Source organism: Gossypium arboreum, chromosome 6 (assembly GCF_025698485.1).
Source record: "Gossypium arboreum isolate Shixiya-1 chromosome 6, ASM2569848v2, whole genome shotgun sequence".
Lineage (NCBI taxonomy): Eukaryota > Viridiplantae > Streptophyta > Magnoliopsida > Malvales > Malvaceae > Gossypium > Gossypium arboreum.
In genome coordinates this window covers 138,870,258-138,940,411 of record NC_069075.1, presented here as the reverse complement: position 1 = coordinate 138,940,411, position 70,154 = coordinate 138,870,258, and the positions used below count along the sequence as shown (strand labels likewise).

Genomic DNA, 70,154 nt, shown 5'->3' with positions numbered 1-70,154 from the left:
ACAAGCAATGAGGTAAGTTCGTGTAGCTTGAATTATATTCTTAAATGCTTGAAATGTATGTTATTGATGTGAATATGATTTGAAAGTTCATTGTATGAAAATTTATGAAACATTGATATATTTGATAAAAGAGAAAGAAATCTCGGTTGAATGAAAGGAAATTCCGATGGATCTCTGAAAAGGAATTGACGGTAAAAAGGATCTAGCCCGGACGGGTGATCCTATCCTGATATAGCCCTCCCGAAGAATATGTGTAAAATGGATTTAGCCCGTACGGGTAATCCGAATTAGGGTCTGAATTTAGCCTAGACTGGTAATTCAAATCCAAGCTCATTAGAGTAATTGTCGTTGCAGGGGATTTAGCCTGGACTGGTAATCCCGACAATACTCTATAAGTTTATATTACAGGGGATTTAGCCTGGACTGGTAATCCCACTATAAGGATGAGGTTCGCGGGAGTGTGCTCTCTGATATGAAATGTGTAAGACCATGGTTGAAAGATACCATGGCAATCTGATATGAAATGTGTAAGACCATGGTTGAAAGATACCATGGCAACCTGATATGAAGTGAATAAGACCATGGTTGAAAGATACCATGGCAACCTGATATGAAGTGAATAAGACCATGGTTGAAAGATACCATGGCAACATGACGGGAAATGAATAAGACCATGGTTGAAAGATACCATGGCAGCGTGACATGAAATGTGTAAGACCATGGTTGAAAAATACCATGACATCATGTCAAAGATAAATAAGACTGTGGATGGGAGACGCGATGACATCTATTGAACAATTGATATTCAGGTCATATGTATCAGATGACGAATGGTTATATGAAATAGTTGTGTTAAATGTTTACAAGAACTAGTCATATGGAAATATATGTACAAAATAGTTGTATGAAATAATTATGAAGATAGATAAACAAAATAACAATAAGTACATGGAATATAATTTATGTTATGTTTGATATAAACTTTACCGGAATAAATATACATAAAATATATGGAAATGATGGTGCATGAAATATTGATATAATGAAATGATTGATATATACTTATGAAGAAACGGTAAGAGAATGATATGTTTCATGACATGTACATATATGATTATCTTTGATATGTTAATACAAGGAAATTATGTAAGTAAAGACAATTATTAAACTCAAGTGTAACATGTCGAGAAAATAAGTATATAAATGTTGAATTTATATGAAATATATGCAAGTATACTAACAATGATGTTGTTTGACGCTTAGACAAGTGTCAAGCTATTGATTGAATGGTAACATGTTTAATTATAAGAAGTATTGAAATGGTAAGTACTTAGATGAAAATAAAATTTAAGATTTTGCGAAATTTTTTTTATGATCCCCGATTTAATTCTGGTTGGTTTTTAATGTATGTTTGGGGCTTCGAGGGCCCAATAGAGAGACATGATTATTTTCAAAATATGAATAATAAATGACTCAGAATTATCTGAAAATATTTCGTAAACTCCGATAATGCCTCGTACCTATTATGGATACGGTAGGGGGTGTTACAGGATCAAATTGTAAATATGTATGTAATTATTGTATGAATCACTTGGATTTGACATGTTTAAAAATATATATTATTAAAGTTTATGAGGACTATTTCTTTTACACTAACAAATCCAAGTTGTTTATGTGGTAAGTAAACAAAAGTTTACAAATTTGACTTATGTTTTTTAAAAATATCTCCATGTTAGATTTGAGTCGGCATTTAACTCTCAAGCTAATGATGAGGTCAATGAAAGGATGTAATATTAATACTTTGAAAATGCTTGGTGCAATTAACCTTGTAACTAACAAAGAAAATAATAAAATTTTATGCATGACAATGGAGCTTTGGGATCAATGTTATAAAAACCAAATCGAAAATTGAATAGATCTAACTTCCAAATTTCTATTCAACCTTCAAATAATTTTTTTATAAGGAAAAGAAGGTAATCAAATTGTCTTAATCAACAAACTCTTACATGAGAGGTACCTATTTTATCTTCTAATCATGAAAATTAGGAAAATCAATAATTCTAAGTTCAGCATCTTCACTAGTACAAGTTTTATGTAACCAATCTGCCACCATATTCCCTTCTCTTGGAACATTTTGAAATTTTACCATTTGGATATGTCTTGTTGCTTCGTTAATCTTTCTAATAAGAGTAATGGATGGATGGATAATTCGTGTTGCTCTCCTTCATAATTTCAATAGCCATCAAACAATCACTTCCCATGAGTACCTTGGTGTAGTTTCTAATCTGAACTATTTCTAGCCTACGTAGGATAGCCCATAATTTCGAATTAATCATATTTACTTTACCATAAATTTTTTTTGAATTCTCCATTTGTGTACTTTAATGGCACAATTCACTAGCAATGCTTAGTTTTATTCCAATTACCATAAATAAAGTCATTTTATCATCATCTCATCCATAAATAAAATCCTAACTATGTGATCTTGTGTGGTGCAATCCACTGTGCAAACCATCCTCATTTGAACCACTGAATAGTTGGTGACAAATATAAAGTGCTCCAGTTTGCTGATAATGCCACGTGTGGAAAAATGATCCTTACAAAATTGCTTCAATTGGTTGCATTTTATAATTGGTGATAACAAAAGTTACATTTCAAAGCATTTGAAAATTTCCTCTTTTATTAAAGTATGAATGAAGTAGATACTTAGAATGGTATCAACCAATGTAAAGGTAAAATTTCGAATAGTATTCAAAATGGAATTAAAGGCAAGTGAAGGAAAAGAAAACTTGGCATTATTGTTTTTAGTGAAGTTTTTGCCTTTATTTCCTTTTTGTATAATTAACTAGAAGTGGTTTAGAATTTGTGGTTGCTTAGGCCATTGAATGTAGAATATTTAGGGTTTACGGTTTTGAAAAATATAGTTTGAGATTTGTTGTGAAATTGGAGAGAGAAAGAAATAAGTGAAAATGTAGACTTTGATTTGAACGACTAGTAGGTTGCGAGTGTTAGATCTATTGAGGTAGGATTGTAATTCAATAATCATCCAAAAAAGGAAGACAAATTTGATGGGACACATGGTTTTGATGAAAATTTTAAGGGCAAAGATGTAATGGACTTAACAACAGTAGATGTTGAAGGTATGGAGTTTGAAGTAATCTTATTTTACAAGACCTATGCACCCAAGGTTAGTTTCAGTGTTGAATTGGAAAGGATAAGAGAGACCATCACACAAAGGAAGTGAGTATAGAAATGGATAAATAAAAAGAAAAGATCTAAAAGCTAAGAGTTATGAATGCAAGACTCAAATTAGATTTTCACTTAATACGATTACACAAAGATAGGTAGTCACTAAATTTGAAAAGGATCACAATCATGAGATGGTAAAACTCTCACAAGAAAAGCTTGTTAAATTGAATCCTTCTGTGAAGGTGCAAAAGTAGAAGCAACGTCAATAAAAATATATGGAATCCTAAAATGATACATACGATTAGTTTCCTAAAATGCTTCTTCAAATTGCTATAGTATACATACATATACATATATAATTATATTACAAGGTCCAAGTTAAAAATAGAAATAAACAATAATATTTACATTATATTTTAACATTTGGCAATACATCATCTTGACACATGTCAAAAGATGATTATAATAAAAAAAATTTATAATTGAAATAGTTGTTGAACTAATTAAGTCATCGATTTGTTAGTCTAATCAATTTGACCGGCTCATTAGATTCGATAAATTAAATCATTATAAAAATTATAAAAAATAAAAAAATCAATTCATTTGATTTTTAATCCGAATCAATCGATTTAATGTTTCTCTTCAAACCAATACTCCAATCAATCAATCCGATTTGTTTTGAATAATTATGATTATCTTCCTTTCATTTCTATATACAAATGAAGTTGAAACATGTACGTGATAGACAACTCCATGAAATTGACCTTTCATTATAGAGAATCGATGATGATGGGTTTGATAAATTAATATTTTTTTCATATGGTAATGACTTCTTTGGTCAAAGCTCTTGCTTCCTAATTAAAAAGGACCTCCTATTAAGTGATCGTATTTACATGATTATGAAAGATGGTGATGATGGGTTTTACCATATGAGAGATTTGATATTTAATTCACATTGTATCTAATAGTAAAAAAAAATTAAGATTTTGGACTCGAGTTTTATGAATGAAAAGATAATTATTAAAATATATTAAAAATATTATAAAAAATCATGATATATTCACTAATATTATTAATTTGTTACATTTTAATCATTAGAAAAGGCAAAGGCTTGCGGGGGCCTCGACTAATGTTACTAGAAATTATGAAGAAGTTTCAAATGTTTTATCGGCTAGCTCTGCGGGGCAAAGCAGCTGGTCGCAATGAAAGTTCTAAGCTGGAACGTTCTTGGGTTGGGGAGACCACGGACAGTTAATAGGCTTAAAATTAAATTACAAGCCATTAATCCCCAGATTTTGTTTCTTATGAAGACAAAATTAAGTTCGAAGAAGATGGAAATAGTACGATTGAAGTGTGGTTTTGAAAATGGCATAGACATTGCTGCGGTTGGTTCTAAAGGGGGTTTATCTCTTGGTTGGAAAGGAAATAAGCTAGTTTGGCTTAAAAGTTATTCTTCGTTTCATAATGATGTTGAGGTGCAGGATACGGATTGTGGAGATGTTTGACGACTTACGGGGTTTTATGGGAATCCTAACGAACGGTATCCAAACCAGTCTTGGAATTTGCTTCGGATGTTGGGCAATGAATGTAAGCTTCCTTGGTTCATGGTCAGAGATTTTAATGAAATCATGAATTCTTATGAAAAAAAGGATGGCAGGCTTAGATCAGATCGCCAAATGTCTATGTTTCAAGATGTGTTGGAGGTCTGTGGTCTCAATGATATGGGCTTCATTGGCAGGAGGTTTACGTGGGAGCGAGGGCAGTTTTTATCGACTAACATCCGAGAATGACTTGACAGAGGCATTGCGTCACTCAATTGGATGTCTCTCTTTCCTTGTTACCAAATGGAGCATTTAAGTCATTCTTTCTTGGATCATTGCCTGATCCTTTTAGATACTCTTGGTTGTAAAAATGATGGTCAATTGCTTAGATCAAGAATTTTTCGTTTCAAGGCCAAGTGGTGTTTAGAGCAGAATTTTGAAGAGGTTGTACAATCGAACTGGTATAGTTTTGATGGAAGTGTATCTGACAAACTCCAATTTATGGGACAACGGTTTCAGCAATGGAGCAGGTTAAGGAGTAGGGAGGAAAAGGCTTTTATTTTGGATTTGGAGGAACGACTTCAAGAACTTTATGGTAGAGACCCTTCTAATAAGGTCTTAGCGAAAATTACGGAGGTTTAAACTGGTCTTAATCTGGAGATGGATAAAGAGGAGATTTTTTAGGAGCAACGAGCCCAAGCTAATTGGCTGAGACACGTGGATCGAAATACTAGTTTTTTTAATAAAGTTGTCGTTTAGCGCTTTCATCGTAGTAGGATTTCAGGTTTGGAATGAGAGGATGGGTGTTGGGTCTCAACGATTAAGGAAATGCTTCAGCTTGCTTCGAATTACTATATGCATTTATTTACGGCTTCCAGCCTAGGGGAAGACGTACGATTGTTAGGAATGGTGGATAAGCGAATTTCTAATGGTATGAATGAATAGTTGCTTAAGCCGTTCACGAAGGAAGAAATTACGCGGGCAGTAAAGACCATGTCGCCTTTAAAGGCTCCAGGTATTGAAGGGTTTCCAGTAATTTTTTACCAAAAATATTGGCATATAATTGGTCCCAAAGTTTCTAAGTATTGTTTATCAATTTTAACAAGGGAGATAGACGTGGAGGAAATCAATAAAACCCGTATTGTTTTAATCCCAAAAGTAGAGAAACCAAAAAACCTCACCCATTTCAGACCTATAAGCCTTTGTAACATTATCTATAAGATTATTGCAAAGGTATTGGTAGAACGCATGAGCCTCATTTTGAAGGTCTGTGTTAGTGAATCCCAAAGTGCCTTTATTCATGGAAGACATACTTCGGATAATTTGCTCATTGCCTATGAGGTCTTACATTCCTTCAAGATGAAGAAAAGAGGTCGAAAGGGAAATTTTACGCTTAAATTTGATATGTGTAAAGCGTATGATCGCGTTGAGTGGGATTTTTTTGTTGGAATGATGAGTCATTTGGGATTTCATTCTGATTGGGTTGTCCTCATTATGATGTGTGTTTGATCAGTTTCTTATACGGTGGGGATTAATAGGGAACCTAGCAAGTGGTTTTCTCCTTCGAGAGGTTTGAGGCAAGGGGATCATCTAAGTCCATACCTCTTTTTGCTCTGTGCAGAAGGTTTCTCTACATTGCTTCATAACACTCAGCAGGAAAATTTAATGCAAGGAGCTCTTATAGGAAGAGAAAGACTTTTGATAAATCATTTGTTTTTTGCAGATGATTGCATTCTGTTTAGAGATACGTCGGAAGAGGGGCTATTATGATATGGAGCATTATATAAAAATATGAACAGGCTTCAGGACAGAGGGTAAATTTTGAGAAGTTTCTCATTTATTTTGGCGCTAATGTGGAACCGAGGATTAGGGAGTTGGTGACTGGCATTTTGGGTGTTCGAATGGCTAAAAATTTGGAGAATTATTTAGGGTTTCCTATGATGATTAGTAGGAAGAAGAAGTGCGCTTTTGCTCATTTTGTGGACAGGTTTAGGAAAAGAATTGAAGAGTGAAGTTTGCGCTATTTATCTATGGGTGGTAAGGAAGTTTTTATCAAATCGATTCTACAAGCTATCCCCGTCTATGTTATGCAGTGTTTTGCTTTACCTAAACTACTTTGTCGCAAGTTAAGGGTCTCTTAAACAAGTTCTGGTGGTCTAGCAACAAATCGATAAAAGGGATTCACTGGAGTAATTAGAACGCATTATGCAAGCCCAAATACGCTGATGGGATGGGCTTTCGAGATTTAATTTTTGCAATCGTGCTTTGTTAGCTAAACAAGTTTGGTGCATTTTTCTAAGCTCGATTGTCTTTTATCAAGGGTTTTAAAAGCCCGTTATTTTTCTTCATCAGATATTTTCTCAGCAAAGGTTGGTACTTACTCTTCTTTTACCTGAAGGAGTATTTGTAGTGCTTGGAAGTTGATCGCTGATGGACTCGTTTGGCGTATTGGTAATGGGAATAGTGTGAATATCTAGAATGACCCTTGGTTGCTTGGTCATGACAATAACAGGTTATCAATACAAAATATTAATATCTCATGGACTACTGTGAACCATTTGATCGATGTTGAGACTAATACTTGGAAAAAAGAAGGTGATTCGAATACTGTTTGATGAAGACCAAGCGAATCAAATTTTTTTTATTCCACTTGTTTGTTAGAGAACGCAGGACATGTTGGTCTGGAAATTTGAGGCCTCTGGGAACTACTCAGTGAAAAGTGGGTACAAAGCCAAAGACTAGTAGCTATACTGGATACAAAGATGACAAATACAGAGACTTCTACAAAATTCTTTGGGAGTTACAGATCCCTGCTAAAATTAAAATCCATTCATGGAGACTCCTTAGCAACTATGTACCACATTTTGTCAATCTTTTTCAAAGGCGACTTCTTGTAGATGTGGCTTGTCCTCTCTGTAAAGGAGCCCCGGAGGATTCTGATCACCTCTTATGGACGTGTGGAGTTTTGCAGCAGTTATGGGTCCCCTCAGCGTTAGCTCTGTTCCTTATGATTTCACCTCGCATGGCAGAGATAATTTTATCAATAAGTTTATTGAGACGGATGTCAGTCTGAGACAGACCCTTATTATTTCTTTATGGGCTCTTTGGCACAAAAGAAATAAATTGATATATGAAGGAATTAAGTACTCCAAGCAGGATCTTGTTGGTTTTATCCGAGGGTATTGTCAGGAAATATCTTCTTGTCATACAAATCCGAAGTCGTTTCCTATCTCTACGAGGAATCAGCTATGGCGTCCCCCTAACAGTGGGACGTCCTTCCTAAAAGAATCAAGAATTTCTTTTGCAGTTATTCTTGCAAGAAATAATGAGGGGCAGTTTTTTGGTGCGTGCACTTACCCTTTCGGCGATGTGGTGGACGCGGTTGTTGCGGAAACGAGAACCTGTAAAAGGGCCATGCTTTTTGCGGCTGATCTGGGGTGGAAGAGGATTCTTTTGGAAGGGGACTCTCTGACAACTATTAAGAAACTGAACTCAAAGGAGGAGGATAGATCTATCCTTAGACCAATTATTAATAACATTCGTGTTCTTAGGAAAAAGTTTGAGAATGTCTCGTACCTGCTTGTACCGAGGGTGGTTAATAGTACAGCGCATACCTTAAGAGCTTTTGGTCTCAAGAACTACCGGAATCAGTTCGGAAAATTATGGAGAAAGATTTGGAAGCCTAGGTTCAGAGAGGTTGAGGGGTTGGGCATTCTTTGAAGAGGGAGAAGGCGCTGTAGACTCTCCAAGGTTAGGTTTCAAAGATGTTTTACTTCTTTGTTCGATATCTGAGTAATTCTGTGTGGGAAAGGTAGCCATATCATCAGGGGCGTAGCCAGGGGGCTAGCATAGGCCCCGGTCCCCCCTAAAACATAAAATTGTATTTTAGGCCTTTAAATTTTTTTAAAAATTTTAAATTAGTAAAAGTAAAATTACACTTTGACCCCCTAAAATTATAAAAATTTGATTTAATCCTTTACAAATTATAAAAATATAAACTATAAAAAATTAAAATTTCATCCGACCCCTCTGTAAGACCCAAATTTGCCCGGCCCAACAAATTAAAATCAAACCTAAATCCTACCCAATTCACAAACCCAATTACAAAATCAGACCCAAAACTAAGCCCAAATAATAAAAACCCTAGCCTAATACAACCTAAACTTTTTTTTTTTAAAAAAGACAAAACCCTAGCCACCTTGCCTCCCACTTGCACCTACTCCACCACCTTGTCTCCCACTTGCACCTACACCATCAAATAGAGAAGAGACATAGAATGATAAGAAATGTATGTAAGATGGATATAAAAGCAAAACCAAAAGTCCATTGTAGAAAAAGGAGGAGGAAAGAATTGTATTTTTGAAAGGTTTTTTTGATACAAAAAAAAAAAAGAGAAGAATGTAAAAGCAAAAGGTTTGCAAGCAAATCTGAAATAAAAAAGCGAGTATTGAAGAAGAAAAGATTCAAACGCGTTAAGGTTTTTATTTCTTTTTCCTTTTATTTTCACTTTTTTGTACATATAAACATTTTCTTTTTTCTTTTCTTTCAAAAATAGTATACATATATTTAGATATAAAATAAAAAGAAAATAAAAATAATACATTTTTAAATTTCGCCATCACATGATGGTGGCCGACAACAACAAAAGAGTGCGGACTACTGGTCCGGCATACTGGTATTGACCGGACCATGGCCGAAATGGGGAAAGAGGGAGAGAGTTGAGAGCTTTGTTTTATTTTTTTAATTATTTTTACTATTATTTATATTATTATTATTATTTCTCATGTATATATTATTATTTATATTATATTATATTATATATACCTCTCCATATTTATTTATATTATTACTATCATTATTGTTACTTCTATTTTTTTATTTCCACTACTATTATTATATATATATATGTATTATTGTTTGTATTATTATTATTATTATTATTATTATTATTATTATTATCACCCATATTATTATTACTTTACTTTTGTATTCTAATTTATTATTAATATTACTCATATTTTCATTATTTTTGCTATTACTATTATTATTATATATTAGTGTATATTTTATGTATATATATATATTTATATATAGTATTGTTTTTTATTACTTTAATTTAATATTTTTATTATATTTTTTTTGTATTTCTATATTTATTATTATTATTATTATATAGTAGTGTGTATTTCTATTATATACATATATATATATATATTTATATATAGTATTATTATTTACTTTACTTTAATATTATTATTATTATCATTATATCCAACCCAATAATAATTCTTTCATAAAAGTAATATTCCATATTTGGTAATTCGAGACAATCGTGCCCTAACTTACTGGGTTTCGATTTTTCTCCTTTAACCTAAATAACGGAATACTCTTTTAAATCGCGACATGAGTTTTGAAAAATGCTTATTCTCGGAGATACGAGGTGTTATGCCCTAACTTACCGGGTATGGCATTTTGTTACCTCGAAATAAGATTTTTGCAAGTAAAGGCAATATTCGGTGTTCGGAAATTCGAGGAAACGTTCCCTAACTTACTGGGTTTCGATTTTCCTCGTTCACCTTAACTAACTGAATAACCTTTTGAAATACACAAATTTTTATATAAAAGGCAAGCTCGCTCTCGAAAATTCAAGATGTCGTGTCCTAACTTACTGGATGTGACATTTATATTGTGAGACGAGAAGGTCTTTAACATTTGAGCATTTTCTTTACAAAGAGGGATCGTATTTTAAATTCTTTCAAGTTTTCAAATTTTCGACACTAAGACACTAATTAATCAACTAGGTACCAATTTTAGGCGTATCGAGGGTGCTAATCCTTCCTCGTGAATAACCGACTCCCGAACTCATTTTCTGATTTTCGTAGACCAAAAATTATCGTTTTAATAAATCTTAATTTTTATTAAAATGATTAATTTAAGGTGATACGATCATACCTCATAAAAAAAGATTAGTCGTGACTCCTCCGTTTTCATTTCTAAAAATCTAAGTCAATTTCTTTTTTTCAAAAAAATGGTCATGACACCCTCTATAATTTTGACTCTTGCCCCTACATATCGTCTTATATTTCTGTTGGCCCTTCGATTTTGATGCGGGGTGGTTTTTAATCGTGGTTTGGTTTCCTATGTGCTTGCGTGTTTGGTTAGTTGGTTTTGTTTTTTCTGAGTGCTACTATAATGCTTTTAAGTTTTTTTGTCGTTTCATTTCTTCTGTTTTGTATTTTGGACATTTATTACCTCTGTCCAGTTTCTTTTAATGAAGGAATATCAGTTTATTTGCAAAAAAAAAAAAAAAAAAAAAAATTGAAGGTCAAATTCCATAACTAAACCCTATACTATTTCTTTTCAAGCAACAATTAAAAAACTCATCATTAGTTGTATTAAATCATTATCCATGTTAGCTAAGCACTACTAACCGTAGAAAATATAAGCAAAAGATAGCAGAAAGATTTGGTATAAGCCAAGAAAAACTGCCCATATCTCTTCGTCTTGATTGAAGAAGAAGAAGCTATGGAAAACCAAAACAGGTCGGGAACTGCAGGAAAAGCTATAAGATGCAAAGGTTGTTTTGCATTTCTGGTCTTTTCTATTACCTGGATTCTCTGTTTTTCTATTACCTGCCTCTCTGATTCGTTTGTTTTCATGATATAAACAGCTGCAGTTTGCAGAAATCCGGGGGAACCACTCATGATAGAGGAAATTGAGGTTGAGCCACCTAAGGCTTGGGAGATTAGAATAAAAATCCTCTGTACTTCTCTTTGTCATACTGACGTTACCTACTGGAAAATGTCCACTGTAATTATATAAAACTTTTATCTTTCTTTATACTGTTCTGAGCAACCAAAAATTAAAGATTACTGTATCGGTTTCCTGTAGGGACCATTCGCATTTTTTCCCATGATTTTTGGGCATGAAGCTGTCGGGTAATTCAACTATACTTTACACATGCTTTTGTTTAAACCATTTTAGACTGTAATATCTTGGTGGGTTTCAAGTGTTGTTGAGAGTGTAGGGGAGCATGTGGAGGAATTTCAGGAAGGAGATATGGTGGTGCCTGTGTTTCGTCCGAATTGCAGAGAATGTAGAGACTGCAAGTCCCAAAAGGGAAATGGTTGCTCCATATTTGGTGGGGAATTGGTCCCTGCAATGCCAAGGGATAAAACAAGTAGGTTCAAGGGGATGAATGGGGAGACTTTGTACCATTTCTTCTCAGTTTCCAGCTTCAGTGAGTACACAGTGGTGGATGTGGTTAATGTTGTGAAGATCTCACCGGAATTCCCAGTTGATAAAGCTTGCCTCCTTAGCTGCGGAATATCCACCGGTAAGAACCATATAACTCAATGTTCCCATCAAGGACCCTTTGCTTTTTGCCTGCTAATCTGATATCTTAATGTGGATGATAGGGATTGGAGCAGCATGGAAGGTGGCAGACATTGAAGAAGGCTCCACTGTCGCCATATTTGGCCTGGGAACCGTTGGACTGGCGGTACTCCATATAATAATTCATCTTTCTTTGAATTATGTCAATGAAATATGCTAAATCATTTGCAAATTCATTCATGTATATCAGGTTGCAGAAGGGGCAAGGTTACGTGGAGCTTCAAAGATCATAGGTGTAGATTTGAATCAGGAAAAAATTGAGATAGGTAACACTATTATTTATCTTAATTATGTTGATAAAACATCAAAATATTTGCCGAAAAAAGTAGTCTATATAAATTATAAAACAGATATAAAAGATGTTATCGAAAGTGTTCTTTTTTATCGTAGGGAAACAGTTTGGAGTTACTGAATTCATCAATCCCACGACATGTGGAGAGAAAAAAATCAGTGAGGTTAGTTCTCAAAATCCCAAAATTTCAATCTAACCTCATAGATTCATATAATTTTTCTATATTTTAATATTTATAATCAAGTGTGTCCAACAAGAATAAATTAGTTGGCAATGGTATTATATTCATATTAATAGTCAATTGAATGAAATTTTGTATTTTCCACCAAATTTTTATTTTGATTGTTCTACGTACCAAACCTTTGAAAAGGAATTATATGACTCTCATTTCACCTTATTCTTATCCCTATTCTTATTTCAGCTTTTTTTCTTAAAAAAATCAAATCTAATTAAAATACTAAAAATCGAAGGTAAAATCTAATTTATCATTCTCCTATTAAAAACAGTATGTACAATCCTTTCTTAGCCTTATATTAAATTGAATAAAAAATGTGGATATTATATTATTATATAATTATATAATATTTATATACCATCTTCAATTCAAAAAGATTAAAAAGTGAAGGATCAAATTATCCTTTTAAATTAAAATATTTTAATTTTTAATATATTTATTTCTCTATTAAAATCTTTAATTATTAACTTCTTGAAATAATTTAATGTAATTACATATATAATTTTTATTTTATTTATACTTAAATTAATAAATATGTTAAAATAGAGTTTACATAAACTAGTTTATGTTAAATTTAATAAAATTTAAATATATAATTTCTTTTAGTTTATTTAAATTTAAAATTATTGAACTTTTCTTTATTTGGTTATATAAAATTTTTAAAATTTTTAACTAATGTTTTAATTAATAATTCTTGTATTTATATGAATAAAATAGTAATTATGTAATTATACATTAATATATATTATTATGTTGAAAATATTTTAATTAATAACTATTTTATTTATATATAATAAAATTTTATTTTAATTTTATAATATTAAAATTTACCTAACCAAGCTCCTCCTTTTCCTCGCGCGAAAGAGTTATTAATAATATTATTAATTTTATAATATTAATTTGATACATATTGTCTCTTTTTGACATAATATTTAAAACAACTCGTAATCCCTCCATAAGTCATAAATAAGATGAGGATGCACTTCAGAGCACTCAAATCACATCTCCTACATTGACAACAATAGTCATGCCAATCAAACTAAAACTCAATCGACAATAATATCACATATATATTTTTCAGGTGATTAAGGAAAAAACAGATGGGGGAGCTGACTATTGCTTTGAGTGCATTGGATTGGCTTCACTAATGGAAGATGCTTTCAATAGCAGTAGAGTGGTAGGTATATGTGAATTGTGAAGTGAAGCTGAAGCCAATGGCCTCTTTAACTTTTTCTTATTGGTTTAAATAAAAAAGCTAATTTAATTTGATAGTTGGTTTTTGGGGGAAATTTAACCAGAATTGGGGCAAGACAGTGATATTAGGATTGGAGATGCATCGCACACCATTACCTGTCAACACTTCTTTACTTCTAAGAGGCAGAAGTGTGACTGGGTGTTTATTTGGAGGACTTAAACCCAAATCTGACATTCCCTTCCTTGCTCAAAAATACCTACACAAGGTTTAATTTCATGCCCCTCTTTGCCTTGCAATTTCTTGGTGTAATTTGACAAGTTAATTTTTTGTATATTATATTGTTATATGCAGGAGCTTAATCTTGATGGATTCATAACGCATGAAGTGGGTTTCGGGGATATCAACAAAGCTTTTGATTTACTGCTTGAAGGAAAAAGTCTTCGTTGTATCATACGGATGGATTAACCAATGATAGAATGGAAATTTGATAAAAATTTGAACCTACTTAATAAATTCCTATAGAATTGTTTTTCAACTCCTTTATTGAAATAATAGCTAAATTAGTTCTTATACATTTCTGTTGAATAATGAAATGAAAAATAATAATTTTTTATGGGTCAACTATAAAAAGTCACTCGATTATACCTTTCATGCTATTTTGGTCATTCAATTATTAATTTTTCTGATTTAGTCACTAAACTTTTCGAAATTAAATATTACAGTCATTTTGAGCTGACGTGAGCTTTTATTATTTATTGGTCTAATAACAAAATTAGCCCTATAATGTTTACACATTCTATTAATTTGATCCTAAATATAAAAAAAATCAACAATTTTAGCCCTTAATGCTTACAAAATTTGTCATTTTAGTTCTAATTCTAAAATAAAATAAATTTGGTCCTCAACATTTATAAAAATATCAATTTAGTCCTAAATCTAAAAATCATTTTTAGCATTTTATAACTAATTGTCTAACCCATGTGAGATATTACAATAAGAAAAAGAGTATCGTCTTTCAAATCACTTGCAACAATTGCTTTTACTATAATTTATGTTTCACATTGGACCAAACAAATTGATTTGGAACCTATCTGAAATAACTGGTTACATATATTACTTCACAAACATGTAACATTCTTAATGTCTTTATTTTCTTTTGGATCTTTTTTTGTTTGTATGTTTTATCCCAACTTTTTAGAATTCTTTTGCAAGTGATTAGAAAGGGTACTCTTAATTTTTGAGTTCGAGTTTGGAGCATGTTAAATTTTTTTAAAGTCAAGGTTGGGTTGGGTCAAGGTAGGGCATGGTGGTAGAGCACTGCATCGTTGTCAGGGCAAGTAAAAAACTGCTCCACTCCGTTGCCATCACTAGTTAGTCAATAGGTTATAAAAGGGCTAAAAATGACTTTTTAAAAATTTTTAGAGTTAGGACTAAATTGAAAGATTTTGTAAACGTTGAGGGCCAAATTTATTTAATTTTTTAGAATTATAACTAAAATGTCAAATTTTGTAAACATTGAAGGCTAAAAATTGTTGAATTTTTTTATATTTAGGATCAAATTTATACAATGTGTACTCATTAGAGGGATAATTTTGTTATTAAACCAACAAACAAAAGCCCACGTCAGCTAAAAATGGCTAAAATATTTAATTTTAAAAAATTTAGTGACTAAATCAAATATTAATGGATAGGTTAATTTACATGTTTCAAAATGTGTGTGCTTTTACTGCACTCAAACTCACATCTTCTTACATTGACATCAATTCCCATATCAATCGCTTAAACTTTGCTTAGCTTCATTTATCTATTTGAGTTCCAATGCTTCACCATCCACCCTTATACTTGTAACTTCATTTATCAGAAAATAAGTCTACATTAGTTAGGTATTGGTTATTATTAAGTAGATAGTTATTATATTCTAAAAAATAAAGTCTATAGTTATCAGAAAATAAATCAAATATTAATTATCCAAACCATTCAGCATGAAGCATTTCAATAGAACATGGAAGATTAAATGACAACAAAGATAAATATCATCTATAATAAGAAAACACATAAAAAGATACAAGTTTGGTTTGATTGAAACCCTAACTTGGCAAATTATAATAGAAAGAGCCCACCAGAGACTGCTTTGACTATTGTTGTTCTTCTTCCTCGCGCTTCGCTGCTTCTTTAATCTCATCATCATCCTAATTAATGAAAGAATAATCAATTAAATTTTTTTAGAATTATCAATTTTGTTTTGGGCCAGAAGAATAGGTGGAAATTTTATTGACCTGCATGTCGGAGGTCCACAGAGTGAGATTGTCACGTAGCAGTTGCATGATGAGGGTGCTGTCTTTGTATGATTCCTCCCCTAGTGTATCCAACTCAGCTATTGCTTCATCAAACGCCTGTTTTCCAATCACAATCCAACACGTCAGCTACTCTCCATTTCAGAACTCTTTTTTTAAAAAAACGAGTAGGTAACCCACCTGTTTAGCCAGTTCGCAAGCGCGATCAGGAGAATTGAGAATCTCGTAGTAGAAAACAGAGAAATTGAGGGCTAGACCGAGTCGGATCGGGTGAGTTGGAGCCAATTCGGCGTTGGCAATCTCCTAAGAAACAGAGAAAGAAGAAGGTTCAGCACGAACATTTTCATTAAAAAAAGTAGATCTCTAAGAAAATAAGGTTGGAAAGTGGAAACCTGAGCGGATTTATAGGCAGTGAGAGTACTCTCAGCAGCTTCCTTGCGTTCGGCGCTAGTTTTGAATTCAGCCAAATACCTGTGATAATCTCCCTTCATCTTAAGATAAAAGACCTTTGAATCTCCACCGGAAGCCGAAGGGATGAGTGTGGTGTCAAGGAGTTTCAAGATCCCGCCACAGATCGAGGAGAGCTCGGACTCGATCTTAGCCCGGTAATCACGTATAACGGCCACGTGATCCTCGTTACCACGGCTCTCCTCTTTCTGCTCGATGGAGGAGATGATGCGCCACGAAGCACGGCGTGCGCCGATCACGTTCTTGTAAGCGACGGAGAGGAGGTTGCGTTCTTCGATGGTGAGTCCCTCGTTGTCGGCGGCGGAAGCCGAGACTTTCTCCATGAAGTCGACCATTTCCTCGTAGCGTTCGGCTTGCTCGGCGAGTTTCGCCATGTAGACATTTTCTTCTCGAGTGGCGGCGGCCATTGTGGATTTTCAAATCAAGTTAGAGGGAAGAAAAGGTTTTTTGAAAATTTTAGAGGGTGAGAAATGTGGCAGTGATGGGGCAAGAAGAAATGTGGAGTGATGGATATAGTAGGCAAAAAGGACAGGGATTAAAAAGGACAAGTTGCCAAACACGGACTTTTCAGTTTTCTGAGCTGTTTTGAGCATATCAACAGCTGCTCTCTGTTACTTTCTTCTTCTTTTTTTGTGTTCAAATATCTCATAAGTCCCTGTACTATTTATAAATTTAAAATTTAGTTATTATATTTTTATTTTTAAGATTTAATTTTTAAAATTCAAGTTTAACAGTTAACAATGGTAAAATTATTTTATTAATTGCAATTTCATTACATCATTTTTTCCATCGGGAGTTTTTTATTCTTTTAAAATATCACACAACCAAATTTAACAATAAAAATTTAAAAGTATTCGTAATTATTAATTAGACCTAAATTTTAAATTTTGAAAAAGAAAGACATTAAATTTTTAAAATTAAAAATATAAAAATTAAATTTTAAATTTATAAAGAGTGCAGAAAAGTATAAGTATGGTATGTTTTAACTTTTTTTGTCGTTTTGCTTTTTGACGGTGGAAAGATGAGTTTGAATTGGGTTAACAAACACCATAGTACTAGGCAATAATTATTACAACTGCACCGGATAGATTTATAGTTTATTTACTGGTGCTTAAAATAAATTTTTTAAGGAAGAAAATTTGTGCTAAATAAATTATTTTTGGTTAAAATTTTTGTTTTTAAAATTTTTAAAATCAGAAATTAGAGATTTAACCGATGGCATGATTGAAAACGTCTAAAATTGTTTCAAATTGATAAAAAAAAACAGAAATTAACAACAGGAAAATTTGGTTAAAATTTGAAAAAAGATTTTTTAAATTTTAATAAAAAGATTTTGTAATGGACAGTTTCAAAGACTTATTTCTCCTATTCCTTGACCCAATTTAAATTAACTTACAATTGATTAATCTTTTATTCACTAAAACTAAAGTTGAAAATTGTAATTTTGTGAAATAACAACGCGAAAATAAAAAAAAAACGTATGTAAATTAAGGAATATTTTAATAAGGAATAGCAAATAACTATTATAGAAACTTAATTTAAATAAACTTGCAATTGATTTCAACTTCTGAATGTGGAAGACTATTAACATCCTAATTTAAGTGGAAAAATAACACTTGAAGTCCATATAAGTGCATGCTCCAAATTTAAAAATCTAATATTTGCATGCTCTAAATACCCATATAAGTGTTGAAAATATATAGTTTCTGTCACCCTCTTATTTTATTTCCTTACTTGAATTATTTGCAGGGATCAAGCTACTACCGGTTTTCTAAAGGAACAAGTATGGTGAATTCTGTGCCAGATTGGAAATATCTACCAGAACTCTGTCTTCTTACTGTTCTTGAGAAAATAGATGAACCTATCAGTCGATTTCAATTTGGTGCTATTAGCAAATATTGGCATTCACTGTTCAATACTTTTCTCGACATCAAGAGGCGATCGTCCACAAATCTAGTTCTAATGCTGATGATTCCATCCAAAAAGAGCGCCACAAAGCGAAAAATATACAGCATACAAGCCAAATAAAAAATAGTTGAGATTGAATTTCCCAAGCCTTATACATGGAGATACTGTGGTTTTTGTTATGGTTGGTTAGCCACAGTGGATGAGAGCTTCAATATAACTCTTTCAAATCCTTTTGAAAATCTTAGCATTCATCTTCCTCAGTTTGACAGCATGGCATATGATAGTGGGCACTACACATATAAAATTTTAAAGGTTGCGTTATCAGATGATCCCTTGTTGCATCCGAATAATTTTGTAGTTGTCGTAATTTATAGTGTTTATGGCAGATTAGCCTTCTACAGACCTTGCCAAGAAAATTGGATATACATGGATGTCGATAAAGATCAATCTCTTTTCCTTGATATTCTTTTCCATAAAGGTTTGGTTTATGCTATAGGGCACTACAACAATCTTGTATGGTTCAATGTTAATAGTGTAGAAGATGATGAAAGTTCAAAGCCACCAAAATTGAACACACTCGTGCCAAAAATTCTAAGGCTTGAGAATTATTCACATAGAGCATATCTAGTTAGGTCATCTATGGGAAATTTATACTCCATTCATAACATTTAAAATTTGAAGAGGTTGGTGAAAGAAGTGTTCATTCTACAAAAAATTTCACAGCTTTCAAGTTGATTTTAGACGATGAAAACAGTAGATTGTTAGAAAAGAAAGAGGTAGAGAGCATAGATGGAGATATAGTCTTTGTGGGTGATAATAGGACATTAGCAGTTTCAGCTTTGGATTTTCCTGAAGGTCGGCCTAATTCTATATATTTCACGGATAATTTTATTGATACGGATACATATGAGCCATTTGGTCCTCGAGATATTGGAATTTTTCATTTGAAAGATGGAAGCTTGGAAAAATATTATCAATTCAAGTCCTCACACAAAGATCTTCCTCCTTACATTTGGATCTCGCCATCAAAAGAGTATAATTAGAGTTTAGGATTAATGTTTTACTTTATTGTTATCATCGTCTTCACAAATTTGTCATTCTTAAATTTTACTCAATTATTATACAATTTTTTATGTATTTACTAATATTAAGTTTACTCAATTTGTTTTATTTATAGAAATATTAATTAGAACGAGAATAACTATTACAAAAGCAAATAACTATTATAGAACTTACAATTGATTCCAACTTCTAAAAGTGGAAGACTATTAACATCCTAATTTAAGTAGAATAATAACACTTAGAACTATTTCAAAGAAGGAAGACTATTGACATCATCTCATGTGGCCATTCTTTTCTCTTTGTGAGGCTTTTTGCTCTTCAGAAGTTATTGAAAATCCTGGAATCAAGAACAGAGCCTAACTTTGTCGAGTTCCTGACTGTTTCGACATCTTCCGCCGAGCTGCTGAAGCCGGAGACCTCCTAGTAGATGCAATGAATAACACCACATTAGATGGTTCCAGAGGAAATTCTTTTTCAGTTCCATTGATGGTTGTGGAAGCCTATTTATAGATTTAAGGCAAGTCAGCTCTGAGCTAGCTGCAGCAGCCAAACATGCTGACTTGTACGTGTTTAATTCAGATAATACCTTTTCACCGCCCTGTCTTTTATTCCTTCTTCTGTTTTGAGAATTAGGAAATGGCTAAAGAAAATAAAGACGAAACCATGCAATTTTTGCCATGCAGGTTATCTTAGAAGGGATGGGTAGGGCTCTTCACACCAATTTCAGTGCTCGGTTTAAATGTGAAGCTCTCACGGTATGTATAGTTTTAAATAGATGGCCTAACAGGTTTGCTTGACTCGATATTTGAAGTCGAAATAATCCTTGTTTTGCAGCTTGCAGTGGTGAAAAATCAGAGGTTGGCTGAAAAACCGATTAAAGGGAAGATATATGATTGTGTTGGCAGATATGAACCTGCCACTTGATTTTTCTATACTAACTACTTAAGAGCTTTTGCAAGAAAATTTTAAAAAAATAAGAGATAAAAACTCCTGGAATGGAAATGGAGCAATAGGAGTCCATAGCATTTTAGCCTATACCATTCATTTGTCAGCTTTTAAGTTTATGCTCTTGTTACAGACAGTGTTCGACAGTTATCTGCAACTGTAATATAATCAGGAGAAAACATGGCTATAGATATCAGTGCCATATACTTCAAGTTATTGTGAATCTAATTTTCTTTTAAGATTGGGTTGAATTTGTAAGATTTTTCGTATAAGGGCTTAAGTTTTTAAAATGATTGTAATTCAGTTAGATTTTATTTGAAAAAAATAAAAAAATAAAAACATAAGATGAAATTTGATATATACCATTTGTAGGGCCTTTGTTTGATTACCAATTTGAACAACATTGTCTCTATACACAATGAATTACAGAAAAAAATGATCATAAATCAGACTAAACCCTTTTTCCCAATAATATCATCAATTCTTCTCGAGTGTAATATATCATAACTTTTTTTGTGCAACAGCTTACTTCAAAATCATCCATCACTTGTTTTGCATGGTACAAGGTTTTCACAATTGTTTTATGCTCGCTCTAGTCTACAATGCAACAGCTTATCTTTTATTGATCCTTGATAAATGAAGAAAGGCATGTCTAATTCAAAAAATAAATAAGCAACGACCAGGAAGCAATAATCCCTTTTCTTTCTTCCTAGAAACTAGTTCTGTAGAAGTGTTCTCCAACATTATCTTAATAAACAAAAAAGAAGCAAAGCAGCTGAGCTCATTCCATGACAGCAACTCCTCCAGCTGCTTTTATCTTCTCCATTATATCATTTGCTTCGTCCTTCGTGATCCCTTGTTTGAGTATAACAGGTGCCTTCTCAACGACTTAGCCTCTTTCAAACCCAAGTTAGTAAATGCCCTCACTTCCTTAATTACCTTGATTTTTGCAGCTGCATCGAACTTTTCCAACTTCACATCGAATGCTGTTTTCTCTTTCTTCTCCTCTGCCTTTGGAGCTCCTGCACCTGCACCTGCTCCACCCAAGTCCATCCCTTCATCTGCAATGACTTGCATTTTTGGGTGTCTGAGCCTCTCGGTGAGAGTTGGACCGATTTGTCTGCGTTCTTCTGGTGGTACGGCTGCAATTCGCTCTGCCAGTTCAATAACCTTATCAGACAGTGGAGGCCTTGGGCCATACGGATCATAAACTTGAGCGTATTCGAACCTTTTAGGCTTTGCATTGGGATCTTTAGGAACGAAATCATGCTGAAATGTCCGGACCTGCAAAGGCTCCATTATTTCACGAATGGAGGGGCTTGGGCACAAATTGCTTTCACAAGTCTGATCATCAATTTGTTTATTGTTTTAATATCTTTTGGTTGATTTAATATTTATTTTAATGTTTTTTTAGTGTAATTTATATATTATATTTTTTAAATTTATTTTATATAATAAAATAATATAAAATTAATATAAGAAAGATCGAACTCAGATTTAGTATCTATAATCTGAATCGAATTTGGACAAAATTTTAAACCTAGTTTTTAGGCTAATTCGGACTTAAAAAATTGGCTTAGGCTAATTCGGACTTAAAAAATTGGCATAAAATTCAGTTAAAGCCTAGTGCAACCCATGGGCATCAAATTAAAAGAGTTCCTACAAAGTTGCTAAAAAAAATGAATTTGGAGCTTATCAGTTAGCATACTTGGATGAGAACCTCATCCCGCCGACATTGAATGCTAGGCACTTGAGGAAATTCTATATTTGAAAAATGTAAGTCAATTTATTTTCTTATTCAAATACTTGTGCATTTATTTCTTACAATCATTTTCATACTTCTATTGTGTAACAACCTCTATATAGCATTACACATGAGAACAAATGAATGAAAGCAATACTATGGACAAGTATTATTCATAAATCTTGCTACTAAGCTGATTTTATCAAAAGCTTAACAAATGCGTAATTTGGTGCAGTTAGTAAATATTGGCATTTAATGTTGAATACATTTCTACATCTACAAATCTAATTCCAATGTTGATGATTTTATCCAAAAAGAGCACCACAAAGTGAAAACTATATAGTCTACAAGAAAAATCGAAGAAAAGGGACACAAGACATTTTGTTTTGGGGATTTTTGGGTTTTCAAGTTGCAGCGCAAATCTGAACGGTGGCAATGGAGGAGAGGTCACAAAGAGGCTCCAGTCCTGCTTGGAATTAGATCCGACGGTGGAGATAGTATATCACAGCTCATTTCAGTCCTGATTTTCTCTGATATTTCACACTTTTGGCATGTTATTCTAGAGATGGAGTTCGGCAATAGGTAAATTTATATATTTTAATGATACTTCAAATTAAAAAGGAATTATTTCAAATTAGAAGAAAAATGTTAACATTTTCGCATTGTACACACACTATACATTTTATGAAGCGGATTATGTAACATCCCAAACCCAATTAAGAAAATCTAACCTAAATTCAGTGTGTCACATTAGTCATCGAAATGACTCTCTGTTAACTCCCAACTTAACCTTTAACACACCACTTATGCGTAGCATGCTAGCATAGTGTTAAACTTTAACAAAGAAGCGGAAAACATAGGCTCGCACAAAAACATGCTTTCGCAAGATCCAACAGTTCACATACATAGAAAACAAACTTTAGGAACACTATAGCTTGCTAAACACCTAAATTACACATACATCCTAGTTTTACCAAGTAACAGACTTCACAACAAAATAAACATGCATGCAAAAGATTTTCACATTTTAAACAAGGTTCGCATAAAATCTTGGGTTCGCACGTATGTAAGGGTTTGCAAAGTTAAGGGGTACGTATGTGATTATGAAAACATACCTAGGGTTTCGCATTTCATAATCACAACATGGGTACGCTTGTAAATGAAATAAATCTTTTGTTATCGCCTAGACGGATTGCGATAAAAAAATCCTAAAAATTCCAAAAGCTAAGAAATTTAGGTTAGGGACTTTGATCGATTGTTAAGAGGGCTAGAAAGAAATTTAGGGTTTTGATAGATTTTTATTGCAGATATTTGGGTTTGTAGGGTTTGTATTGTTGTTCAAGATTAGAATAAAAAACCTGCTCCAGTTGCTGTTCAAGATTCGAACAAAAGACCTGCTTGAGTTGCTGTTCAAAATGGCGGAAATAAGCTTTAGAAGCAACTAAAGCACCCGATTACAATTGCAAAAATGAATTGAAAGCATTCGATGAAACAAAATCAAGAGTGAAATGGCTCATAGATTCTATTGTATCGAAGATTCCAACCATTTTCATCAACCAACAGTATAAGCTCGAGAGAAACAACAACATCCGTGACTGCTCTATCAATGGTGGAATCTCGATCATAGAAAAATATTTTACAAAGTTTTTTTCCACTATTCATTATCAACAGATTAGGAATTTTGCAATACAAACAAATATAGTTTATTTTTAGAATTTTTACTAAAGTTATGGCACAAAGATAAAAATAGATATTAAGGTTCTGTAATGGATAGTTTCAAAGACTTATTTCTCTAATTCCTTATTAACCTAATTTAAATTAACTTTCAATTGATTAATCCTTTACTCACTAAAAATAGAAGTTGAAGATTGTAATTCTGTGAAATAACAACACGAAAATAAAAAACACATGTAAATTAAGGAATATTTTAATAAGGAATAGCAAATAACTATTTTAGAAACCTAATTTAAATAAACTTACAATTGATTTCAACTTCTAAAAGTGTAAGATTATTAACATCCTAATTTAAGTGGAAAAATAACACTTGAAGTCCATATAAGTGCACACTCTAAATACCCATATAAGTGCTGAAAATACATAGTTTCGTCACCCTCTTATTTTATTTCTTGACTTGAATTATTTGGAGGGACCAAGCTGCTACTGGTTTTCTAAAGGAACAAGTATGGGAAATTCTGTGCCAAATTGAGAACATCTACCAGAACTCTGTCTTCTTACTATTCTTGAGAAAATAGATGAATCCATCAGTCGGGTTCAATTTGTGCTATTAGCAAATATTGGCATTCACTGTTCAATACTTTTCTCGACATAAAGAGGCGATCGTCCACAAATCTAGTTCCAATGCTGATGATTCCATCCAAAAAAAAACATCACAAAGTGAAAACTATACAGCAGCCTACAAGCCAAATAAAAAATCGCTGAGATTGAATTTCCCAAGTCTTATACATGGAGATATTGTGGTTCTTGTTATGGTTGGTTAGCCATAGTGGATGAGAGCTTCAATATCACTCTTTCAAATCCTTTTGAAAATCTTAGTATTCATCTTCCTCAGTTTGACAGCATGGCATATGATAATGGGCATTACACATAAAATTTTAAAGGTTGTGTTATCGGGCGATCCCTTGTTGCATCCAAATAATTTTGTAGTTGTTGTAATTTATAGTGTTTATGGTAGATTAGCCTTCTACAGACCTTGCCATGAAAAGTGGATATACATGGATGTCGATGAAGATCAATCTCTTTTCCTTGATATTCTTTTCCATAAAGGTTTTTATGCTATAGGGCACTACAACATTAATCTTGTATCATTTGATGTTAATGGTGTAGAAGATAATGACAGTTCAAAGCCACCAAAATTGAACACACTTGTGCCAACAATTCTAAGGCTTGAGAATCATTCATATAAAGTATATCTTGTTAAGTCATCTATGGGAAATTTTTACTCCATCCATAAACATTTAGATTTTGAAGAGGTTGGTGAAAGAAGTGTTCATTGGACAAAAAATTAACACTTTTCAAGTTGATTTTAGATTATGAAAATGGTAAATTGTTAGAAAAGAAAGAGGTAGAGAGTATAGATGGAGATATAGTTTTTGTGGGTGATAATAGAACTTTAGCAGTTTCAACTTTGGATTTTCCTAAAGGCCAGCCTAATTGTATATATTTCACGGATGATTTTATTGATAGGGATACATATGAGCTATTGGGTCCTCGAGATATTGGTATTTTTCATTTGAAAGATAGAAGCTTGGAAAAGTATTATCAATTCAAATCCTCGCACAAAGATCTTTCTCCTTACATTTGTATCTCGCCCTCAAAAGAGTACAATTAGAGTTTAGGCTTGGATGTTTTACTTTCTTAATCCTCTTTGGAGAAACCAAAATATCTATGTTATGTTTTGACATTCTTAAATTTTACTCAATACAATTGTCTTATTTATTTGCTAATATTAAGTTTACTCAATTATTATTAAATTTGTTTTATTCATAGAAATATTTAACAGCTATTAAAATGAGAATAACCGTTACAAATCAAAATTTTCCTCATGAAAAAGTTCAAATCCAATTAGAAAAGCTGAAAATTTTGATTTATCATTCCCCTATTAAAAAGGGATAGGGATGTCATTAAATCACAGTTTCATACAGTCTTTCCTCATTTCAGTCCTAATATTATCGATATTTTATACTTTTTTTAAAGACCAAATCGACAATAGATAAATTTATATATTTTGACTATAGTTGAAATTGAAAAGGAATTAATTCAAATTAGAAGAAAATGTCAATACCATACATTTTATGAAGCGGAATATGTCATTTTCCATATTTAAGTAGCAACCATTGGCTAATATCAATCTAATAATAACTTTCTATAAGATTTTTCAATTAATATATTAAAAAGCTATTAAAATAATTGGTCTATATATATATATATATATATAATTCTTTCCTTGTGACGTCTTTAAATTTTCCATGCAATGAATGTGACCTGCTTTCAATTTTATTTGGGATTCGATGGTGTATTTAAAATGTGTTAATCAATAAATTAATTTACTTTTAAATATTTTAACAAAAATAGTTTAATTGGAGACTGATGGAAAGAATTTTATAACATCAGTACTTTAGCGAATATATATCTTTAACATTTTAAATTGTCAATAAAATTAAGTGTTTTTATTGTTAATTACAGCTTCATGCTTTAAATAATCTTTTTTAACTATCTTTTGAGCTTCAAATTATTATCAATTTTAAATTTTTGGCTTGCATTGTATTTTGGAAGTAATATTTACCAATCAACATTTAATATACAACTACATAATGAATTAAAAATAATAAAAGATAAGAATATGTTAGAAAAATATAATTTTTGGAAACTTTAATGCCTATTTTCGATTGGTAAAGGTGGAGAGTTGAATCATAAAATTATGGTTTTATATTCTACTCCATGATACATTTACAACGGTATACCATATACTCAAAATGAATGAGTGATGAATAAGAAACTGATACTTAAAGTAAGTTACTTGTGAATATTTGTTGAGGAAAAGAAAAGCTTAGATCACACACTAGTTAAATATCAACTGTGAGATATGTATGAGGGTTATTGAATGACTAAACTAATACTCTTCCTCGTGTGTAGGGGGTTGCAAATCCAAACCCACCAGGGTTAAGGGTGCAATATTTTAGCCAACTACGTATTTTATTTTTTTCTCAACAGATATTATACAAAATCTGTTTTAAAAGGACAAATATCTTGATTTGATTTGATTCTAATCAATTTGATTTGATTTTATTCAAATTGATTTAAAGGATCATTTAATGGAGATTTGTAATTTTATTCGTGGAAATTTCCAAATTCCTCCATATTAAATGCCTATAAAAGCCTAAAGAATTCCGCACACAGCGAATTTTTCACTCCCAAAAATTCTTTTTTTTTTCCTCTCCAAATTTTCAAATGTTTCGGTGATAGAAGAAGGCAAGGTTTGTTTGTTGATCACTGCAAAGGAACTACTGCTGCGAACATTTTGTTGTTGTATCCTGGGAGATAGACGACCAACGTTTCTCCAAGTACCATAGGAGCAGCCGAATCTATATTAAGGAAACTGTGAAAATAGGCCTCAACATCTAGTAAAACTCGATTCCCTTATTCGATTTTTGGTTTTTCACAAAATCTTGTTTATTTAACTGTTTTCAAATATTATGTTTTAAATAAATATAAATATAAATATTTATTTAATTTGTTTTATTTAAATCTGGTTTTTTTACATAAATATAAATATTTGCTTATTTTAATTTTTTATTTTTTAATATGTTATTTATATTTTTATTTGTTCGCTAACATGTTTTGTCCAACTGAATCAAACTGTAACACCCTATGCTCGACTCGATTGTCGAGTCCGAGCTATAAGATGTCACATTTGTTGCCAGAGAGACTACTATCAACTTTATTCAATTTTAAGCCACTGTAAGATTTAATTTGATCAAACAAGCATTAACCACAATAACCAATTTACGGGATTTATACGACCTCACAAAAGCTCTGAGAACTAATCCAAGGTTGAACATGGACCAAACGTCCATCATATAATACCAATTTCAGCAAGAGCATTCACTTAAGAACAAACCAAATTAGACTCAACTAGGTACATGCCAACTTAAAATAAAAACAGAATATACAAACATTGACGAGTTCAGGATTTTTTACTGGATGTTGAAATCCTAGTTCAAATATCTTGAATTATACCTAACCTGCGCACAAAAAATAAACTGTAAGTTGAGCAATGAAGCTCAGTAGTATTTTTATGACTCAAATAAAAAAATTGCTAATTAATAAAATTGTAACATCTAACTAGTATGTCATTCATATCAAGTGGCAAACCAATTCATTTAGCATTGCAATAGAAGTGATCAATTTCATTTTCATGCCAACTCATAAAAGCCTTTTTAAAACTCAATACCAATCATGAATCAAACATTTATATCAATAACATTATAACAATCAATTCCATGTTCCTTCCACAACAATAAACCATTTAAGAATCATTCAAGTCTCTTTCTAAAGTCAGTCAACTCATTCGTATTCATTCCAGTCTCTCCGAAAGCTCGTTTCCAATTTATTCACATAAAAGTTGTATGTATTTCCTTTATCATGATCCACACACATATATATGCACAATTGATTCCATACCATCATACTCTTTCATTTCAATATCTTTTATCAAGTCGCTAGCTCATACCAATGTTTCATTGCCATATTTATTGATTGTATATTTCATTACATGTTTAAGTTTCTAGTTCTAATTATAATATAACACCCAATGGAACCATTTATATTTCCACATATCATATCTTGTAATTATTTTCAATTACATATCATACCTTGAACTCGATCGTATTTGTATACTCGTACCTTGTACACTATTCTTATTGCATGACAATGATTTCATTACAATTCAACCCAATATATATTCACATTTAATCTCAGAATCACAATTAAATTTATCATCAGCACACAATATCTCATGATAACTGTGTCTTAAGATTCATATTAAATATAAACAAATAACTAGTTAGAAATATATCATATTAACATGTCATTTCCCAAATTGAATCGTTGAATTCATCACAATTTCGTACCAATCTTTCGGACTTATAAATCCAGTTTACAAATTTCTTTCACATTAACAATTCTTTTCATTATAATTATATTTTTTTTACATACTCTGGCACGAATGAATACACAAATCCAACCAATACCCCAATTTGGCACCTGGTGCTTCATCAGACAATTTCTGAAGAAAATAGATTGTGCCCAGCACTCATCGGTATGACGAAGTAGAAATTGTGTTCAATACTCATCGATGCATAATCGAAGTAACCATTTGGCACCCATGCCACATCGGAATGTCTGAAGTAATTAGTTTGCACCCAACGCTAATCGACATATAGTCAGAATAGCTACATCCGAGCAGTTAATAGGGTAATCATTTATCCAATTCTTTTATAAGTTCAATTCTTATTCTATCGATCTCAGTATCATCAATTTATCACTCATGATATCATTTCATACATAACAAGCATACTGTCTCAATTCCAAACCAGTTTCACTATATCATTTAGTTTTAATATTTCCACTTTCATTCAATTCAATCATCTATCTCAACAATCAGTTAAATTCACATCAATATGATTTGATCAGTCATAATTAACTATTAATTTATTTTATAACTCTTTTATTATTTTTCCTTCTCCTCCTCCTCTGCATTCCACTTCCTTCATTTACAAGTATTTATTCAAGAATCTTTAGCCTTAGTATGACATGCTTTCATGTAACATGAATTATCTTTTCACTATTTATACATATATTTTTAACAAAAGTTGTTTTCTTAAGCAGTAATATTAAATTTATTTATATCCGGACCTATAGAATTCGAAATTAAGATCCTCTTTTTTATTTTTGATACTAGACTAAAAATTTCAAAATATATTTCAAATTAGATTAATACCATTTTTTTTTTTAAAAACCTCCCCTATTCTGCTGCTAGGCAGCTTCGAATCTTCTTCACTAAAAATTAAATATCTTTTAGCAAAAGTTTTATATTCTGTTGTCGTTTGTTTCCTTTGAAAATAGACAAATTAAGATTTTAGGTATATAAATTTCATCTTCTAAACATTTTTTTTTTACAATTTATAATGATTTTTCAAAGTTAGAACAAGGGAACCCGAAATCATTCTGACATTGTCTCATAAAAAGTATTATATCTCATAATATAAAATTTCATTGCTTTCATTGTTGCTTTTATGCAAAACCAAACTCAATAAAATTTAATTCCATATTTGATTCGACCTCTAACTCGATTCCTATAATTTTTGGTGACTTTTTAAAGTTGTACTACCATTGTTGTCTATAAAGTGTTTAATGAAACATTTTGCTCTTCCATGATTTGGTTGAGTAAGTTTTTCTCATTTCATTATATGACATACTACATTACAACCAAATTCAATGCCAAAACATATAATCACTAAGTTACACAAATTTTTATTTCTGTTCAAGTTAGTCCTCTAGTTCAACAATCAATCTCAAAAATAGCATTTTAAACTTAAATAATTATTTTCAATTTACCTCGATATCATACTTTGCAAAACAAAATAAATAAGTAGCAAATATAATAATTCAATTTACAAAAATACAAACATAACATTAATTAACTTAGTAAGTTCCATATGAACTTACCTTGCAAAATAGCAACCAAATGAGCTTTTAAAGACTATTCGACAATTTTTGCTTTTTTACGACTAGTCTCAATTTGCTTCAATTTTTTATCTATAAAATAATTTATTTTAATTTATCAATTTCAAACATCTCAAATCATCCTATTATAAGCATGTATCAGTTCAATTTTATTTTATTTTTTTGAATTCTCCTAAACTTTTATATTTTATTCAATTTAGTTCATAAAACCAAAATAGTCGTATCTTTCAAATTGAGTTTCGTTTTACAATCTGATTTCAATCTCATCCTCTATAACCTCTCTAATATCTATTTTTATCAAAATCTCATAACATCTTTACAAATAATTCACTTTAGTCCTTATGGTACAAAACTAACATTTAAACTTTATAAACTAATATTTTTCATATCTAAATTTAAAATCTAACAATTTAATACAAAAACTTCAAGTAATCAACAATGATAACTTTTAAAAACTTTAACAATTTTAAAAATAATATATAAATCAACTAGATTAAACTCTCGAGTTTTCAAAAACATAAAAGTTACAAAAAATTAACCAAGTGCTTATTTGAATTTTAAGGTTAAAGCTTCCAAAATCCCTAAATAGCGTTAAGCTTCTTTTCTTTCTATTTGCTTTGAGTGAGTGGGGAAGAAAGATGATATCATTCTTCCCCCACTAACTTAAATAATAATATAATTTTTCACCCTTTTTTTCCTTTTACTTAATTTAAACTGTATTTTATATTAATGACATAATAATTTGGTTCATTTCTTAATTAAAAGTCCATAACAACTGAACTTTTATTACTTTTACAATTTAATTTTGTATCTTAATTAATCATTAATTCAATAGAATTGTCAATCCAAAATACAATTCACCTAGAACATAATTCCATAAATATTTAATAAAAATATTTATGATCTTGGTTTACGGAATCAAAGTCCCGAAACTAAATTTTTTCAACACCACCGATTTTCGGGTTGTTACACAAATTAGATTTGTCCATGAGTAAAATCACTCTGGAAATTGAGGGGGGGTTTGGGTAAAAATATAGGCCCGAAAGTTGGACTTGGACAAAAAAATATGGCCCATTTTCTAAATTGGTTGGGCCTCAAGTAAGCTTTTCTGGCCCGGCCCTAACCTGGATAGCCTCAACAAAGTATCGATACCCTCCCCTAGGTATTGATACCTCATAGCAAGTATCGATGCATTAACTATTGTATCAATACTATAGGCTTTAATATAGGTCGGTCAGGTCCGATCCGGACCCAAGTTTAGCATTTATAATTTGAATCGAGTTTGGACAAAAATTTATATCCATTTTTCGGGTCGAGCCAAAGCCTATCAATCGAGCTTAAAATTTTGTTAATGCTTTCTTAATTTGTATATGAACTACTTGTTGATCGTTATAATTGATCTCCTTATAATAATGAAGTAGAGATTAATGTGTTGCTCGGTGTTATCTTTTCTTTCATACAAATTTTAATGGAAGTAATTTAGGGTTAAGAGCAATGAAATCCGTTTCTCAAAACAAACTAAAGCAAAAACTAATAAAGAACAAAAACAAAAGCAATAAAATATATAGTTAATACTACCCATCAATACAATGTAATGCACAAATGTGCATTTAATAAATAAAAAACAACTACTAAAACTATAAATTAAGCATAGAGGAAAGTAACATATTAAACCTAGATAGAAGCAACACCGAAATAACTAGTATGATGGGCATATTAGCATAAAACCATGTTTAATGGCCATTATTACGGTGCTCATTTCTTGCTTCCCTGCTTGGAAAACCACGATCGCATATATCACATTTGAATTTTATCTCATCTTTGTGACGAATATTTTGGTGATGCAATACCTCTTTTAAGTTACTAAAAGTGTCTCTACAAAGGTTACAAAAGCCATTGTAGTCCCTTCTCGAAACATTTTCAACAGCATTGGATGCCATTATAAAGAAGAAGAAGTTGAGTTTAAAAGATAAAATAGTTTTAAGTTTTTATGAAACTATCAAAATGGGAAAATATTTTATATAGTAAAAGAGAATGTTGTTAGCATGATTAGGAGTTGATGGACAGGAGTTTCATGCAAATTAGCTGAGCAGGAGAATCATGCTGATTTTACAACAATTTCTTTCCTAAACAACATCATTAAATAAATCAATGTCATACAAAAACAACTAACATATCATTACTTATGGACTGGAATGTTCCTTTTTCTTTTAATGTCTGTGATTAAGTTACCTTTGCAATGTACTTATGTTGGGTACATGCTGATACAGTGCATGAAATACAGTATAATTGCTTTTTAGGTTTGTATAAAAAAATTAAATAAATCATCTTAAAGAGGGAGACAAATCCATTGAAAATCCTGTTTACCAACCATAAACTATTATACTGTATTTCGAAGGAGCAAGCTGCTACTGTTCATAGTTTGTTGAACTAATTTAACTGTTTTTTCTAAAGGAAAAAGTATTGGAAATTCTGATTCAGATTGGGAATATTTACCTAAACTGTCTTTTTACTGTTCAATTTGGTGCTATTAGCAAATATTGGCATTCAATGTTCAAACTAGTGCATGACATGTATTTAACAGAGCAGAGATGGGATTAATCAAAATTGTTAAATTTATAATGTTAATTGAAAGTAAAATTGTTTCAAATTTTAAAAAATAAATGATAAAAACTCCTGGAATGGAAATGGAGCAATGGGAGTCCCATGGCATTTTAGCCTATACCATTCATTTGTCAACTTTTAAGTTTGTGATTTTGTTGCAGACATTGTTCGACAATTACCAGCAACTGTAATAAAATCAAGCGAAAACATGCATGTAGTATCAATGCCATATACTTCAAGTTACTGTGAATCTAGTTTTTTTTTTTTTTCAGCCTGGGCTCGGTCTGGCCCGGATACCATGCTGCCTTTTCTTTTCCTTCCAAGTCCCGAGTCTCAACTCCCCCAAATCAGATTTCTCCATTCTTGTTCCAAATTTCTTTTGCATTGCAGCTAATAATTGTGTTTTTATTGATGCAAATGTAGAAATTGCTTCGTGTTTTCGGAAAAGCCAACCTATCCATTTCATAAGCTGCCTGCATTGGTTTCGTGTTGAAATTGTTGGCTAAAAACTTAAATCCGATGACTGAATGGATAGAAAACAACATATAGCAATTTTTACCATAGCAAGCCTGCCATGGATGACCGAAACTGCAATTAATCCTTTGTTTTGCGCTGCTTATCTTGCCAAAGATGGAGAGAGAAAGGTGATATTGGTTTTGATATCATTTTTAATTTGCTTGTTGTTTTAGTTTGGAGAGAAAACAATGTATATCAATTTTTCAATTTGCTTCTTGTTTTAATACCGTTTTAATTTGTTTGTTATTTTAATATTTTTAAGTGTATTTTATATATTATATAATTTTTTAAATTTGTTTTATACAATAAAATAATCTAAAAAAATTAATACAGACTGAACCAAGCTCGAGTTTAGCATTTATAATCCGGATTGAGCTTGAGCAAAAATTCAAGCCCATTTTTTGGGTTGATTCAATCCTATAAAATAGGCCTACAATTCTATTAAGGCTCGACCTAGTCTATGGTCAGCTCTACTGCTGACGAGTCAATGAGGCAAGATAACATCAAACTGAGAGGGTCCATACAAAGTTGCAAAGAAGATTGAATTTGGAGCTTATCAGTTGGCACACTTGGATAAGAAGCTTTTCAGACAATCACCCAACTTTTATTTTGGTCACTCAAAATAAAAAACTTTCCCATTGTTAAGATAATCTTCCATTCTAATCACTCGACCGTCAAGTCATTAACGACATCTGATATAACAAGTCACCTAATTAGCACATGAAATTTTAGCACATGATTTTTTTCCACGTCAATAAAACTGTCCTTTTTTTCATGTAAAATAAATAAGAATTGAAACATTTTGTAGCCCTAAAAAGATAGATTAAATCTTTTGATATCGTTTAGACGGATCGGAATATAAAATCCCAAAAATTCCAAAAGCTGAGAAATTTAGGTTAGGGACTTTGATAGATTGTTCGAGGGCTAGAAAGAAATTTAGAGTTTTGATATATTTGTATTGCAAATATTTGGGTTTGTAGAGTTTGTATTGTTGCAAGATTCGAACAAAAGACCTACTCGAGTTGCTGTTAAAAATGGCTGAAACAAGCTTTAGAAGCAACTGAAGCACCCGATTACAATTGCAAAAAATGAATTGAAAGCATTCGATGAAACAAAATCAAGAGTGAAATGGCTCGTAGATTCTATTGTATCGAAGATTCCAACCATTTTCATCAATCAACAGTATAAGCTCGAGAGAAACAACAACATCCATGACCGCTCCATCAATGGTGGAATCTCAATCGTAGAAAAATATTTTACAAAGTTTATTGCCACCATTCATTATCAACAGATTAGGAATTTTGCAATACAAACAAATATAATTTTTACCTAAAGTTATGGCACAAAGATAAAAATAGATATTAAAGTTTTGTAGTGGACAGTTTCAAGGACTTATTTCTCCTATTCCTTAACCCAATTTAAATTAACTTCCAATTGATTAATCCTTTACTCACTAAAACTAGAAGTTGAAGATTGTAATTCAGTGAAATAACAACACGAAAATAAAAAATATATATATGTAAATTAAGGAATACTTTAATAAGGAATAGCAAATAACTATTATAGAAACCTAATTTAAATAAACTTACAATTGACACTAGCATAAGGATACTTCTTTACTTTTCACTCGCTCTCCCAAAATGGAAAACCTAAGGCTTTGCTTGTTTGCAGAAATCTAAAAGAAAACAGCAAACGGGACCATGTTTCCAACAAAGCACATCATTATTTTCATTTGACACTAGTATCTCTTGAATGCAAAAATGGAGATTAACCCATTAAGATAATACGGTACCTAAAAAATGCCAGGCTATCTATTTTTCCTCCATAAGAACTTTCGTGCAATAAGAAAGCGATGACAACTCTTCTTACTTTGCCAAACCAAAGCCCTGCCATCTTATTCTACCAAATTTGTCAAGCAGGAAAATATACCTTCAAACAAGTGAAAAAGCATCTTCTCAAACTAACAAAACAGAATTGTATGAATATTAGTTATGTTATTGATTAGGATATAAGAAACTTTTGATTACCCAGTTAGAAGGTTCAGTATCTTAAGTTCCTTTCGGAAGTAATAATGATCACCAAATGAATAAACACTATGCCTCTGAAGAGCATCCTTCGCTCCATCACTAGATTTCCTCATAAATTGAAGAAACTGTCGTTTAATGGGATTCAAGCATACGAGCCAAGAGTCTATAAAAGATACATGATAACAACAAATATATTATCATTTAGTAACACATAATAATTTCCAAACACGACTATTTTAACAAATAACTTATATAAAACATAAAATCAGTTGCCAAGAATTTCCATTCAAATACAGTAAATAAAAGGACAACTGCATTATTAATTATAGGCTAGTCTGATGAGCTATAAGCTCAACTAGGACGGTCATAACTCATAAGTCATACCAGCATGGTTATCTTCTATTCTTGTTCGCTGTTTTATTTGTTTGTTATTATTATTGACTACAGATGCGTGTAACTATAAGTTCCTTCTAGCAACAGAAAACTGAGAATAGTTGATTCACCACACATGCCAAAAAGGAATGAAAAGTTAAATAGCAAAAACATAGAACCTCATATAGCTACACGCTCTTGGACTCACTAAAGGCGTCATAAAAAGGCTTGCTCCAAGAATCGACCATAGCCTGACAAGGAAAAGGAGTTAAAATGCATCATCAACAACAATAACCAGAAACAAGAGAAAAGAAAAGTTAGCAACCAACAACATCTTTTGTTTCTCATGTTTTTGTTGTTTTCATGATTGCAATTTAGTGCTAACCCCTCCATTGCTATGGAGTCGCTGATATGCCTCTTATCACAATTTTAAAGCAATGCACTATCTATTCAACATTCTCTTATCATGATAAAAATGGAAGATTTATAACATCATTAAGAAATACATAAATTTAATCCAAAACAAACATAGAAAAAGGAAACCATACCTGAGAGTTTGCTCTAAATGGTAGACAGACTAAAGATCCTTCAGGGACAGCCAACTTGCTAGAATCAACGCCACTTGCATCAAAAACAATCGGCAGCTTTGATTTTCTACCATCAGAATATATAACATCCATGGCAGGAAACTTCCTTGCTGCAATTCCGGGAATTAGAATCTTATTTGCCAATGCAATCTACCAGGAAAAAAAATGTTTACAGAAAGTAACATTAATTTTACTCAGAAATCAGTTGCAATTCAACTAATTTGAACAGATTTGCAAATGATATAGCCTATATGTATATAAAAAGAACAAATCAGTTAATACCTTACCACGTGTTGCTTTAGCTCAGACATATCATCAAAATATCCTCTATTCAATTCATCAGGACTACCCTAAATGAAATTAAAACAATTATTTATATTAAATTTCATGGAAAACAGAGCACCTAACAAAATTTCAATAAACAAACAAAGCTTAAACTTACAGTCTTGCTCGTTCTTTCTCCATTTTTTCCTTGCTTGCAAGCTGCACACACAAGAAAAAAAGTTAAAAAGAACTATAACTTAAAAAATCAAATATTTTAGAGTTAAAAAGGGGGAGATGGAGGAATTGCCTTGTAAATATCGAAGAAGCGAATGGATGATTTTGAAGGGAAATGTTGAGTAGGTGAAGGGGAAATCTTTGGGTCATGACTTAGGAGGTATTGACAATTTGAAATCGAAGCTCGTGCCCGGTTTATCACCCGATTTACCTTCAACATTTTCAGTTTTCGATTTAGATTTCAATTCCCCCTCTAAGAACCCTCTTGCTCTTTCCAACAACCGATGGAATTTTATAGATCAAGAAAAAGAAACGGAAGAGAGGAAAAGAAAAAGAAAGCAGAAAAAAGATGGCAGAAAAATTGGAAGAGAGGAATATGGAAGGAACGGAGGGAGAAAATGTTTTACCTGACGCTACGATGAGGGATTGTCCGCTTTTTTCAGGTGAGAAAATGGGAGAGGGCAAAGTGGGGAGCGTGAAGGTCTCCTTAAACACCGAATGAGTAATCGGTGGTGAAGAAACAGAATAGAAATCAGACATTTCATCACATAGAAGTTGATTAATCTTTTATTCACTTAAAAATAGTAGTTGAAGATTGTAATCCAGTGAAATAACAACACGGAAATAAAAAACAAATTAAGGAATATTTTAATAAGGAATAGCAAATAACTATTATAGAAACCTAATTTAAATAAACTTACAATTGATTTCAATTTCTAAAAGCGGAAGAGTATTAATATTCTAATTTAAGTAGAAAAATAACACTTAGAAGTCCATATAAGTACACACTATACATTTAAAAATCTAATATTTGCACGCTTTAAATATCCATATAACTGCTGAAAATACATAGTTTTGTCACCCTCTTATTTTTATTGAATTATTTGTAGGGACCAAGCTGCTACTGGTTTTTTGAAGGAACAAGTATGGGGAATTCTGTGCCAGATTGGGAATATCTACCAGAACTCTGCCTTCTTACTATTCTTGAGAAAATAGATGAACCTATCAGTCGGGTTCAATTTAGTGTTGTTAGCAAATATTGGCATTCACTGTTTAATACTTTTCTCGACATCAAGAGGCGATCGTCCACAAATCTAGTTCCAATGCTGATGATTCCATCCAAAAAGAGCGCCACAAAGCGAAAAATATACAGCATACAAGCCAAATCAAAAATTGCTGAGATTGAATTTCCTAAGCCTTACACATGGAGATACTGTGGTTCTTGTTATGGTTGGTTAGCCACAGTGGATGAGAGCTTCAATATAACTCTTTCAAATCCTTTTGAAAACCTTAGCATTCATCTTCCTCAGTTTGACAGCATGGCATATGATAGTGGACATTACACATATAAAATTTTAAAGGTTGTGTTATCAGATGATCCCTTGTTGCATCCAAATAATTTTGTAGTTGTCGTAATTTATAGTGTTTATGGCAGATTAGCCTTCTACAGACCTTGCCAAGAAAATTGGATATACATGGATGTCGATGAAGATCAATCTCTTTTCCTTGATATTCTTTTCCATAAAGGTTTGGTTTATGCTATAGGGCACTACAACAATCTTGTATGGTTCGATGTTAATGGTGTAGAAGATGATGAAAGTTCAAAGTCACCAAAATTGAACACACTCGTGCCAACAATTCTAAGGCTTGAGAATCATTCATTTAGAGTATATCTTGTTAAGTCATCTATGGGAAATTTATACTCCATCCATAAACATTTAGATTTTGAAGAGGTTGGTGAAAGAAGTGTTCATTGGACAAAAAAATTCACAGTTTTCAAGTTGATTTTAGATGATGAAAACAGTAAATTGTTAGAAAAGAAAGAGGTAGAGAGTATAGATGGAGATATAGTTTTTGTGGGTGATAATAGGACCTTAGCAGTTTCAGCTTTGGATTTTCCCGAAGGCCAGCCTAATTCTATATATTTCACGGATGATTTTATTGATAGGGATACATATGAGATATTGGGTCCTCGAGATATTGGTATTTTTCATTTGAAAGATGGAAGCTTGGAAAAATATTATCAATTCAAATCCTCGCACAAAGATCTTTCTCCTTACATTTGGATCTCGCCCTCGAAAGAGTATAATTAGAGTTTAGGATAGATGTTTTACTTTATTATTATCACCCTCTTTGGAGAAACCAAAATGTCTATGTTATGTTTTGACATTCTTAAATTTTACTCAATACAGTTATCTTATTTATTTGCTAATATTAAGTTTACTCAATTATTATTAAATTTGTTTTATTTATAGAAATATTTAACACTATTAAAACGAGAATAACCATTACAAATCAAAATTTTCCTCTTGGAAAAAAATTCAAACAAACTAAGAAAGATGAAATTTTTTATTTGTCATTCTCCTATTAGAAAAGGATAGGGATGACATGAAATCACAATTTCATACAGTCCTTCATCATTATTTCAAAATTTAAGTTTTCGATATTTAAGTGGCAAGTATTACTAATCTATAAGATTTTTCAATTAATATATTGAAAAACTATTAAAATAATTAGTCTAAATATATATATATAATTCTTTCCTTGTGACGTCTTTAAATTTGCCATGCAATGAAAATAACCTTCACATCTAAATTTAAAATCTAACAGTTTAATACAAAAAACTTCAAGTAATTAACAATAGCAACTTTTAAAAATTTTAACAGATTTGAAAAATAACACATAAATCAACTAGATTAAACCCCCAGATTTTCAATAACATAAAAGTTAAAAAAAATAACCAAGTACTTATTTGAATTTTAAGGTTAAAGCTTCCAAAATCCCTAAATAGCGTTAAGCTTATTTTCTTTCTGTTTGCTTTGGGTGAGTGGGGAAGAAGATGATATCATTCTCCCCATTGACTTAAATAATAATATAATTTTTCTTTCTAAATAGCGTTAAGCTTCTTTTCTTTCTATTTCCTTTTACTTAATTTAAACTATATTTTATATTAATCAATTTAATGACATAATAATTTGGTTCATTTCTTAATTAAAAGTTAATGGCAACTGAACTTTTCCTACTTTTATAATTTAATCTTTGTATATTAATTAATTATTAATTCAATAGAATTGTTAATCTAAAATTCAATTTATTTAGAACATTATTCCATAAATATCTAATAAAAATATTTATGATCTTGGTTTACGAAATCGGAGTCTTGAAATTGAATTTTTTCAACACCACCAATTTTCGGGTTGTTACACAAACTAGATTTGTCCATGGGTAAAATCACTCTGTAAAGTGGGAGAGTTTGGGTAAAAATATAGGCCTGAAAATAGACTTGGACAAAAAAAAAATAAGGCCCATTTTCTAAATGGGTTGGGCCTCAGAAAAGCTTTTTTGGCCCGGGCCTAACTTGGATAGCCTTAGCAAAGTATCGATACCCTCCCTTAGGTATTGATACCTCATAGCAAGTGTCGATACATTATCTACAATATCGATACTATAGGCTTTAATATAGGTCGGTCAGGTTCGATTCGAGCCTGAGTTTAGCATTTATAATTTGAATCGAGCTTGGACAAAAATTTAGGTCCATTTTTCGGGTCGGGCCAAAGCTTATCAATCAAGCCTAAAATTTTGTTAATATTTTCTTAATTTGTATAAGAACTATTTGTTCATCGTTATAATTGATCTCCTTACAATAATGAATTAAAGATTAATGTGTTGCTCGGTATTATTTTTTCTTTCATACAAATTTTAATAGAAGTAATTTGAGGTAAAGCACAATGAAATTCGTTTTTCAAAAAAAATCTAATACTTTATCAAATCTTCCAACATAGGATATGTACTTTCAATTTGTCGAATGTGATACTTGAAAAAAGTTTAGGATCATACATTTTTAAGAGGCTGGGGTTTACCACTTGAAGATTTGAATGGTAGGGATGTAGAGGTACAACGTCTCGAGCATGTAGCGGTCCAATGGTAGATGGTGACAGATGATGTTTCTTTATTTTGAAACTTTGCTTGGATTTCTGTGAAATTTTTTTTGTTGTTTTTGAGGAAATTTAAATTAAGAAAGAGAAATTGTAAGATATTTTGTATATTTGATAGTCTGACGGTGGATGATGCGAGATAATAGGTTGAAATTATAAAAGTTAACAAATTAGCATGTTAGTTTGAAAAATAATAGTTGAATTTATTTATTACATATAATTATCTTCGTAAATGTTAATTTTAATAATAAAGTTTTTATTCATATTTTTTATTTAATAAATATCTAAACTTAAAATTCTTGACACATTTTAATATTTTATTGTAACATTGTTAACATACGATAACATGACATCAACAATTAATAGTATAACACTATTAGACATGCTAAAATTATGATACGTGACAAATATTAATTAGTAAAATATAAAACTCTAGGAAATATTAAAACAAGTGGGTGTCTAAAATAATTAAATGGATTTATTTTTAGTAATTTTATCCATTTTAATATTTTATAAAAAATTGATCTCACGAATATTGAAATATAAAGGTTATTGGGAACAGCTGGGGTTTAACAAAGGGAATAAACAGTGGGTTTAAATGGTTGGGTAAGTAAATACCTTTCACATATTATAGTTGATTTTTTCAGGGGTTTTTTTTTTTTTTTAAATTTATGACGTGCTTGTTCGATTTGATCGTCAATCTATGGTTTTTAGGAATCTTTTTCTTTAGCTTGCTAGAGTAAGTTAGAATTATTTCTCTTGCCACAACGGTAAAGATTTCCATAAAGACTAATGTATCACCATTCTATTTTCTTGATAGATGAGAGTGTCATATGACTGCAATGATCGTGAAAACATGTTGGAGTCTCTCTTTTATCACCTACTTATCGGCAAATAAATTGACTTGATTTCGAATTGGGGCAAATTTAGCAATTTAAATTTTCAAGATTAAAAGCATGCTTTAAAGCATTACAAGTTATTTGTTTGAATTATTTTTAAATTTGAGTGATTTTAAGTACATATAATTTAAATAAAGCGAATTAAAATAGTTAGGTAATATTTAAAAAAGTCATGCAGTAATTGAATTTGGGCGTAATTGTTTGTAATTACACAAAATATAATATGTTTAATGTAATCATTGTAATTTGAGGGTCTCATTGAACTAGGTGCATTGCAGCATCCAATTACATTTTTCAATTCTTAAGAGTGAGAATTAGAGTAATTACATATGTAAGTACGCCCAATTTTATTTTTTAAAAATATTATTATACAAGTTATAAAATTACATTATACTCATAGATATGTATGAGTGTTTGAGATAATTGTGGTAAAAAAATTTCTTATATTATATATCCTAAAAGTCAATTATAACAATAATTTGTGTGTTTTATAAAGTTATAACAAAAAATAATAATTAAACTTGATAAAATTTTAAAGTTATAGCAAAAATTTTATTGTAAAAAAATAATTTACACAGTAGGAATATGAATATAACTTATTTATGTATTTATGCTATATATTATAAAAATATTATACTTATTCATAAAAATTTTTATAATTTTTTATCATAACTTATTTATAAAAATAGTTTTCTAAATTTACTGTAAAAAATATTATTTATAAGAAATGTTATGAAAGTTTTGGACAATTTATAAATTTTTATAAAGATTACATGTTATTTTAATTAATGGGACATGACCTAGTATAAGTTTGTCACCAAATTAACTTTATGTAAGTTAATATAATTAAAGCTCCATATTATTTAGATTATGAATTTAAATATTATTAGGTCGATGTGAATTATGCAAATAGAAAATATTTTCTTGCACCATATCGTAAGGTATAATATCATTTAAGAAAATGAGGTCAGACACAATTACCATAAATAACTCACGAACTCTTTAGTTTGTGACATTTAGAACTTCAAAATGTGGTTGAGAAGACATTTATTGTTCTAAATTTTTTTTTTCATATTAACAAAATCATCTTAGTATAGCATAAAAAATGTTGAATCGTATTAGTATGTTGCATGTTTCACAATTTTATCATATATGGAATTAAAATAATTCATACTTTAAATAGTACATAGAAGAATGAGATATTAATAACATTAATGATGCAGATGCAAATTTAAATTCAGATGATGAGGAGTTCGACCAAGGACCAACAAATGATGATAATGAGCATATGTTAAATATTGAAAAGAGAATAATCCGATAAATATGCATTAAAACAATTAGATAAAATTGCAAATGATATTTATTTTTCTTGTTATTTTTATCTCGTAATTGTATTATCAATTACCTTTTAAACCAACGTAATTACATATGATAATTTGATTTTATTTTTATTACTTATTTAAAAATTATTTTTATCATACTAATAATAATTAATAATTTTAAAATATAAATTTTGTATCTCTTTAATTACAATTCTCAAAAGCCAAAACTCAGCCTACTGTTCTTGTCCACGTGTACGGTAATGATAGAAAGGAAAGAATCATTCCAATGATCCAGTGAAATACATTAAAGCTGCTCTCCCGTGGGGTTTAAATTAGAAAGAGGGAACTCGTTTTTGAAAACCCTAAGCAGAAGGAAGAAATCGAAGTGATTTGAGCCACCGCCTCTGCTCCGCCGCCAGCCATGAAGGTTCTATCTCTCAACCATGAATGTACCTTGCTTACACAAAAAAAACAAGCTTTTCGAAGTTTAAAATTTAACCGTGCACCCTTTCTTTTTATTATTGTTTTTTTTTTCTCTTTGCAGTTCAATATCGCCAACCCCACTACGGGATGCCAGAAGAAGCTAGAAATCGACGATGACCAGAAACTGTAAGTTTCCTTGCTTATCTCTTTATATATTATATGCTTATCTTTCAATTTTCTTTAGCTTTATTTTGGAACTTGAATTTGGCATGCGTAGGTGTTGAACCAATAAAGACAATGAAGTAAATAAAGCAAAATTTGTATCTTGGACCTTGTTGGATTGCTTAAACTTTTTTTGCATAGGCATTTCTTTCCTGGATAATTGAAATGTTTTATTCCAAAATAATCAGCATTTGTAGCCAATTTTCTAGCATACTAGTGTGTTAGGCTATTTCTGTAACTGATACAAAGAACCCTTTTTTTTTCCCCCCATTTGATTTAATTACTATATGAGGAGAACTAGCTTGAACAGCAGAAGTAACTCGCCTAAAAAGCTTATTTGGGTTTCTTTATGCTTTCTAAAGTTCAATAGGTGGAATCATGCCGGGCATAGCTAACAGCTGTAACTCGTGATTTGTTAATTACAATGTTGGCGTTTGAGCTGGGCAATGACATTTTGAATATAATTTATTATGAACTTGTAATTTGTGTTTAATTTGGTGTAATGGATAATGATACGGTGAGACTAAGATCATTGCAGGTTATGGGTTAAGCAGTTGGTCTTGTTTAAAGTACTTATGCCTCGTTTGGTTACTAGTGTAATTTGTGTTTAAAGTACTTATGCATTGTTTGTTCACCATGGATTTCTTGTTTTTATACTGTACAGCCGAGCATTTTTTGACAAGAGAATCTCACAAGAGGTCAGCGGAGATGCTCTTGGAGAGGTATACTTTTTCCAAAATTGGATTCAATGGAGTCTTATTGTTTGTTCTTAGTTTCATAAAAGACGTTTTACTTTTTTGGCAGGAATTCAAGGGCTATGTTTTCAAAATCAAGGGAGGATGTGACAAGCAGGGATTCCCAATGAAACAGGGAGTGTTAACTCCTGGTCGTGTCCGTCTCTTGCTCCACAGAGGTTGATCCTTACTGTTTAAGGCCATCTGAAGGATTGAATTTGTCTGATGGTAGCAAATTTACTGGCATTTATGGTATGCATTACTAAGTCTGTAAGTCATAATATTTTCTCTCCAGGGACCCCTTGCTTCCGAGGATATGGTAGGCGCAACGGAGAGAGGAGGAGGAAGTCTGTTCGAGGATGCATTGTGAGTCAAGATCTCTCTGTTCTCAACTTGGTAATTGTGAAAAAGGGTGAAAATGATCTTCCTGGGCTCACTGATACTGAGAAACCAAGAATGAGGGGTCCCAAGAGGGCATCAAAGATTCGTAAACTCTTCAATCTCTCAAAGGAGGATGATGTCCGGAAGTACGTCAACACTTACCGTCGATCTTTCACGACAAAATCAGGTAGGGTTTCAAGTATTATCATCTCTTGTACGATTAATGTTGACCGTAGATCTTTAAAGGGGTCGAGCTATTTCAAGCTAAAAATGCATGCGCTGTTTTCATTGCCTATTGCAGTGGTGTTTATGCCTATTAGATGATTATATATTTTTTCTCCCTGCAATACAGGAAAGAAAGCCAGTAAAGCTCCCAAGATCCAGAGATTGGTCACTCCATTAACTTTGCAGAGGAAGAGAGCAAGAATAGCTGAGAAAAAGAAGAGAATTGCAAAGGCAAAGGCCGATGCTGCGGAGTACCAGAAGCTACTTGCCCAGAGATTGAAGGAACAGAGAGAACGACGTAGCGAAAGTTTAGCCAAGAAAAGATCCAGACTTTCTGCTGCATCTAAACCTTCAATTGCAACTTAATTTCAGCCCACTTAAAACCCAGTTAGATTATGATATCAAAGTTGAAAACAAATCAAAAGGAACATGTTTCATTTTTGATTTTTCATGTTTGAAAGGTTTTAACAACTCTGTTTGGAAGTGTGCTTTGACATTGCTGAATTTACACTATTATTTGATTCAAACTTTTAGAGTTAAAATTCTTATTATTTTGAGATCCAAGTTTGAACTTTGGAGAGAGGGCAACCACGGACATGAAGAATATTAAAAAATAAAGTTTCTTATTATTTGTCAAAATAATTGCATTTAACATTTATACTATATGTATATTGAAAATCAAGGAAAATATGAGAATGAAACAACAAATTTCGTAGTGGTAAATAAAATAGAAACAAGCTCCACACGATCATCCCAATTATTTTTCTCTAGAATAGGTCCCCAAATCTTTAACTTGGGACTTTTGTTCAAGGAACTCATGATCAAGTTCCACACCAATGCAACCTACTATATCCAAAAACTCAAGCTGGGGACACCCAGAAAGAATGCTTAGAACAATTTCAGTGCTGATAGGAAACAATTTCAGTGCTGATAGGATAAAAAGCCAACTCGAGTAGGTGCTTTAGCTTAGGGATTGTTGTAGCTATTGCATCCGCCTGATCGTCGGTTGGGAAAGTGATAGCCGAATCCAGTAGGTGCTAGTTGCGGCAGAGTGACAAGAAGTTTACAGTGCTTTCCAATGGCCTTTATAGTATAGGCATCGATTTTGCGACAGTAATTCAAATCTAAGATTGTGGAGAGCCTTTGGGCGGTTTGGTCTACTATCCAACCACTCATTTCACTTCGTGGCAGTCGTAAAAGCTGAAGGGAGCCAGCACTTGCAAATGCAAGGGCAACAAAGAAAAACACAATTTCACATCAAGGTTAATAATTTAATGGCGTAAAAGGGTGTCATTAATGAGCTGAGACTCATACGTTACTGAGAAAAGCAATTTGTGAAAAGGGTAAGAGCAAGTAAAACTTCTTTGTGATGAATGAGAAGATGGTATCATTCTGAAGACCTGAAACATGTAGGCTGCGGAGAGAACCATTGCTTCTTGTGATTAGCATTGGAAGCATCCGATCAAGATGGTGGGACAGGCAGCGACGGCTCCATTTAGCAAGGTCTATATCTTGACAACAATAAGGACCTGTGATTGCCTCCATTGCTTCTTGTGATTAGCATTGGAAGCATCCGATCAAGATGGTGGGACAGGCAGCGACGGCTCCATTTAGCAAGGTCTATACCTTGACAACAATAGGGACCTGTGATTGCCTTTCTCCAGGATTTGCGAACGCAGGGAATGATTGTTGGTAACTCTTGTAAGGACAGGTAACTGAAGATCAACCCCAATACATCAGGAAGTAGTTCATCCCAGTATCGAAACTCGCTTTGCTCTTCTTCCATCTGATCTTCATTCAAGCCATGAAGGTCATAATCAAATCACAAGAAGCAGCCTCAGTCTAAATATTCACACCATGCATTTATGTCTTCTTCAACTAAACGTTGACTGTGAGCTTAAGTCATCAGATGTTTTGTGCGTGTTAAAGGAATAGAGTATTTGAAAGATCATCATGGATCATTGCTGAAGGTGAAAATGGAAAAGCTGATACGTTGGACATGAGTCATTTGGTATTTTGTGTTTAGAAGGAAAGGTTGAGCTTGGGATTTTTTTAGAAGTTTGACAAATATAATACACCACAATTACAAGTACAGGTACAAATTATAAATACAAAACAATGGTATCTAAAATAAACCAATACAATTTAGAGGACAATGAATGCCAGACAAAACCTATCCATAGCATATGCATATAGTGAGAGAGAAACTCACACATTGTAAATATAGATGGTGAGACTCAAATTTAGGCTTTCAACTTCAATCTTTGTCAACAATACTAAAGCCTCGTTGATAGTTTAAATTTTTTTTAATATACATATTTATCTCATAAAGCCTACAAAATTATCATGAGTTTAGGGTTATGAAAATATTTAAAAAACAATGATGTAAAAAACAATTAAGGTGTTGGTTGAAATGGAAGGTAAAGTATTACAAAGGTAAAACAATTAAGGGTGGCTCGGCCCATGCATACCTCTAGATAAATGTGACACTATTTAATTATTTTGTCAGCTACGCTAGTTTTTGACAGTAGAAATAAGTAAAATTTTTAATAAAAAGACTAGTTTGCTCTTTAATCTAACATATATAGATTAATTTTCCTACTTATTGAGTAATGGGGGCAAAATGCAACTAGACTCCTAATACATGCGTCTCTATGGTACTTTTACCTAAAATGGAGATATTGATAATTATAATGTTTTAGAGGTTCACATTTGCTTATGTACATGTATTTTTCTAGATTCTATATAAAAATACAAAACACCCTTATAATAATATTTGTTAATTTATTAATATATTTTTCTTTGTAATTTCTCAACTAAATTGGAGGGACACGATTGACAGATGACACTAACTCTATCAACCACTTAAAGAATAGTATATATATTGTTGAAACAAAATACAACACAGAAGAAGAATGAGGAGATTATGGTGGCCTAAATGAGGAGACGAGGAGAAGGCTATGAGGATAGAGGAAGTTTTGTTGTAGAGAGTACTCAAAGACTGATTAAGGGCTAAAAAGATTTTCCTCATTACTTGGGAGGATATTTATAGGCGATAATCTTTTGTCTACTAGTGTGATGTGGTAAGTTGTTACAACAAAGATGGTTGTTACTGAGCATGTGAAGGGTGTGTATAATGGGGCTCATTTTATTATTCCTTTAAAAAGTATGAGTTAGTTATGCCCAAGTGAATTACTTTAGTTGTTGAAAAAAGTGTTCACACTTGAGAATGTTTACGATGAAAGGCAAGTTGCTAATGTCAAAAGAGGAAGTGTCTCTCATATTAGCTGATGGTATGTAGTAGGTGATCACACCAAGAGGTCACTCACTTGGAGGTAGTCGGATGATGAGGAGTATGAGTCACTCTTTCTTGTCCATATTGAGTCTTTAAGGTATGTCACATGTCCAGCCTGAGTGGTAGGATAATTTTTTATCCACAATCATACTAAATTAACATAATTCAAGTTTTGATGAAAACACATTTTGAGAACAATTCAAAATATTTAAATTTAAATTTCTAAAAGTATTAAAAAGTAATTTTTGTTGTGAAGGTGAAAGTTTATTAGATGTGACATGATGAATAGACCATAATTTTTAAACATTGGGATGAGACAATGTTGCACAAAAAAAGTTAATACGTATCTCTTAAATGCATTGTGTCAAACTACTTGATCATGATTTAAGAATAAAGATCCATTTCCATACTTATCATGCTATTTAATCACGAATAAAGCCACAGATTCAATCCATGCAAAGACGCAGTTCCTATATAGGTTAAAGGTTGATCACAATATGAAGATGTTCAAAGCTGAATTACATATCTAAATGCTCATCATCATCGGATTCATCAGATTCGAAGAGTATGACCAGATACAGCAGCAGAATCTCTAACTTTGGGTACTTTTCTTTAAGGAACTTACGATCAAGTTTCTCACTCAAGAATTCATCTATTGTCAAATGCACAAGCTGTGGACAGCAAGAGAGGAGGTTGAGAACTCATTCAGTGCTGATACAACGATAAGCAAACTCAAGTTGCTTTAGCCTTGGCATTGTAGACGCTATTGCATTCGCCTCATCCTCCGCTTCGACCTTGCCTGCTGAATCCGGAGAGTACATGTTGCGACACAGAACTACAAGATGTTTACAGTGCTTTCCAATGGCCTCTATAGCTTGGGCACCGATTTTGTGACAGTAACTCAAATCCAAGAAAGTGACGGTGGAAAGCCTTTGGGCAGTTTGTTTGACTATCGAATCACTTATTAAACTTCTTGGCAGTCGTAAAACCTGAAGGGAGCCAACACTTGCAAACGCAGGGAAACAAAAAAACATCATTTTATATCAAGTTAATAATTTAATGACGTAAAAGAGTCTGATTAATGAGCTGAGACTCACTACATTACCCAGAAAAGCAATTTTGAAAAATGGTGATACCAAGTGTAACTTACTTCTCTGTGATGAATGAGAAAGTGGAATCATTCTGAAGACCTGAAACATGTAGGCTGCGGAGAGATCCATTGCTTCTTGTGATTAGCATTCGAAGCATCCGATCGAGTTGGTGGGACAGGCGGCGACAGCTCCGTTCATCAAGGTCTATATATTGCCAACAATGGGGACCCGTGACTACCTTACTCCAGGATTTGCAGACACAGGGAATGACTGTCAGTAACTCTTGTATGGGCAAGCTGGTGAAGATCAGCCCCAATACATCAGGAAGTAGTTCATTCCAGTATCGAAACTCGCTTTGCTCTTCTTCCATCTGATCTTCATTCAAGTCATGAAGGTCATAATTAAATCACAACAGGAAAGAAAAAAAAATCAAAGATTAGGGGTTACCTTATCACTTTCCTTGCAACTTGGATTATTATGCAAAACCTAAACACAAAATCAAAGGCAACCAAAAAAGAAAACAGAAAGAGGTAATATAGAAAGAGAAAAGTAGGAATAGAATAAGACAACGTAAGTATCTATATATATATAGACGTAAAAGCATGGCGTTTAGTTGGAAAAAGAAGAAGACGAAAAGGCATGGAAGGCAGGGATAGCTTTAATTGCGAAAACAGGGCTACTTAATGCGGTAATTAGATATTTTATGTGAGTTATAAGGAACAGAGTATATGAAAGATTATGGAAAGGTTGAAAGGTTGGACACGAGTCATTCAACTGTCCAAAATTAGGCTTTGAGTATCTAAAATCTGAACTCAAATCTTTAGTGTTTAGAATAAATTTTGAATTTTTTCTTTCATTCATATGAAGAGATATTTAATATGTTTTTCTTCCCAATAAAATTAACTTAATATGCATTACAAAGGGTATCTATAAGAGAGGTCATTTTATTTGGCTACTATAATGTGGTGGGTTGTTATAAAAGAGATTGTTATCATGGAGAATGTGAAGGGCGTGCATAGTAGGGCTCGTTCTATTTTTTTAGACAATACTGTTATGTCTAAGTGAGTCTTATTAATTACTAAAAGAAGTATTCACACTAAAAAGTTCGATCGCCAAGTGATAGTGAACGGTTAGATGAGTCCAAGGAAGAAGTGTCTTCTCATATTAGCTGGTGATATTTAGTAGGTGATCAGATTGAGAGATTACTCATTTGGGGACAGTCAAATGATCAAGGAGTATGAGTCACTCTTTGTTGTCCATGTGGAGTCTCCATGATATGCCACATGTCTAGCCTCAGTAATAGGTATATATATTTTGAAATTTTTTTCTTTAATGTCACTTTTGATCATTAAAATTTAGCTAAATGTTTAAAGTGATGCTTATATTTAAAAAAAATGTGATAAATGATTTAGTATTGAAAATTTAAGTACTGAATTTAAATTACAAAATCTATTTGGTATATAAATTAAAATTAAGAATGTAATTCATTATATAATTACTTTAATCTCATTAATATGGTAGTTATTTATTTTATTTTGAATAATTTTAGATAAAGTTAAATATAAAATTAGTATATTTTAATTTCTAATAAAATGAGAGGCCATGTCCAACCAATTCCCTAGATTCACAGTTGAGTGCAATCAAGCACTACCTCAATTCAAGCGAAACCTCTTTACATAACTCCTCTATTTGAATTTAACTTTATAACTACAGATAAACAGATATGCTAATTAATCACGAATAAATCCATAGATTTAATCCATGCAAAGACGAAGTTCCTATCGAGGATAAAGGTTAAATTACATAGCAAAACACTTATAAGATTCCTCATCTTCAAAAATTAAATCTTCAGAATCTGTCACTGCCTATGCACGGACACATCCACGAAATCTCTAAATTTGGGTACTTTTCTGTAAGGAACTTGCAATCAAGTTTCACACTCACGCATACATTTATAATCAAACGTTCAAGCCGATGACAGCGAGAGAGGATGTTGAGAACACATTCAGTTTTAATAAGAGTGAAAACCCAAAACAAGATGCTTTAGCCTTGGCATTGTAGCTGCTATTGCATTCGCCTAATACATCCAGAAACATCATGTCGCGACACAGAGTTTCAAGAAGTTTACAGTACTTTCCAATGGCCTCTAAAGCTTGGGCACCGATTTTGGGACAGTAAGTCAAATCCAAGAAAGTGAGTGTGGAAAGCCTTTGTGCAGTTTGTTTGACTATCGAATCACATATTAAACTTCCTGACAGTGTAAAACCTGAAGGGAGCCAGCACTTGCATATGCAAGGGCAATAAAAAACACCATTTCATATCAACTTAATAATATAAAGACGTAAAAGAGTCTGATTAATGAGCTGACACTCACTACATTACTCAGAAAAATATTTGTTAAAAAGGATAAGAGAAAGTGAAACTTACTTCTCCGTGATGAATGAGAAAATGGAATCATTCTTGAGACCAGCAACATGTAAGCTGCAGAGACATCCACTGCTTCTTGTGACTAGCATTCGAAGCATCCGATCGAGTTGATGGGGCTTCCAGCGAATGCTCCATTGAAAAAGATCTATATCTTGCCAACAATAGGAACCCCTAACTGCCTTACTCCAGGATTTGCAGACTGGGGCATGACTGTCAATAACTCTTGTAACGACAGGTTGATGAAGATCAGCCCCAATACATCAGGAGGTAGTTGGTCCCAGCGTCGAAACTCGTTTTGCTCTTCTTCCATCTGATCCACATTCAAGTAATGAAGATCATAATCAAATCACAACAGGAAAAAGGAAAAGTCAAAGATTGAGGGTTACCTTATATCACTTTCGTTGTAACTTGGATTATAATGCAAAACCTAAACAAAAAATCGAAGGCAACCAAAAAAGAAAAAAGAACCCCCAAAACTAAACAGAAAGATTTAATATAGGAAGAGAAAAATATGAATGGAATAAGACTAGGTAACTATCTATATATACACGTAAAAAGCTGGAAAAAGGAGGAGACGAAAAGGCATGGAAGGCAGGGGGTAGCTTTAACTTCAATTGCCAAAACTGGGCTACTTAATGCGGGAATTAGATGATTTGTGTGCGTTACAAGGAACAGCGTAAATTGAAAGGTTGAAACGTTGGACATTTATTTCAATATAATTTATAAAATTATTTGACAATGAATTTCAACTATTTTTATTCATTAGTTTCCAAAAATACTTTTCTAAGCAAAATCATTATAAATATTAATAATTTAAAGTAATGCATATTAAAAAATTATTTTAAAATGTCTCATCCAAATCAACATAAAAATGCAATATTTTCAATGGAAATAATTATGACATTTAATCTTAAATTATTATTATAAAAATATTTTATTAATATTAAGAAAATTATATTTAAAACAATTAAAATTCAATGATACAAAAATTTTAAATAAAAACATATTGCTCTACATTTGCTCTATGAATATTCACATATTCATTATTCATCAACATTTTACCTTGTAAATTTTTTATTAAGAATTTTAACTGGATTAAGAGTAAAAAAATTTTATTAAAAAAAAAGCAATTGAGTCTTAAAAGAAGAAATAGTTCATTTTATTACACTTTTAATGACAAAAAAATTAACTAAACTCTTTCGTTAAAAGAAACTATCAATTGATTAGAGATAAAACGGATAAAAATAAAAAAAAATAAAGAAAGACAAATAAAATAATAAAAATGAGAAAGAAATATAAAAAAAATTATTATTTTGGATTTATGATTATAAATTATTTTTATTTTTATGAAACAAAATAAAAATGTAAACTCTAGACTCAATTAAGAAAGTAATTTAAAATATAATAATTTATATTAATATAAGAATAATATTGGTATCTATAAAAATTGATTCAAAACTAAATTTAAGCCAGCAATTTTAAATTTTTTCAAGTAATATTTTTGAGTGGGTTGGGAAAATTTAAAGACATTATGAGTGGCCGCCATAGGCTAAGGTGTTAGTAGCATAAGGTATAAAAAAAATAGGAATCTATTTTTCGTTCAAAACTTATCATGGAGTTTAAGAGAGACTATCAATATATTTATTATTTCCCATACACGAGATCCTTCAAACAAAAAAGACTACAATGATAAATGCAACTACAATGAAAGAAGAAATTGAAGAACATATGAAGGGCATGGAATGGCACATTCTATTACTGAAAGAGGTAATTTAATTTCTCCATTCAACCAACATTCAACCCACATTCTCAAATAAGAGAATCCATATATCCAGTCAATGAATTCATGATAACCGATGTACGGTCCACCTACATTTCTCAAGCGCAGCTCCAGCAGATTCTTTAGCTTTGGGAACTTGTCTTTAAGGAACTGATGATCAAGTTCCACTTCCAGGCACCCCTTTATATCCAAATGCTCAAGATGGGGACAACCAGAAAGGATTTTGAGAACACATTCCGTGCTGATAAAATGACAACGCAACTCAAGATGCTTTAGCCTTGGCATTGTAGCTGCTATTGCATTCGCCTCATCTTCCAGTTCGACCTTGCCTGCTGAATCCAGAAAGTGGATGTTGCGGCAAAGAGTTACAAGAAATTTACAGTGCTTTCCAATGGCCTCTATGGCTTTGGCACCAATTTTGGGACAGTGACTCAAATCCAAGAAAGTGATTGTGGAAAGCCTTTGGGCGGTTTCTTCTACTATTGAACCACTTATTTCACTTCGGGGCAGTCGTAAAACCCGAAGGGAGCCAGCACTTGCAAAAGGAAAGGGGAAAAAGGCCATTTCACATCAATGTTTCAATAGAACAATGATCCCTTATAGGAACTGGTTTCGGATCCAATAAAATCATGAAAGCAATTGCGAAAAAGCGTAAGAGCAAATGAAACTTACTTCTCTGTGATGAATGAGAAATTGGAATCATTCTGAAGACCTGCAACATGTAGGCTGCGGAGAGAACCACAGCTTCTTGTGACTAGCATTCGAAGCATCCGATCGAGTTGATGGGGCTGCCAGCGAATGCTCCATTGAAAAAGATCTATATATTGCCAACAAAGGGGACCCATGACTGCCTTACTCCAGGATTTGCAAACACAGGGAATTACTTTCAGCAACTCTTTTAAGGACAGGTAACTGAAGATCAGCCCCAATACATCAGGAAGTAGTTCATCCCAGTGTCGAAACTCGCTTTGCTCTTCTTCCATCTGATCTTCATTCAAGTCATGAAGGTGATAATCAAATCACAACAGGAAATAAATAAATAATCAAAGATTAGGGGTTACCTTGTATCCCTTTCCTTGCCACTATGCAAAACCTAATCACAAAATCAAAGGCAACAAAAAAGAAAAGAGAAAAGTAGGCATAGAATAAGACAACTTAAGTATCTATATATATATACACGTAAAAACATGGTGTTTAGTTGAAAAAAGAAGACGAAAAGGCATGAAAGGGCGCTACTTAATGCGGTAATTAGATATTTTGTGTGCATTGTAAGGAACAGAGTACATGAAAGATTAGAGATGAGTCATTCCAATGTCCAAAATTAGTGTTTAGAATAAATTTTCAACATTTTTTTCTTTCATATGAAGATATATTTAATATGTTTTTCTTCCCAAAAAACCATACTTAATATTTATTGCTTAATTTATTAAACCACATTATTATTTTTCACAATTCCAATATAAATTAACATTTTTTTCCTTTGATTTTTTCTACATAAATGAAAGTCTATTTCAATATATCATATGATTTATAAAATAATATGATGACGAATTTAAAACTAATTTTATTCAATAATTCCGAAAAGTTCTTTTTAAACAAATCTTAATATTTAAAATAATTCATATTAAAAATGTTATTTTAAAATTTCTCATCGGGAACAACATAATAAGAGTGCAATATTTTCAATGAAAATAATTAAAATCCAATAAATATGACATTTAATCTTCGATTATTGTTATTTTACAAATACTTTATTAATCTTAAAAAAAATTCTATTTACAAAAATAAAAATTCAATGGTAAATAATATTGAGAACACTTCTAGGGGTTGGTAACTTGAAAAGCTCTAGCCTAGGCATTGTAGCAGATATTAAATTTGCCTGCTCCTCCATTGAGAGCTTGTCTACTGCATCCAGAAAGTAAATAATATTGCTTCCTAATTTGCTAAGAAAATTAGTATAACAGACTTGCATTTATATATGAAAAAAGAATTAAGAAGAGAAATGGAAAAAAAGAAAGAAAGAAAATGTCCAATTAGATTGAAATTGTGAAAAGTGATTTACATAAAAAAAGAAATAAGATCATTAATGCATGTTTAAGTTTAAATGGGAAAGAAAACCTAATAAATATATAGAGAAAAAGGGTAATGATACCCTCACAATCCCAAAATACGGCCAAATCAGAGCTGCTGAAAGTAATTCTGCCATTCAACTTCAAATAAACATATATTGCAAAACTCAAATTCCATGCATGAAGCATTTTAATAGAATCTCCAAACCACAACAACTTCATATTGAAAAATAGATGATAATGTAACATGAACATGGTTCAGTAGTTGGAAGCATCTTTCTTTGTGAACTACAACAGGAAGATATAGCTGAAGCAGCATGGACACAAAGAAATATCCCCTATGGAGATGCAGCCAACTAATCTAACATTCCACCATTTTCACGTAATCATCCAGCAAGTTCTTCCATAACATCATCCATCATTGATTGGAAGAAATCATCATCGTATAAGAAGTCGTGATCAATAAATGTAAATTCTAAGTTCCCAAACTCTTTAAACATCTTCTCTTCATGAGGTCCCACAATCTTTAGCTTTGGGTACTTTTCTTTAAAGAACTTACGATCACGGTTCACACTCAAGCAACTATTTATATCCAAATGCTCAAGCTGAGGACAGCTAGAGATGATGTTGAGAACACATTCAGTGCTGATATTATGGCAACCCAACTCAAGATGCTTTAGCCTTGGCATTGTAGCTGCTATTGCATTCGCCTCATCCTCCGGTTCGTCCTTGCCTGCTGAATCCAGAAAGTACATGTTGCGGCACAGAGTTACAAGAAGTTTGCAGTGCTTTCCAATGGCCTCTATAGCTTGGGCACCAATTTTGCGACAGTAACTCAAATCCAAGAAAGTGACGGTGGAAAGCCTTTGGGCGGTTTGTTCTACTATTGAATCACTTATTTTACTATGCGGCAATCGTAAAACCTGAAGGGAGCCAGCACTTGCAAAAGCAAAGGGCAAAAAATGCCATTTCACATCAAGGTTCTATTGAACAAGGATTCCCTATAGGAACTGGTTTCGGATCCAATAAAATCATGAAAGCAATTGTGAAAAAGTGTAAGATCAAGTGAAACTTACTTCTCTGTGATGAATGAGAAAATGGAATCATTCAGAAGACCTGAAACATGTAGGTTGCGGAGAGATCCACTGCTTCTTGTGACTAGCATCCGAAGCATCCGATCGAGCTGGTGGGGCTGGCAGCGACAGCTCCATTCATTAAGATCTATATCTTGCCAACAATAGGGACCCGTGACTGCCTTACTCCAGGATTTGCAGACAGGGGGAATGACTGTCAGTAACTCTTGTAGCGACAGGTTGGTGAAGATCAACCCCAATACATCAGGAGGTAGTTGATCCCAGTGTCGAAACTCGCTTTGCTCTTCTTGCATCTGATCTTCATTCAAGTCTTGAAGGTCATAATCAAGTCACAACAGTAAAAAAGGAAAATTCGAAGATTGAGGGTTACCTTATATCACTTTCCTTGCAACTTGGATTATTATGCAAAACCTAAACACAAAATCAAAAGGCAACCAAAAAGAAAAGAGAAAGAGGTAATATAGGGAGAGAAAAGTAGGAATAGAATAAAGCAACGTAAGTATCTATTGTAGTAACCCAATTTTACCCGCCCCAATACATAAACCTAAACAAAGACAAAATAAATAAATAAATAAATAAAACTTAAATTACAAGCCCAAACCAGTACAAAAATCAAAAGTCCAATAGCCCACAACTTAAACCTTTTTTTAGAAAAATTGAAAACCATAGATCCCCTATGCGCTGCTGCCCCTAACCATGTCAGCGGATGCGAAGCTTGGGGACTACCTCTCTTGCCATCGTTTCACCAAAATGGCAGCCATCGTTTCACCAAAATGGCAAGGGTGTGACTTCCATCGTCGTTGACCACCATCGTGACCTACATAGAAGAAAGAAAAAGACAGAAGCAGAGAAAAAAAACAAATACAAATATTTGTAATCACTAAACAATATAAATTGAATAAATAGATACGAAGAAAAATCAAAGAGATATAAAAGGTATATTTTTACATTGTATACATATAAAAAACAATAAATAAAACACGAAACTTTTTTTACCTTTGTTGCCACTGTCGATATCCCCTCTAGCTTGAAAGACTGTCGAATCCTTAGGGATTCGCCGAAAGGCCGAGTCAAAGGAGGACCGGGAACCAAAAGGTTCTTTTTGCATTTTCGAATTTTGCCGAATTTAGGGATTTCGACCTTAGATTCGGGTTCTCCGCGAAACGAAAATAAAAAAAGGGTTTTTTTTTTACAACTCCAGCCACCAAAGGCGACGGTTGCCGTCGCTGATGACCAGTGGTCACGGCGGAGCGCCGATGGCCCAGTGGCTGGATTCAGGGGAGATTTCAGAGAAAAAAAGAAGAAAGAAGCTTTAAAAAAAAAGAGTCAAAATGATTTTTTTTATTTTTTATTTAAATAGGGCACGTAAACAACGCCATTTCGTCGTGGCCCTAAACTTCTGACCTGATGTCCCAACTCGAATTCCCTTAGGATCCACGTGTTTTTAAAGGGCAGGATCTAATTGTTGCTTTCGCCTTTCTGTTTTTTTTTTTCAATTTCGTCCTGCAGCTTAGTATTTTTGCTTTTATTTTATTCTTGTGCAATTTAGTCCCTCAACCCACTGTGGACCCATTGAGGGAATGACACATGTAAATATGGGTGGGATAATTGCCTTTTGAGTCCCTGTACATTTTATCCTATTTTAATTTAATCCTTTTATGTCCTGTTTCTTTATGATTTAGACTTTTAATTTTGTTATACTTTCAATTTAGCCTTTTATTTCCTTTTATTTATCCACTTATTTATTTCCTTTTTTTGTTGCAATACACACCTTAAATGTTGTTCAAATTTCGATTTAATCCCTCATTTATTTAATGTTGCCTCTTTATTTACTATATCTTTTACTTTAACATTTAAAATTTTTGTTATTTATTTATTTTTATTATTATGCATTTTATTTTATCCCTTTTATTACTATTATTATTATTTCTATCATTCATATTAATATTATGATAGTAATCATGACATGATATCGCTCTTATTACCATAAGTTGATATTTTTACTTTCATTATATTTGCATTATTATTACTCACGGCATAGCATTTTTATTTTATCTTTCATTTTATTTATTCGTTTATTTATTTATCTATCATGTTAATATCATCATTTTTACCCGCTACTATGTTACTTCATTTTGCTAAAATTCATGTGTGTATCATATTAAAATATATTTATCCATTTTATTACTAGGCCTAGACAAATTAAAATGCATATCGATTTAAAATACTACATTTGTTCTACCTAAAAATGAAAATTTTAAAACCAAGACAATATTCTTTGCTTAGGAATTCAAGAAATAGTGCCCTAACTCATGGGATATGACTTTCTCCTTTAACCAAGATAAACGAGCATCCTTTTAAATTTTAAAATATATAATAGAGCAAAGCGAGTTTCGCCACAAAAATGGGGATCGTATTGTCTTTGAATTTTAATTCTCAACACTAAGACATCAAGTAATCAATTAGACACCAATTTTGAGCGTTATGAGGGTGCTAATCTGTAACAGCCCGTTTTTTAGTGGTATCAGAAACAGTGGTTTCGGGGCTACCGAATCTGACGAGTAAGTTCGTAAATATTATTATTTAATATTTACAAGTCAAATGTGACTTTTAAAAAGGTTTTTGATTTGATAATTTATGTTATATAAGTGATTTATTAAGTTCAAGTGGTTTTAGAAAATGAGGTATCGGGACATTTTTTTATACCGAGCCGTAAATATTTTTATAAATATTTACGGAGTGTCATTAAGGTGTTTCGTTGAAAAATTTTAATGTTTCGATAGTTAATTAATTAAAAAGGACCAAATTGAAAAAAAAATGCATTCCTGGGACTCCATTCCTGTAAATCAGACTCTTAAATATTTTTAATAAATATTTATGAAGCTAGTTGTGTAGTTAATTAGATTTTGGTTAATTTAATTTGCATAAATTAAAAGTAATTAGATATAAGGACTAAATTGCATATAGGTAAAAGTTGAATTATAGATTAAAGAATAATTAAAGGGACTAAAGAAACAATTTTAACATTGTTTCTTTAGTGGTAGGCATTAGGTAAGATATTTGTAAATTTATTATATATATTATAATAATTAAAGTTTTCTTAAGTATTAAGTATATATATATTATATAAAAGTAATAAAAGAAAAAAAGAAAGACAAAAGCAAAACCATAATTTGAAAGAAAAGGAAAAAGAAAAGAAGGAGACGCAAAGGCTTAGGTACTTTAAAGTTTTCAAATTCAATTGTTTAGTTAATTTAGTCTTCTTTTCTTATGATTTGTATGTTTTTGAAATTTTGATGTTAAGTATTACATGACCAATGTCGAAATTTTAGCAATTATTAAGTTTTTAAGCGATTAAATTGATAGATTTTTAAGCTAGAAGTTAAAAAGGATTAAATTATAGAATAAATTGTAAATTTTGAATAATAAAGACTAAATTATGAAAATTTTGAAATTTAGGATTGCACTTACTTCCTCATATTTAACCGACTCTTGAATTTATTTTCTGAATTTGTAAAATTAAATATTAATTTAACGAGTCTTGAAGTGATTTAATCAGGCCTAAAAAAAAAATTTGACGGCGATTCAATTTTTATTTTTTAAAATAAAAAAGTCAATTTTCAAAAAAGTTTTGACATCTATATATATACACGTAAAAAAAAAGAAAAAGACGAAAAGGCATGGAAGGCAGGGGTAGCTTTAACTTTAACTGAGAAAACTTGGCTACTTAATGCGAGAATTAGATAATTTGTGTGCGTTACAAGGAACAGAGTATTTGAAAGGTTGAAACATTGGACATGGTTTACACTTTAGGGTTTAAAATAAATTTCCAACTTTGTTATGTTTCATGTGAAGTTATTTTCCTTTCGTATGAAGAGAGATTTATTATGTTTTTCTTCCCAATAAACCTAACTTAATATGCATTCTTCTTCATTAAATCATGTTATTATTTTTCACAATTCCAATATAAATTAACATTTTAGTAACTTATGTTTAAAATATTACGTTTTAGTTACTTACATTAATATGTTGTAACATTTTAGTCACTAAGTCGTTAACTATGTAACGGTAAACTGACGTGACACATTAAATCATTATTTCAAAAAAAAAAATAGGTTAAATTATACAATTTGTCCCTATATTTTTTCATTTTGAGCCATTCTTTTTTGCTTCTCTATCTCTTTTAACGTAATTTTTCTATATTTTTCATTTGTTAAGTCTAACCCCTATACTTTTATTTTTTTGAACAATTTATATTTTTTCTTTTCCTTTTCTTCCCCCTTTTATTTTTTTTCTTTTCTCATATTCTTTAATGTAGAAACATAATCTCTACACACCGAAAAAAAAAAACCAAGTCCTAAAATTTGAAAAAAAGTTTTATTTTAACAAATGGAAAATATAGGAAAACTATGTTAAAAGAAATGGAGAAAGGAGGAAAATAGAGGGAAAAGAAGAAGAGAATGGAAAATAAAGAACAAAAAAGAAAGTTCAAATAATATAAAAGAACAAATTAAATTGCTCAAAACGGAAAAAAATACAGCAACTAATTGTATAATTTAACTTAAAATTTTCATTTGAAATGATTATTTAACATGTCACGTTAGCTTATCGTTATACCGTTAACGATAATTAACACCCAGTGATTAAAATGTTACGGCACGATAACGTAAGTGACTAAAACATAATATTTCAAACATAAGTGGCTAAAATGTAACTTGAGACAAATAAAAGTGACTATTTTGATAGTTTACCCTTTATTCAATAGTTTCAAAAATAGATTTCCAAACAAAATAATTATAAATATTAATAATTTAAAATAATGCATATTAAAAATTATTTTAAAATTTCTCATCCAAGTGCAATATTTTCAATAAAATTGATTAAAATCATATAAATATGACATTTAATCTTAAATTATTAAATAAAAATATTTGATTAATATTAAAAAATTGTTTATTTACAAAAATTAAAATTCAATGATACAAAATTTTAAATAAAATTTATTAGTGTAATTGTATTATTCCTAATAAATTATTGGTAAAACTAAAATATTATATAACAATATAATACGATGTTAAAAAATATTTAAATATTAAGACGATCAAACATTATGCAAAATCTAACTCAATCTAAGTACATATCATATATTAAATAAAAAGGGACTATACAAACATTATTGAGTCAAGGACCACAAATTAAAAGTTAAAATCACCTCTTGAAACTTCAAGATCCACTTATACATGCGCACAAAATAAATAAACCATGTGTTGAGCAATAAAGCTCAATAGTACTTTCATGATTCAAGATAATGCAGTGTTAACATTAGCAAATAATCACAAGCAATTTGTGCTCAATGTCTAACCAATTTACATCCTTTCATGCCAAGTAATCTGATTACCATTAAAAAATAATATATATATTTACTATCAACAATAGTTTGAAGGTTTTTTTAATGTCACATTTGACCCTTGAGATTTAATAGAATGTGCAATATGATTGTAACAGCTAGAAGTGTGCATGGGCCGGGCTACCCGGCCCGGCCCGAAGGCTTGCCCGAAATGTGAAAGGGTTTGGGCAAAAATATAGGCCCGAAAAATGGGCTTGGACAAAAAAATAAGGCCCGTTTAAAAAATAGGTCGGGCCTTGGGTAAGGTATTTTTAGCCGGGGTCTGGCCCGGCCCGGCCCGAATTCACTAAAGGACAAAAAAAATCTGCATATTTTTATTTTTATTTTTGAATGTTATTTTCTTGTTGTTTTTCCATATTTTGCTACTATTTTACTATTATGTTGCTATTATTTTGTTGTTATTTTTGGATATTGTATAAAATTTATTTTATTGTTAATTTATTTTATTATTTTAAAACAATTTGCTTGTTAAGTTACATTTATCTTAGTGTTATTTAAGTCTACATATTTTTCAAAATTTATTTTCAATTTGTTGGGAATATTTATTTTGATATTTTAGTATTTTTATGTATTATATATATTTAAAAATAATATAAAATAATATAAAAATTAATACTGGTAAGTTTGGTAGGGTTGCCTGCCTAGGTTTTAGTATTTTTATCCCGGTAAGGCTTGGGCAAAATTTTAGGCCTATTTTTAGGCCCGGCCCAGCCTGATCCCAATAAATGGGCATGATTTTTTAATTGAGCCCGACCCAAACCCGGCCCGGCCCATGAACACCTCTAGTAACAGCCTGTTTTTAGCGAAAATCGAAACAGTGGTTTTGGGACCACAAATTTGAAGTATAAAATTTTATTTTAATATTATTTTGTGGTCTACAGCGTGATAGTATTATGGTATAAAAATTTCATTAAGAAATTTTAATGTTTACATGCTCAATTTGTGAAAAAGGACTAAATCGCGTAAAGTACGAAAGTTGTGTTCTACTAGCTAAAGGTATTAAATAGCTATAGAAATTTAAAGTGGAGGTCCTTATTTGGTAATTTGACAACTAATTGAGTTAGTGGATGTGCATGGCTTGGTATTTATGAAATTATTAAAGTTAGGTAAGGGTAATTTGATAAAAAGGCAATTAATGATAAAAATAATCAAAAAGGTAAAGCTATCATCTCTCATTCTCTTCTCCAACAAAAAATTACAGCAAAGAAACACCATTTTCGGAGCTTCAACACTCGGCCATATCTCCCTTGCATGTAGGTGCGTTTTTGTCCCATTTTTGTTGATTTTTATGTTTTTGGGATCGTTGTAGCTTAACCTAGCTAATTAGGGGACTAATTTGCAAAACTATGGAATAGTTTGAGATTTTCCATTGATGAAAATGTTAGGGTTTTGAAGTTTAATGGAAGAAAATGAATCTTTGTTGTTAGTTAAATATTTTTTGTTAAGTGATTTTTAATGAAATTATCAATTAGGGGTTAAATTGAGAAATATAAAAATTTTGGGTTAAATGTGCTAAATTGTGAAATGTATGAGCTTCTTTGAGCATATATAATTTTCAGCTAGGCTTGGGTGCAGTGAAATTTCAGGAATTTTTATTTTACGAGCTTAAAGACTAAATTGTAAAAAGGTCAAAAGTATAGGGGAAAAATGTTAATTTTGTCATAATATGAAAATTGAATGAATTGAGTAGAATAATGATTAAATGAGTTAAATTTGATTATATAGATCAAGAAAAATGACGTATGGAATTAGATAGAGGAAAAGACAAAGTTATCGATTAGACGATCGTTTTTCGTCGTACGAGTTCGAGGTAAGTTCGTATGTTAATAAGCACTATTATCATTGAGATTTAGTGCTTTATATTTGAATTGTTGAAGGATACAATTGTACAGAAGTATTCGACGGAAATTCGGGCCATGATATTATCACTTCGGGTGCGAGTCATATTGATTTGGCTTCGGGCCATGATATTAGCACTTCGGGTACGAGTTAAATTAATTTGGCTTCGGGCCATGATATTAGCACTTCGGGTGCAAGTCATGTTGATTTGACTTCGGCCATGATATTATTACTTTGGGTGCGAGTTATATTGATTTGGCTTCGGGCCATGATATTAGCACTTCGGGTGCGAGTTATATTGATTTAGCTTCGGGCCATGATATTAGCACTTTGGGTGCGAGTCATATTGATTTGGCTTCTGGCCATGATATTAGCACTTCGGGTGCGAGTTATGTTGATTTGGCTTCGGGCCATGATATTAGCACTTGGAGTGCGAGATACATTAAGTTGGTTTCGGGCCATGATATGGGCACTTAGGATGCGAGACTCCCGAATATCCGATTTCTATTCCAAATGGTTCAACGGTAAATTAAATATGTGAAATGGTGAAAAATAAATACGCATCAATACAGGTATGTACGGAAGGCTATACGATCATTGGAACTAAGGAAGTTGTGAACATTATGAGAAATTATGTGATTGAATTTATGTTAACCTTGTTATTAATTTGTTGGTGAATATCATATTCATATTATTTGAATGGTATATATATTTATGACATATGAATACATGATGAACTTAGTTGTGGTTAAATTCATATAAATAGAAGGAAAGATAGACAAATGCCTTAATTAGAATTGCTATCAAAGCATGGAAAATAGTATGAGTTATTAGATGGTAAAAATATGCTTATACATATGCCTGAAAATGTGAATGCACTAAGAAGTGTGTACTTATGCTATGTTGTTTTGAGATGGGTTACTAATTTATGTGATAATTAAAATTGAAAGGTTAATGTTGTTTAGACCAAGGCCAAGATATATTGAATTGACTAAAGTGAATTATGCTTATAAATTGAAGTAGTAAGCTTTATTTTTGAATTACGAACTTACTAAGTATTTCATGCTTACTTTGTGTTAATTTCTTTGTGTGCTTAGATATCGGAAGCTCGTTCGGGTTGGAAGATGGTGGAGATTTTATCACACTATCTATCGGCTATTTTGGTATTGTGGTTTTATAATTTCGGTTATAATGGCATGTATAGGTCGTTTTGGCTAATGATAGCCTACATGTTTTGTTATGTTTTTTGTCATTTGATTTGGCTTGTATCTGAGATATTATTATGCATGTTATTTGTGTAAATGGCTTTATTATATTCAGTCGCGGTTGTGAAGTGGTGTTTCGATATCAAATGGTTGAATTTGATAAGTGACATACATGCTAAGTTTTAGGCACAATGAGGCATATTTGTTTTTGATCATTTAGGTATATTTTGGAAAGCATAATTGGTATGTGTTAAAGTGGTCAATGGATGTGATTATGAGTATCATGTTGTATGTGTGAAAGTAAATGTTATAAACTTGAGATTGGTTGATTTTGAGTGCCTATTTATGCCATGGCTATATGCAAATTGATGTGTATAGGTTGGTACCAATGTGGGTGAGGTATATGACTTGGAAAAATATCCTATTTTTGTCTACATGGGCAGAGACGTGGGCATGTGTCTCAGCTGTGTGTGACACACGGCCAGGCGACACGGCCGTGTGTCCCCTGATGCTTATTTAGAAACCAAGTCAGTAGCTTCACATGGCCTAGCACACGGGCATGTAGCTTGGCCGTGTGGTACAAGTCAGTATACCCTCCAATTTCCACACAACCTAGCATACGACTTGGTACATGGGCGTGTAAGGCCATTTCGAGTGGCACACAGCCTGACACACGGGCATGTGGTCTTGCCGTGTGACCTAAGTCAAAGAGTTACACGGGGTAGGACACAGGCTGAGACACGACTATGTGATCCCATTTCGAATGCCCACACAGCCTGAGACATGGGCGTGTGACTCCTATACTTTGAAAAATTTCTAAGTTTTCCTAAAACTTTCTTGAGTTATTGGTTTAGTCCCGAACCATTTTTAATGCATGTTTTAGGCTTTGGAGGGTCGTATTAGGGACAATATGATGGAATGTGAATAATTTTTATTTGGTTTGAGAATTGTGATTGAAATGTATTACTATTTGAGATATAAGTCCGGTAACACCTCGTGACCTGCTCCAAAGGTTTGATCTGAGTTAGGGGTGTTTTAGTGATACTTATATTAAAAAAAAAGAGAGAGGATAAATTAACATTTAGAGTATGTTTGATAAACTAAAAAGTTATAGGTACTAAAAACTAAAGTACTAAATTTTCTAAGTACCGAGTTCATATTATAAAATTGTTTGATATATTAGGTGTTGATAAATTGAAAAATTAATTATTAATTTTAAAAAAATCAAATACTGAATTTAAATTATAAAATTTATTTGGTATATTAATTAAAATTAAGTACATGATAATAAAAATAAGCATCGAATATAATTATTTTATTTGATAATAATAAATCTTGCTTTTTGAAAATTCATTATTTCAATCTTATTAATATAGTATAATATTTTTTAGTTGAAATAGTTTAAGATAAAAGTTAAAAATAAAATTTGACTATTTTAATTTTTAATAAAATGATCGAGAATAAAATTTTGAAAAATTACTTATCATAATCAACACTTTTTATTTAGAGAATTTTATTATCATACACAATTAAATATTAAATGTTGAAAATTTTTATTTTCTGTAAAATAAAAATTTTCAATGGTTTATTAAATATACCCTTAGCCATTAAACTTGAAAAAATTTATTAACCTGCACTTCTTTTGTGTCAATGCAGCTTGTCCTACTAACCCAACATTCCACCATCGTCACAATTCTATCAATTTACTCCATAGTGTTCCAGAAAAGAAGTCAGTGACTGGATAACGTTGAACTGCAAAGCTGAAGCGCTTATCCGGTCTAGCCTTCACGAGATGAGGTCCCACTATCTTTAACTTTGGGTACTTTTCTTTAAGGAACTTACGGTCAAGTTTCACCTGGGGGCAACCATCTATGACCAAATGCTCAAGCTGAGGACAGCTAGAGAGGATCTTGAGAACACATTCAGTGCTGATAAGATGAAAACCCAACTCAAGATGCTTTAGCCTTGGCATTGTAGCTGCTATTGCATTCGCCTCATCCTCCGGTTCGACCTTGCCTGCTGAATCCGGAGAGTACATGTTGCGGCACAGAGTTACAAGAAGCTTACAGTGCTTTCCAATGGCCTCTATAGCTTGGGCACCAATTTTGGGACAGTAACTCAAATCCAAGAAAGTGACTGTGGAAAGCCTTGGGGTGGTTTGTTCTACTATTGAATCACTTATTTTACCATGCGGCAGTCGTAAAACCTGAAGGAAGCCAGCACTTGCAAAAGCAAAGGGCAAAAAATGCCATTTCACATCAAGGTTTCCATTGAACAAGGATCCCCTATAGGAACTGGTCTCGGATCCAATAAAATCATGAAAGCAATTGTGAAAAAGGGTAAGAGCAAGTGAACTTACTTCTCTGTGATGAATGAGAAAATGGAATCATTCTTAAGACCTGAAACATGTAGGTTGCGGAGAGATCCACTGCTTCTTGTGACTAGCATTCGAAGCATCCGATCGAGTTGGTGGGGCTGCCAGCGACAGCTCCATTCGTCAAGATCTATATCTTGCCAACAATGGGGATCGCTAACTGTCTTTCTCCAGGATTTGCAGACACAGGGAATGATTGTCAGTAACTCTTGTAACGACAGGTTAGTGAAGATCAGCCCCAATACATCAGGAAGTAGTTCGTCCCAGTGTCGAAACTCGCTTTGCTCTTCTTCCATCTGATCTTCGTTCAAATCATGAAGGTCATAATCAAATCACAATAGGAAAGAAGAAAAGTCAAAAAGATTGGGGGTTACCTCATGTCACTTTCTTCCAACTTGGATTATACTGCAAAACCTAAACAAAAAATCAAAAGCATCCAAGAAAAGATAAAAGAACCCCAAACATTTAATATACTAAAAGAAAGATATGATACAAACGGATTATCATAAACAATGAGCTATAGATTAAGTTATAAATAGATGAGATTGAAGCATATCTTCTGTTAAAAGAGATTTGTGTAATCTCGTACATTATAATATCAAATCTTATGAGATTATATATATTTTAAATTATTTTTTATTTACAAAACTAACTTTAATTTTCCATAATTGTTTCGTTAGGCCAACAATGCTTCAAATAGATACATTTTATCATTTTTTCTTTGAATCATGCCAGTTTACATGAGTTAAACGAGTCTCATTTAATAGATTGATTTTCATGGAACGTTTTTTGTACAATGGTCATGGTTTTGAACCATATAACTAAAAAAATGACGTTGCAATGAACTTAAATTAATAAAATAATTTTAAAAATATAAACATTTGGACTTAAATATTGAAATATGAAAAATAGATGAATCAAATTTCTAAAAAAAAAAATTAAAAATACTAAATTTATAAAAATGAGTTATATGGTATATTTTAAGAAAAACAATTGTGGCTGAAAATTGTATTTGAAACAAGGACTTACATTGTATATTTTTCATTAAATTCCATGCATGAAGCATTTTAATAGAAACTGCAAACCACAAACTTGAAATTGAAACAAAGATGATAATGTAACAAAAACATGGTTCAATAGTTCCTACAATCATTTAATGTGAGTTGTTTAATTTTTACTAACGTGGCTCTAAGGGATTTGTTGACTTTTTACATCTTTTAAATTTAATATTTATTTATATTAATTTTCTTATTAACATAATTTTAGTATCTCTATAAGATTTATATGATGCTTATGATATTAAATATAATTCATAATTTTATCTTAATTTCCTTTTAACCAATTGATAACACTACTAAATCATTCTTATTAATTTGTTGATTTAGAAAATAACAATTCAGTGTTGATGTTACAAAAAGCACTAAAATATTCGACAAAATAAAAGTTCAACTATCAACAAAAATTGAAAAAACATCTTTTATCACTCAACCGGTAACTTTCATAATTTAACCAAAAATGAGTCTTTTCATTTTCTTATGAAATTAAAAAGGAACAGTCGAAAACCAACATGTAAAAGTTTTGAGATGTCAGGTACTCAATCTATCCATTTCCATATTTATCATGCTAATGAATCACAAATAGGTTATTCGCAGTATGTAAGATAATGCAGAAAGCTCAAAAGTATAGAGCAAAACCTAACTGAATGATTGTCAGTAACTCTTGTAACGACAGGTTAGTGAAGATCAGCCCCAATACATCAGGAAGTAGTTCGTCCCAGTGTCGAAACTCGCTTTGCTCTTCTTCCATCTGATCTTCGTTCAAATCATGAAGGTCATAATCAAATCACAATAGGAAAGAAGAAAAGTCAAAAAGATTGGGGGTTACCTCATGTCACTTTCTTCCAACTTGGATTATACTGCAAAACCTAAACAAAAAATCAAAAGCATCCAAGAAAAGATAAAAGAACCCCAAACATTTAATATACTAAAAGAAAGATATGATACAAACGGATTATCATAAACAATGAGCTATAGATTAAGTTATAAATAGATGAGATTGAAGCATATCTTCTGTTAAAAAGAGATTTGTGTAATCTCGTACATTATAATATCAAATCTTATGAGATTATATATATTTTAAATTATTTTTTATTTACAAAACTAACTTTAATTTTCCATAATTGTTTCATTAGGCCAACAATGCTTCAAATAGATACATTTTATCATTTTTCTTTGAATCATGCCAGTTTACATGAGTTAAACGAGTCTCATTTAATAGATTGATTTTCATGGAACG

The 70,154-nt window shown here is 31.8% G+C and overlaps 10 protein-coding genes, 1 long non-coding RNA gene and 3 pseudogenes across 14 annotated transcripts; 5 read left to right on the top strand and 9 right to left on the bottom strand.

Annotated features, from left to right (window-relative positions):
• Positions 1–7,706: 7,706 nt before the first annotated feature.
• LOC108485220 (uncharacterized) lies at positions 7,707–8,450 on the top strand. The gene has a single exon (XM_017789058.1). It carries the CDS (start codon positions 7,707–7,709, stop codon positions 8,448–8,450), a length of 744 nt encoding a protein of 247 aa, XP_017644547.1.
• Positions 8,451–10,835: 2,385 nt separating this feature from the next.
• On the top strand, positions 10,836–14,419 carry LOC108486524 (alcohol dehydrogenase-like 1). Of its 2 annotated transcripts, XM_017790620.2 has the most exons (10): positions 10,840–11,307; positions 11,401–11,540; positions 11,622–11,668; positions 11,741–12,066; positions 12,149–12,231; positions 12,316–12,391; positions 12,516–12,580; positions 13,734–13,829; positions 13,951–14,112; positions 14,199–14,419. In XM_017790620.2, exons 1-10 carry the CDS (start codon positions 11,256–11,258, stop codon positions 14,310–14,312), a joined length of 1,161 nt encoding a protein of 386 aa, XP_017646109.1. In that variant the 5' UTR covers positions 10,840–11,255; the 3' UTR covers positions 14,313–14,419. The 2 variants fall into 2 exon arrangements, with proteins under 2 accessions (XP_017646110.1, XP_017646109.1); XM_017790621.2 differs by lacking the exon at positions 14,199–14,419 and having other exon boundaries at positions 10,836–11,307; positions 13,925–14,106.
• A 1,366-nt stretch (positions 14,420–15,785) lies between these two features.
• On the bottom strand, positions 15,786–17,238 carry LOC108486525 (14-3-3-like protein). Its single transcript, XM_017790622.2, has 4 exons — positions 16,534–17,238; positions 16,322–16,444; positions 16,124–16,240; positions 15,786–16,036 (listed from the first exon to the last, which is right to left on the bottom strand). Exons 1-4 carry the CDS (start codon positions 17,014–17,016, stop codon positions 15,983–15,985), a joined length of 777 nt encoding a protein of 258 aa, XP_017646111.1. The 5' UTR covers positions 17,017–17,238; the 3' UTR covers positions 15,786–15,982.
• Positions 17,239–21,349: 4,111 nt separating this feature from the next.
• Positions 21,350–21,823, bottom strand: LOC108486005 (uncharacterized). The gene has a single exon (XM_017789836.2). The coding sequence runs from the start codon at positions 21,821–21,823 to the stop codon at positions 21,350–21,352; it is 474 nt and encodes a 157-aa protein (XP_017645325.1).
• Positions 21,824–35,898: 14,075 nt separating this feature from the next.
• Positions 35,899–37,777, bottom strand: LOC108484432 (uncharacterized). The gene is made up of 5 exons (XM_017788212.2): positions 37,545–37,777; positions 37,082–37,122; positions 36,927–36,989; positions 36,601–36,789; positions 35,899–36,303 (listed from the first exon to the last, which is right to left on the bottom strand). Exons 1-5 carry the CDS (start codon positions 37,675–37,677, stop codon positions 36,241–36,243), a joined length of 489 nt encoding a protein of 162 aa, XP_017643701.1. The 5' UTR covers positions 37,678–37,777; the 3' UTR covers positions 35,899–36,240.
• Positions 37,778–38,063: 286 nt separating this feature from the next.
• Positions 38,064–39,230, top strand: LOC108485221 (putative F-box protein At5g55150). The gene has a single exon (XM_017789059.1). It carries the CDS (start codon positions 38,064–38,066, stop codon positions 39,228–39,230), a length of 1,167 nt encoding a protein of 388 aa, XP_017644548.1.
• A 4,332-nt stretch (positions 39,231–43,562) lies between these two features.
• Positions 43,563–45,820, top strand: LOC108484322 (40S ribosomal protein S6-like). The gene is made up of 6 exons (XM_017788069.2): positions 43,563–43,720; positions 43,838–43,902; positions 44,603–44,660; positions 44,743–44,851; positions 44,968–45,240; positions 45,406–45,820. The coding sequence occupies exons 1-6, from the start codon at positions 43,715–43,717 to the stop codon at positions 45,642–45,644; spliced, it is 750 nt and encodes a 249-aa protein (XP_017643558.1). The 5' UTR covers positions 43,563–43,714; the 3' UTR covers positions 45,645–45,820.
• Positions 45,821–45,990: 170 nt separating this feature from the next.
• On the bottom strand, positions 45,991–47,064 carry LOC108485222 (F-box protein FBW2-like; annotated as a pseudogene).
• A 1,980-nt stretch (positions 47,065–49,044) lies between these two features.
• On the bottom strand, positions 49,045–50,034 carry LOC108485223 (F-box protein FBW2-like; annotated as a pseudogene).
• Positions 50,035–51,391: 1,357 nt separating this feature from the next.
• Positions 51,392–52,401, bottom strand: LOC108485224 (F-box protein FBW2-like; annotated as a pseudogene).
• A 1,278-nt stretch (positions 52,402–53,679) lies between these two features.
• LOC108485226 (F-box protein FBW2-like) lies at positions 53,680–55,182 on the bottom strand. Its single transcript, XM_017789060.2, has 3 exons — positions 54,933–55,182; positions 54,544–54,854; positions 53,680–54,406 (listed from the first exon to the last, which is right to left on the bottom strand). The coding sequence occupies exons 2-3, from the start codon at positions 54,852–54,854 to the stop codon at positions 53,791–53,793; spliced, it is 927 nt and encodes a 308-aa protein (XP_017644549.1). The 5' UTR covers positions 54,933–55,182; the 3' UTR covers positions 53,680–53,790.
• Positions 55,183–56,128: 946 nt separating this feature from the next.
• LOC108485624 (F-box protein FBW2-like) lies at positions 56,129–58,392 on the bottom strand. 2 transcript variants are annotated; one of them, XM_017789482.2, is made up of 5 exons: positions 58,031–58,392; positions 57,676–57,851; positions 57,405–57,445; positions 57,017–57,327; positions 56,129–56,879 (listed from the first exon to the last, which is right to left on the bottom strand). In XM_017789482.2, the coding sequence occupies exons 4-5, from the start codon at positions 57,325–57,327 to the stop codon at positions 56,327–56,329; spliced, it is 864 nt and encodes a 287-aa protein (XP_017644971.1). In that variant the 5' UTR covers positions 57,405–57,445; positions 57,676–57,851; positions 58,031–58,392; the 3' UTR covers positions 56,129–56,326. The 2 variants fall into 2 exon arrangements, with proteins under 2 accessions (XP_017644971.1, XP_017644970.1); XM_017789481.2 differs by lacking the exons at positions 57,676–57,851; positions 58,031–58,392 and having other exon boundaries at positions 57,017–57,332; positions 57,405–57,585.
• A 5,175-nt stretch (positions 58,393–63,567) lies between these two features.
• Positions 63,568–65,632, top strand: LOC108485615 (uncharacterized). The gene is made up of 2 exons (XR_008284516.1): positions 63,568–63,698; positions 65,378–65,632. It is a non-coding gene; the product is annotated as an uncharacterized LOC108485615 (long non-coding RNA).
• A 1,333-nt stretch (positions 65,633–66,965) lies between these two features.
• On the bottom strand, positions 66,966–68,442 carry LOC108485802 (F-box protein FBW2-like). Of its 2 annotated transcripts, XM_017789649.2 has the most exons (3): positions 68,234–68,442; positions 67,845–68,155; positions 66,966–67,707 (listed from the first exon to the last, which is right to left on the bottom strand). In XM_017789649.2, exons 2-3 carry the CDS (start codon positions 68,153–68,155, stop codon positions 67,173–67,175), a joined length of 846 nt encoding a protein of 281 aa, XP_017645138.1. In that variant the 5' UTR covers positions 68,234–68,442; the 3' UTR covers positions 66,966–67,172. The 2 variants fall into 2 exon arrangements, with proteins under 2 accessions (XP_017645138.1, XP_017645137.1); XM_017789648.2 differs by lacking the exon at positions 68,234–68,442 and having other exon boundaries at positions 67,845–68,209.
• Positions 68,443–70,154: the final 1,712 nt, after the last annotated feature.

Coding starts and splice junctions, on each gene's coding strand:
- LOC108485624 (XM_017789482.2), bottom strand. CDS start 57,327: ATGCAAGAAGAGCAAAGCGAGTTTCGACACTGGGATCAACTACCTCCT. Junction 56,880..57,016: donor TTCTCATTCATCACAGAGAA/GTAAGTTTCACT, acceptor TGCTTTTGCAAG/TGCTGGCTCCCTTCAGGTTT.
- LOC108486524 (XM_017790620.2), top strand. CDS start 11,256: ATGGAAAACCAAAACAGGTCGGGAACTGCAGGAAAAGCTATAAGATGC. Junction 12,581..13,733: donor GAGAGAAAAAAATCAGTGAG/GTTAGTTCTCAA, acceptor TATATTTTTCAG/GTGATTAAGGAAAAAACAGA. Junction 14,113..14,198: donor CTCAAAAATACCTACACAAG/GTTTAATTTCAT, acceptor TGTTATATGCAG/GAGCTTAATCTTGATGGATT.
- LOC108485221 (XM_017789059.1), top strand. CDS start 38,064: ATGGGGAATTCTGTGCCAGATTGGGAATATCTACCAGAACTCTGCCTT.
- LOC108485226 (XM_017789060.2), bottom strand. CDS start 54,854: ATGGAAGAAGAGCAAAGCGAGTTTCGACACTGGGATGAACTACTTCCT. Junction 54,407..54,543: donor TTCTCATTCATCACAGAGAA/GTAAGTTTCATT, acceptor TCCTTTTGCAAG/TGCTGGCTCCCTTCGGGTTT.
- LOC108484322 (XM_017788069.2), top strand. Junction 44,661..44,742: donor GCGGAGATGCTCTTGGAGAG/GTATACTTTTTC, acceptor CTTTTTTGGCAG/GAATTCAAGGGCTATGTTTT. Junction 44,852..44,967: donor CCGTCTCTTGCTCCACAGAG/GTTGATCCTTAC, acceptor TTTTCTCTCCAG/GGACCCCTTGCTTCCGAGGA.
- LOC108485802 (XM_017789649.2), bottom strand. CDS start 68,155: ATGGAAGAAGAGCAAAGCGAGTTTCGACACTGGGACGAACTACTTCCT. Junction 67,708..67,844: donor TTCTCATTCATCACAGAGAA/GTAAGTTCACTT, acceptor TGCTTTTGCAAG/TGCTGGCTTCCTTCAGGTTT.
- LOC108486525 (XM_017790622.2), bottom strand. CDS start 17,016: ATGGCCGCCGCCACTCGAGAAGAAAATGTCTACATGGCGAAACTCGCC. Junction 16,445..16,533: donor CTGCCTATAAATCCGCTCAG/GTTTCCACTTTC, acceptor TCTGTTTCTTAG/GAGATTGCCAACGCCGAATT. Junction 16,037..16,123: donor TGTGGACCTCCGACATGCAG/GTCAATAAAATT, acceptor TTCATTAATTAG/GATGATGATGAGATTAAAGA.
- LOC108485220 (XM_017789058.1), top strand. CDS start 7,707: ATGGGTCCCCTCAGCGTTAGCTCTGTTCCTTATGATTTCACCTCGCAT.
- LOC108484432 (XM_017788212.2), bottom strand. CDS start 37,677: ATGTCTGATTTCTATTCTGTTTCTTCACCACCGATTACTCATTCGGTG. Junction 37,123..37,544: donor ATCCCTCATCGTAGCGTCAG/GTAAAACATTTT, acceptor TTGTGTGTGCAG/CTTGCAAGCAAGGAAAAAAT. Junction 36,990..37,081: donor GAGAAAGAACGAGCAAGACT/GTAAGTTTAAGC, acceptor AATTTCATTTAG/GGTAGTCCTGATGAATTGAA.
- LOC108486005 (XM_017789836.2), bottom strand. CDS start 21,823: ATGGAGCCTTTGCAGGTCCGGACATTTCAGCATGATTTCGTTCCTAAA.